Below are 72,089 nucleotides of genomic sequence, written 5' to 3' on the forward strand. Positions count from 1 at the left end.
TTTAAAAAATAATAAGAAAATATGTCACATCATAAAAGGATATTGATAAAATAATTTTTTAACTAATCCAGGGTAAGTACAAGGTAGTTTAAATATAAACTCACAATCATTTGACATTGAACGCTCACACCCCTAACATCATTGACTATAGAAATGGGACTTTAAGAAATAATAATAATTTATTTACCACTTAGGCCGCTTGGTTTGTGATGATAAAATAAGTTAAAGTGATAAAAATGAGAGCAATTTGAAATTTTAATTTAAATTGAAATTTTTTAAACTTGAGTGACCAAAGTAGGAGTTAAAAGATAATTCAGTGATAAATGGTGCAGTTTACCCTTATTTTATATTATTTTATCAAAACAGCACCGTTTCTGCTGTTTCATTATTCAGACCCCTCCCCAGCCTCCATTCTACAAACGTGGATTGAAAATTCGCAATCCCTAGTTTCTCATGGTTGCACGCAGCCACGCACCGGTCGCCTACATCGTCACAAGCGATCACTCACGGCCTTGCCCTCCATCGTCGGTTCATTTTCTGTCTTCCGTAGCGACAAGCAGCCAGAGACCCAGAGCTAGCCAAACCAACGCCATTACATTTACGCCAGGTACTCTCTAAATCTCTTCTTTGCACTGAAATAAAAGTGGGTAGCATTTGAGATGCCGTGTGTCTGTTTGATTTATCATCTTATATTCTCAATTTCTCATGCTTATATGTACTGGAATTTTGAGTTTAAACACGCTATGTTTGGTTCTATGTAACGGACGTATGATCCCCATTTAATGTTTTGGATGTTTGTTTGAGTTAAACATTTTGACTGCTTGGACTGGGTTGGACTACTATCCAAGAAAAATAAAGTTTAACATTTTGTCAGGAACCTCAGTGGTGTAGCAGCTTTGCTTATTAACATTTCGAAGGTTCATAATTTCAACTTCATCGACGACATTTGGATTAATGGCCTGCAAAAATAAAAATGTTAACGATAAAAATACTCAATTTTTCAGTAACTAATTAACCCTATTGTGTTCCAGACCTAAATTAAAATAATTGCTCACTTTTTCATATTGTTCTAATAATAATAAAAAATATTTAGGACCTTTTTTACATATAAATAGCAGTTTTTTATTTTTCTTTAATGCTCGTGTTTCTGCTCTATTGTCATTTGAGGGGTGTAAACATAACAAATATTTTGTTGCTATTGATTTGTATTTGAAGTACTGATGTTAGTTGTTTTGTACTTGAAGTACTCATGTTAGTAAACTTTGTTATGTTTTCCCTAATGCTATTGTTAGTATTTGATGTTACCGATGTTGGTTTGTATTTGAAGTACCAATGTGATGTTATTTTTGTACTGATGTTTGTAAGCTTTATAATGTTTTCATTATTACTAGTTTGTTGTGTTTTAGTAATGTTTCAGTTACCAATGTTAGTATGATTTATATTATATATAGTAGTATTTTTGTAAGATGCTGCTGTATATTTTTAATAGAAGAATGAAAAAGATACAGGGAGGGTTAAAAGTGTGAATGGTTGCTGCAACTTTATTTTCTTGCACTTTCCTCAGCCGTTCATACTAATTTGTGCTAATCTAACAGCAGTTGCATGTTAAAAGAAAACACAATATCAAAATGCGTTTAAAATTGCTGAAATGAACATGTCTCCTTTGTTTTTAGCAGGAAGTCCAGAGCCCAAAAGTATTTAGTACTTTTTGGAGACAGCCATTTGCATAATCATCTTCCAACGACCACGTTATGGATCGTCCACCTCACAACTTTGCAGCTGCATCTGCTAATTCCATGGCCTACACTCAACAGCAGCGACAAGTAGCAAATATTCAACAGCAATTTGGATTTCATCCACAACATCAACAATTCCCCACAACAGTGCCTGCTCCGTTCCTACAACCACATCCTTCTCAATTCCCATACCATCCACACATGCAAGTACAACACCAACCACAACTCCACCCTCAACTTCTTCATCTTCAGCAGCAACAGCAACCACCACCTAATTTCCCTTCACATCTGCCTCCCCACCTTGTTTCTTCACCTTTCCCTGGCGTTTATGATTCTCCTCCACTCCCTACTCCTCCTCCATCTGATCCTGATCTCCAAAAGCGTATTGACAAGCTTGTGGAATATGCAGCTAAGAATGGTCCTGAGTTTGAAGCCATGATCCGCGAAAAGCAGCAAGATAATCCTGATTACAATTTCCTCTTTGGTGGAGAGGGGAATGGTTACTATAGGTACAAGCTTTGGTTATCTACACGTCCCCAAAGTGGACCCTACCCTTCCTTTCCACAATCTTCTGTACCTACCATGCATCCTCCTACTAATCCTGCCATGAATCCTTCGTCTCTGAATGCACCAGCAATCGGCACTGGTCCTCCTCCTCCTCAATTGCACCAACCAGCTTTTCCTCCATTTTATGATCAGCAGCATCACTATCAGCATCCTCAGCCTTTCGTTGCTCTTGGCCGGCCAGATTATGTTCAGTCCTTCAAAGGCCTTTCTGGTCCACTCCCCTCTGATATTGCGATGGAGCTTACTAACATGCTTAGCAATCTAAATGGTACCAAAGAGTCAATCAAAAGTACCAAGATATGGTTCATGCAGAGGTCTCCATTTGCACCGGCTTTGGCTGAGGCACTTAGAGATAGAATATTTACTTTGGATGATTCAGAGAGGCAATTGCATGTGATTTACCTTGTCAATGACATTCTTTTTGACAGGTACTTCACTATGGCATATGGCACTGTTGTTTAGTTTGCAATGGCTTCTTAAACAGATCCTGTAATGTCTCTTTAATAGTTTGCTGAAAATGATTTATGCTTTATGAGACATTACTTCTGTTTTTCTTCCTGATCTCTTGATACCATAGATCTCTTTCTTCTATATTCTTTCCTTTTTGTTTTGGTACCTTTCCGATCTTGACTTGCATTCATGTGATTATTTAATTAAAAAATTATAGTTGAACAGTGGTATTCTAGATTAGAGTTCTCCTCTTAGATTACTTCTCTATATTTTGTCTGAAACTTGATTACTTGACCTTGTGGTTCTTACCTCACACACATGGAGATGTGTCCTCTTATTGTAATATAGCATTTTCTTATGTTTTAGTCATCCAGTTATATTAGATTGATGGAGTCGGAACTCGGAAGGTTAATAATCATACATAACCCTCCTTTTTTTGATAAAAATTGGAGGTCTCATTAAAACCCCCCTTCATATTTAGGCATACCTTTTGAGTATATCAACAAGTAGCTGAAGGAGGAGAAGAGTACCTCATTTATTATTAAATAAATATCTTTGTGATATCTTAGACATGCATCTTTAGAGTATTGGCTATTTTTTCGACTTGCATGATATTCTAGGTGACATTCTATACAACTTTGTAAGAAATCAACTTAAATCAACCTTCCTCATTAGTCTTTAGAGCATAGGCTTACATTCTTCTATAGTATCTGTCAATCACTTCAGCACCCAGATTGTATTCTCTCCAAAATTCATAATTGCTTCCTAGGCCTTTGCATGGTGTATTGGCACGGTTGCTCTTCTTGTTGTTCCCTGGTATTGATGCCATAATGTGACTGCTCCTTTGGAACCTTCTTGACATTTCTTTTCAATATTTGCAGTTTGCAGAGAAGGGCTAACCCTCATGACCTTGATAATGAAGCTCTTGCATTTAAACCTGTTTTAGGTTCAATGCTTGCAAGAATATATCACAATCCTCAAAATGGGGAAAACCGATCTCGTTTACAGAGAATTTTGCAGTTTTGGGCATCCAAGGAAGTTTACAGCCAAGATGACATATATGTCCTTGAGAGTGAGATGATTAGTGGACCACCAGGGCCTCCAAAAGAGTTGTCTCATGATTCAGTGGAGTCCTCAGTACCTGCAGGTTGCCTCTTCTATTCTAATAAAGGACTTCAGCCCTTGTGTGTCATTTCATGAATTTCTAATTTTCCTTTCTTAAAAATTTACTGTGCAGGAATTCTACAGGATACAACACACAATAATGTATCTATGTGGCAGCTTGACAAACAAAGTTCTATTCCAAATGTGCTGGACCAAGCTGATAAACAAGGGGGGCCTGCCTTGCTTCCATCACTAGTAAACCAGCAATTTCTTCCGAATTCAGTCCCTACTGGGGCTTTTCCAGGGTCTGTGCCATTAAATTCTAATCCTCAGTCTTCTAGCCAACAACAATCAGCAAATATTGGTGAAAAGTTGCCCGCTTATCCACTTTTCCCACCTGGTCTTATTCCTGGAATGGTTAGAAAAATGCAAATTGGGAGTGGGGTGCCTTACTGCCCCCTCAGTCCTTTGGATATCCCAACAGTTATACCTCCATCTGATGTATCACCATCAGAAGTTCTCGATAGAGTATCGAAGTTTTTCAAAGAGATTGGAGAGGTTAACCCTTCTGAAGGATCCTTGAAATCTAATTCTAGAGATGAGGATGATGAGGATGAGATGGAACCTCCTGTTCGTAGGGGAGGAGCTTGTATCCCTCCGCCCCCAAATCAGCAGGCAGACCCAGATTCAGGAGCTTATACTGAGCAGAAACCAGGTCCCAGTGGCTCAGGAAGATTAGGACTGGGAGCAACAGCCAATCCCAATGAGGCAAGTCAATATGATGATGTTTATATATCTTATAGAAAACAGAGAAGCACTTCGTACCATTCATCTATGAGTGCACGAGCTGCTACAAGGTAAAGCCTTTCAAATATCATTTGAAGATCCATAGAGAATGGAATCAAATAGTCCTTGTTCATTTATATGTTAGAAATAGTATTAACTTTCTTCGACAACGCTGAGAAGAGGCTTGAAGTTCTGCAATTATGCTTTTGTTGATTATTTTTTTGGGTGAGAATGTAAGTTTTGTCATGCATGGAGTTAATTAATCTCTTATTTCACTAGACTGCCATGTAATTAAAAAGTTTGGGTTTGCTAAGCAGGATCTTCCATCTAGTGCAAATACTAAACATAGGCTGTTACAACTAAAAATGTTGCGCAACCGGTAAGTAAAACGGTTCAAACCTAAAATGTTTTTGAAAAGACGCAATGAGTATCGAACTACATATATATTTAGTACTGGTACTGGATGTAGTATCAGTACCAAAGTCTCGAAAATTTTTGCCCAAATAATAAGTTTTGATACCTTAAGAATGATATTGATATTGTTCGTCGGGTATCAATATAATGGTATTGATGTTTTTCGAGTAGTATCGATACTGTTCGTTTGATACCAATATAGTGGTATTGATGCCATTTGAGGAGTATCGATACTTTTTGGAATATTGATACGAATTGTTGATGTATGGCATTAGTGGTGAAGTTAATTTTCTGAAGCATGCACGTATGTGGTTCTATGTTGATTTTGTGATGGAACTCGATGCTCATTGTAAAAATGAATACCCATCGTTTGTGTTGTAAGCGTATATCGTGAACTCGGAGAATGCAAGAGGGTTAATCACTTTCCTAATTAATTTTTCATCATCATAATTTTGATTTCATCTAACTTTATAATATTTTCGTGACATTATTTCATGATAATATTTTTTGTGTTATTAAACGTGATGTGTCAGTGGCTTGTTTAGTTTATAAAAATGGCACCACTATTGATAAATATAGAAAACAAGAAAGATACATGTAGGAACGAAAAAAATAATTAATTTATTGATTAAATGTATGAAAAAATTAATTGATTAAATTAGTGGTTTCTAAACTATATCGTTCATTAATATGATATAAAAATGAAATGACACCAATATAAAGATATCTTAACACGAATTATTATGTCGACTCCATATAGTAGAAATCATTCCCTATCTAAAAGATTGTTTCCTATAATCATTTTTCAGAGTATCTCTCAAGTAAGAATCATAACCTACTACATATTCGGCTTTTTCTATGGATTTTTTTATTAATAATATATTTTCGTCACTTAAAACTTAATAAATTCATCATTTCTAATATAAAATCTTACGTCGGTTTCGATTGCACGTATTTAGTCCTAGATTTTAATTTAATTCAAAAATTAACCTTCAATTAAGAGGTGCTAAGTGTTATCAAAATATTTTGACACATTTTACTGATACGTGTCCCCACTTGATTGGAGGATTTTTTAAATCCATTTTAATAATTTAATTAAATAAAATCCTCACTAATCAGGTGATCACATGTTTAATCGGAAAACAACCAATTTAAAATTACTAACGAAAATACTCAATTTAAGGCCCTGTGGTGTATAATGGCGAGCCTTAATCACTAGGGTAAACCCCATTTTTTGAATAATATAGAACTAAACAAATACTCACAACCCCTCAGCAGTAGATCAATCACCTCAATCGTAGGCGCGGTATGAATTACCACCCCAATACTTCTTCCTCGCGCCATGGCAGCAAGTTTATCCGCAACCATATGAGTTGTCCAATTAACATGGGCAATCTTCGTTTCCCAAGTGCGACGAAGTAATCCCCTTATCAGTGTAACGATAGCACTATCCTCCCTATCGTTCATTGATGTTGTGATGATTTCTTAGTGCATTTGTGTAGTCGACTATAACAGATGTTTCATAATTCCTTTAGTTCACCTTTCATCAAAACTCAGTCTCCAATCACATTTACCTCATGCCTTACCTCCTTTCTTTAAATTACATTTCATTAACTTTGACTTCTTTACTTTTGATTTTTTATGGGAGATTCATCTCGACACATAGAGATTAGTGTCATAATCTGAATGTAATCATATTCATAAAGTTAGGGCAATTGACATGGCCCATTACTTTAGTGAAATACCATTAATTAAAGGACTCGAGTGTTAGAAAGTCTTCGACTTGACAAAATCGAACGAAACTCACTTCATAAAGCTCGGACATTACCTCCATAGCTGCTTCTGACATTACCTCTGAAGATTAACAACTTACTACTTTCAGCGGAGTGCCTCTAGCGATGTTAAAATAAAATTTCATTAGTACCACATTACCCCCATTTTATCTGCTTTCACACTTACCTGAGTATCTAAGGGTTTTATTGTGTGGGGGAAATGTTTCTTTGGGTAAAATGTATGAGTATGAGGATGAGTCAAGGATAAATGGATTTTTTTGGGAATTTTTATCTTGTCATATGTAAAAAGACTATAACCTCAATTCCCAAATGTGCATTTTGTTATATTTGATATTCACTGAATTTAAAAAAAAATGCTCAATTGTTCATAGTAGGAAAAACAAATGACATTTATTTGATTGAAAAAAGTTCATACATAAAAATAAGTTAAATTCAAGCAAAACATATTATTCTCAAGCAACACAACTTCATGGGTGAGCTACGGACCTATTACCCCTCCATTACAGCATTAACTTCCACTTCTCTGTAATTAGAACTCTGAGTCACATTGGGATCGTCGAAATGAATGTGCTTTTTGTCTCGTAGCCTTTGGACGTCCTCTTAAATGCGGAACAACTTTTTATGGAATGCCCCGAGATGCCACCATGGTATTCGCAATGTATGCTCTCATCGTACCACCTAGGGTATGGTGGTTTTAGAGGATCCACTGGATAGGGTGATACCATATGCTTGTCATAAAGTTGTAGGAATAAATCCTCGTATAACATAGGAATAAGGTCAAATTGCCCTGGATAATTTGATGATGTAATTGTCGTTAACTTTGGTCGAGAGACGGTGACATTGTTGACCTCCCCTTCCTTGTTCTATGAAGATGGTCTCCTATAGGATTTATTCACTTCTATCTTTCCTTGCTTGATAGTCGTCTCTACCATTTCACCGTCCATCACAATGTCAGCAAAGCTCCCAAAAATGATTGCCACTAAGTGTCCGAAGAAAAGTGCCTTGAGAGTGTGTACAAAAAGTTTCCTTGTTTCCCTCTCATCCAAGGACAGATGAACTTGTACGATGATTTCTTTTCACCATTGTGCATACTGCCTAAAGCTCTCATTGGACTTTTTTTTCATTTTTTGAAGCATCACTCGGTCGGGTCTCATGTTGTTTACATGTTTGTATTGTTCTAGAAAAGACCTTGCAAGGTCCTTCCATGACATGATGTGGACTCGGTCCAGTTGATTATACCAATTGATTGTTGAACCCGTCAAACTCTCTTAGAAGCAGTGTATCAGGAGGTGGTTATTTCCAACATGCCCTGTCATCTTCTGACAGAACGTTGTGTTATGAGCAAAGGAACAACTATTCCCATTAAATTTTTCAAAGTTCGGGACTTTGAACTTAAGGAGAGGATTAAGTCTGGGACCAGACTCAACTCCGAAGCATCAATCCCATATAAAATATCTTCTCCTACCCTCATCTGGTCTTCCAATTGCTTTATCTTATCTTTCATCTTCCTAGATTTGTCTTCCTTGTCAAAGTCTTGGACCTGGCAATCTTCATGAATATTGGTAATCGTCGCTTTCCCCTTTATGGAAAAAGAATCTCCTTGGTACCCTTGGAATTTCTCAGGTGTGATCACTAATTTTGGCGGTGGTGGCATCACTATTACTTTTTCAGATCCTCTGCCCCACGAACGCTTGCAAAATTCATTCCTGCTAGGCTGGCCACGATCTGATCGACCAAGCTATTATTATTCTTTGCAATGGTGTCCATGGTGGATTTTTGATTCTCTTCTATCTCTTTCTATAGCTTTACGAAGTTATCTTCAATTTCTTTTAATCTAGCATACATTCTTCTTGCTTGAAATCGAATGATGATGGGTAATGGTACCAGTATCTTTTCTGTTACACAACATTCCCTTTATTATTAATTTATTCTTTTTAATATGCATGCATGCTATGACATTAATGCAATGCTTTATGTAATATACAAATCAAAAAGAGGCACTGATCCATGCCTCATTATAAAATAACTTTCATTGGAAAGAAAAGTCCCAAATATTGCAAATAGTTCGATTACATGTACGACTTAGCCCTTCTTGTTTGTAGGGCCTAGTGATTCATGCTTTATGCGAGGTATCGTAATCTTCTATTTGAGTCTGTCAGCCACTTTTGAGGTTACATTTGTAGGAGAGACTCCTCTAAATCAATCTAAAGTGAAATATAGTGGTGGACTATCTCCATACTCATGTTGTGTTGCTTCTGACCAAACATATACCCTTAATATGAAGCTAAATGCTTTGAGTACCATTAGTTCAAAATTTTTTAATTTGATGGGAAATTCATGGATCATTCATTTTATAGTACGTTAATGTGATGCAATGAACAAAATGAAATCAAAGGAAATAAAAAGGAAATTAGTTAGTAAAATAATAAATAATAAATAAAGGCAGCAAATTCTACCCCCACAAGTTTTCCACCCTCCCTCGTCATGGTAAAGATAAAATCCTACCCAAACATGATTTCTACACACATGTTTTATTCGGAAAGAAAATAAATCTTAACCGCATAATTTCTAGTTCACACGATTTTTACTTGAAAAATAAAGAAAAATGATAGAAGTCGATTTCTCCTTTGTGTACACTTAATTGGGAATTCCTATAGGTTTGACATGATTTCAATCCGGATATATTTCTATGTTTCATTACATGCATGGTTTCGGCTCTATGGTTAAAGGTACTCGAATTATCCTTGTTGGTGACCTTTGGTCTTGCCAAACCCTCAATCTTAAACCCCCATTATAGGCTCGTATGGATAAAGTTAAATTCGAGAGGATACACTTCCCTATGCCTAACACGGAGAAACATATCCCACGAAGGCATAAGGTGTGGACCTCGAAGGTTACTTACTAGGCGTGGCACGAGGAAACATATCCTACGAATGAGCCACTTTCACCCCACTTAAAAGGGATAACCCTGATATAGGGTTTATGTTATGCAAATGCAATGAGTGCGTAAGGAGAAATCTACCTACTTTACCATTTACAAATCATACAATCTTAAAATAACTCTACATAACCTAATAATCTGAAAATTCACGAATACACACATTAGTACGAACAATCACAAATATGCATGTAGCTAGGGTTTTCTAAAGATGAATGCAAACAAACAAATACAACCAAGGGATCAAAAATTAAATTAAGACGAATCCATAATTTCCATTGCAAAGACAATAATTAATTAACTAATGGCCTGACTTTCTAAAGTCCTCAGCGGAGTCGCCATATTGTTGTGATGTCTCGAAAAATCGAGGGATTGATTTTAGGGGTTCATTTCGACTAAAAATCATGATGGTTCAAGGGAGTTTCCACTAATCTTTGTTTAGGGTGTGATTGGATAATCCAAAATGTTTTCATTTTAATAAAATTTAATTTTAAAAAAATATTAAAACAACGTTTTGTTTTGTTTTCCAGAAAAATAGGTTCGGGAGTCGATTACGTGTAGGAAAGGTTAGTACCCCACAATACTTGGAAATCGATACCCAATCGATTAATTATTATATTTGCAATAGAACTTATGGGTTAATATGTAGTTTAATTAATTATCCCCTATTTAGTTAAATAAACACCATGATATTTAAAATCCAAGAGGAAAGATTAACGATTTGATTACTTAACCAGGGAAAGTTACCACCTTATATGAGGAACAATGGTATTTAAATCCCAATTAAACCGTTCAATCATTAATTCTTTTATCGATGATCTTAATTGACATTCCAACGTTTCGAATCGAAAGGGAATCACCACCTATTATAAGGTATATCGACAATTCCCTAGAAGGAGACAAGGAATACCTTATTCATGGTATTTATTTATCTAAAATTGTGCGAAAAACAAAAATTTTATTAATGATATTTACCGGCCTTTAAGATAGATAGAGGATGCTTGAATATTTATAAGTATCAAACCTAAACCTCGGAATATGGTCGAGAGACCCATTTTCAATAAGTCTAAGTATAGGAACATTTCTCTTTCTACCATTTTGGTTAATTTTAAAGGTGTTGTTACTTTTTACTCGTTTCACTGGAGGGGACTCGTAAACTTCAGATTATCGAATTAAACTATCCAAGTTGGTTAGGATAATCCGCTTTAATAATATGAGTTAAACGGGTCTTACCTTTTAATTCATTATGTAGATGGTGGAGTAATGTGGATGAGGCTATCATGCTTTGAAAAATAACTAAAGATGACACGCAATAAAATTCATAAAAATATTCACATGCAAATTAAATTTACCATGTTATAATTAAGGGCCAAATTAATTACAAATGTTTGTTATTAATGTTATTCAAAATAATTAATAAATTAATCGTACTTAATTATATTCATATAAATAAATAAATAAATACATCAAAAATAAATTAATTATTAATGAAAAACATAATACACCACATACTAAATAAGATAAATTAACAAATAATCACAAAATAAGGAGCCAAATTGCATTTAAAACGAAACTTTGAGGGTTAAATTACAAATCTAGCGACTAAAATGAATTATACATAAAAGCTACAGGGACTGAGGAAACAATTTAAAAAACTAGTAATTGCACACAAGTCCATTATATTTAAGTATCTCAAAACACTTTCCTTAACTCATTTTTTCATTTTCTTAAAATCTCTCTCCCCTAAATGCTCTCAACCTTCTCAAAATACTCTCCAATCGAGCCCAGCTCCAACCACTCAAACCTCTCTGACAGATGTCCCCGTCGCTTAGGGCACCGCCCACGGTGGCTGGAAACATAAAAAAACTACTTCACCCAAGAGCTCTCACTACCCTGATTTCGATTATAAGATCCAAACCCACAAACAAAATCTTGATTCGTGTAAATCTACGAATCGAGGTTCAAACTTTATGTTGAACTATGTTTTGATATAACAATTTAAGGTAAAATGGTTTTTGGACTTGAATTGAATTTACAAAATGTTTTTGGACTTAATTGAATTTATTCAAAGTTTTAAAAGGTTTCAAAAATAATTCAAAGTCCATTAAATTCAGATTTGAGCCAAAATGCTAAAGGGTGTCAAAGTGCATCCATGCACCCCTGCAGTGCATCCATGCATCCCTGCAGTGCATCCATGCATCCCTGCAGTGCATCGATGCACCTGCACTAGTGCATCGATGCACTCAAACACCGAATGCAATTAGTGCATCGATGCATCCTTTTGTGCATCGATGAATCAAGGTTGTGCATCGATGCATCCTACTGTGCATCCACGCACGAAGGCTGCAACGGCTAGTAACGACTAGTTTATTTGAATTTAATGAAGGGGTATCGATGCACCATGATAGTGCATCAATGCACCATGTTATGGGCAACCTTTTTGAGTGGAAAAACCATCCCCAAATGACTCCAAAACATCCCCAACGACTATATACAACATCAAACACATTCCAAGCTATAAATACAAGTTAATGACACTTGAAGAAAAAGAGAACAACTATCCAAGCAATCAAACACAAGAGAAGAGTTTTCATTCTTATTTCATCTTTCTCTTGTAAATATTTTGTTCTTGTGAGCTCAATCTTGTAAACACCTACCTTAGAGAGGTTTTCTTGTTTACATCTTTTATTGTAACACCCCAACCCGTACCCGACCCGGATACGAGTCCGACGTGTCACATGCCAACACTTTATACATAACCAAATACATACTTTGTCAAATACTTCTGATCTGATCTTTTAGTAGTGATACTGTCTTTGCCACTTCTATTCTTTCACTTCTCGTTCTTGGTACCTACGTGTAAATCACTTACACGCTAAGTCATAGACTTAGTGAAGCATAAAAAAATATAATATAACCATATATCATTTCATATAATAAAAGACATACATATGCAAACACTATCAATAATCCTTTCCACTTACCATATACTCATCATATAACACATATATCACTATACCCAGAAACATACATAACATCATATAATTCATGTATGTGCATTCATATCATTGAATCACGACATATCAATATGCATGAATCTATTGTATGATAACAATATACAATCAGGTCATGCACACATGCAACTTACCTTCTTGTATCACTTTCACTTTCATTTGTCTTTCAATTTCATTGCCCATGTATATTATTGAGAATAGAGGTATGTGAGTACATTGAGGTTGTGCACTAATGCTGTCACCACAGCTCGTATAAATTCCCTCATGGGGCACCGAACATTCGTTCAGTATTCGTCCCGAAGGACCTGTCCAGAGGTTACAAAGAACCCCGGTAACTATCCAGATGTCATAAAGATCCTCGGCAACTATCCATATGTTCCTTTCAACATAGGTAAACCCTCGACTCTTGGCATGCCAACTATACCTATAGCTCTCGTATCATATACTATGGGCATTTATTTATACATTTCGTATCACTTGTTCTTTCTCTTCTGTCACATACCACATGTATGTGTAACCATATATCTCATATCATATCACATGTATTATATATACATGTATTCACGTAAATCATTTCATATAATTCATATCACATATATCACATGTGCATATAAGCTTATAGCTTCTTTCACATATACATGTAGTCACATAGCTTTATTTCATGTAACCATGCATGTCATGTCAAATAACATATATCATATGTTGCATTTTCACTTAAGCATATAAATCATATAACATAGCATCCATCTATTTCTATGTATTCATGCATACATGGTAATCACATAACAATTTAGAAGTTACTTCTTACCATAGTAACTCCATCACTGGCTCCTCGCAAGCCAATGTTAATTCAATAAAATAAGTACAACATAAATTGCACTCACCTTAGCTTTGCTTTGATTCAATTCTAATTCCTCAATTGTCCCGAAACGGATCACTTTTGAACATCTTTATATTGAATTTACTTTTGAACATCGTTTTAGCTCAATATCATGAACTTACCTTGTTTCCTTGCACATGTAGGTACATTGGAGCATGGCACACGTTGAGGTAGCTTGGTGAATGATTTGGACTTCATACATAGCTCACAAACAGCTCACAAAGTACAAAGCAGCTCATGGAATGCTAAGGGAAGCTCGGTTCAGCTGAAGAAGCTTCATGCTAGCTAAACTTAGCTAGTTGGACTATTTGAAGCTGAGTTGCTAAAAGTGATGACAAAGGTAGCTGAATGTAGCTGAACATGTTGTTATGGAGCTCAAAAGGACTCGGCTAGGGAGATCATTCATAAACAGCCCCATTCTTGCTAGCTAGCTCAACACTCAAGCTAGCTTGGAAGGAGACACATGCACGCCTAAGATAGAACCCATGACCAGCCATCATTCCATGCGCAAGGCTACACCACAAGCATCCTAGAGAGACCATGTGCACGCCTTGTGACCAGACCACCATGTGATTGGCGTGTGACTTCATTTAGGCGCCAAGATGAAGAGTCCTCTTACCATTCGGCCAAGCACTCCTTTCTCTCCAAATTGGCGCCAACTTGAAGGGGTACAAGCACTATTCGGCCAAAGGATATTTTCCTTCAATTAAACCGAACCATCCTCTCTATTTGTAATTAAATTATGACAATTCATAAGAGGCACAAGGGCTGGCCGAAACCTCTTGTAATCATTCGGCCATTTCCTTCCATTTCCTATAAATAGGAAAGCATATTTCATTTGTAAGCAGACCTTTTATTCAATTAAAGTGAGATTATTCTCTTCTTAAGTCCTGGTGACTTTTTATCGACTTATCAAGTATTTTATACTTGTGGCGTCAACCCCTTTTCTTTCATCTTGATACTTCTGGTTCCTAGTTCATATAACTAGTGGGTCAAAGTACTTAATACCACCCCTTGAAGAAGCAATATAAAGATTGGGTCTCTGCTCTCTATAGCATTGGTTCTTCTTTGAGATTTCTTCAAGATACTATCCTCACAACCATCCCTTTATTTCATCTCCATAACCATAGCCTTATCAACTATCTTCCGCTTCCATTACTCATTATTTAAATAGCCTACCATTTCACCCCTACGTCTACCACCCTTAACCATTCTATTTTGAGCCATTCACTTTGCAGGTTGTTTTGCTTCCTTCCTAGATCCACAATCATTTGAAAAGGTACAAGTACCTTACATCAAGCGGTAATCAGAGCTTTGGTGGAAGAAGCAACGTGCAACAACAACAAAGAAGAAAATACAAAAAGAAGTGCAAAAGTGAAGTGCAAAGTCGAAGAAAAAAAAAATCAGCAAAGGAAAAAGAAGCACTCAAAAAGATTGAAAGCACTCAAAAAAGAAGAAAAAGAAAGAAAGAAAAGTTGGAAGCACTCATCAACAATTCTCATCACCAAGCCATTCAAGTAAGCCTTTAAATTTGATTGTGGTGATAGAAGGTTGTAAAGTAACTTGTGTAAGTAACCCTTTCATTCTCTTCTTTCTAATTTCTAAGCCACCTTTTCAATTATATTTGCTTTCCATTCCTACTAACCATTTGCAGCCGACGCCAAACAAGTGAAATTACTTGATATAGTCTTGAGTAAAAGTTCATTAGAACTTGAGACAAGAGAATCGAGTGGAAAAAGGCTGGAGCGTGTGTGAGATCAGAAGAGGACAAGTAAAAGCCATTAAAGTCCTAGAGTGCAAACACGAGCGGATTGAGTGACATCAAGTTTTCTTGGAGTGACTCGTGAGGTCTTGTGAGAGTATATTCTGGTAAGGTCTTTTACACATCTTATTCTTTTCTTATTTATTAACCATGTCTCGGAGTTTAGGACAATCCCCAGAAAGAGATTCCCCTAATTTGCAGACTCAAGCCGTTATGCGTGAAATGACAAGATTGCTGAAATTAGAATTGGAGCCTTTGCAAGATCGTCTGGATCAATTAGAAGTATCTCTAGGAAATCGAAGAGTAAATCGCCCTAGAATGGAAGAAGACTTAGAAGAGGAAGAGGCTGAAGTAACATCAGTAGCAAGGAGAGATGTTCATCGAAATCAAAATGACAACTTCAGCAACATTAAAGTGACTATTCCTCCATTTCAAGGACGAACTGATCCAGAAGCATATCTTGATTGGGTAATCAAAATTGAACACATTTTTGAATGCCAAACTATACTGAGCAAAAGAAGGTTAGACTTGCTGCTATGGAATTCGTTGACTATGCCTTAGTTTGGTGGGATCAGTTGGTGAGTTCAAGAAGACGAAATGGTGAACGCCCCATCACAACTTGGGAAGAAATGAAGGCTATTATGAGGAAAAGGTTTGTTCCTAATCACTATCACCGAGATCTCTATCATAAGTTACAAAATCTGAAACAAGGAAGCAAGAACGTTGAAGATTATTTCAAGGAGATGGAGATTGCCATGATCCGAGCCAATGTGGATGAAGATAGAGAAGCAACAATGGCAAGGTTCTTATCTGGTCTAAATATTGATATTGCTAACCTTGTTGAACTTCAGCATTATGTGGAAATTGAAGAGATGGTGCATGTGGCCATGAAAATTGAAAGACAACTCAAGAGGAAATCCTACACTAGGAGCAGTCCAAATTCGGCCCCCAAATGGAAGCAAGAACCTATTACCTTCCGGAAACAAACTCCAATCCAACCAAAGGATCGCACAGAGATACCCAAATCTGCACAAATGGGCGAATCTAGCAAGGGTAAAGAAAAGCAAACCAGCACTTTTGAGAGATCAAGAGACATCAAATGTTTCAAGTGTTTCGGAAAAGGACATATTGCTAGTCAATGTCCCAACCGAAATGCCATGATGATACTTGACAATGGAGATATTGTATCAGATTCTGATGAACCTATTTTTGACGAGGAACCTGAAATAATACAAGACGAAGAAACAGAAGAAAAAGCAGATCATGGTGAAATGCTTGTTTCAAAGAGGTGCCTACAATCACAAACATCCCAAGAGGATATTCAAAGAAACAATCTTTCATACAAGGTGCCATGTCAAGGATAAGGTTTGCACAATGATCATCGATGGAGGAAGTTGCACAAATGTAGCCAGCACTCTTATGATTGAAAAACTTGGATTGGCAACGTCAAAGCATCCTACTCCGTATAAACTCCAATGGCTTAATGAAGGAGGTGAGTTAAATGTTACCAAACAGGTTCTAATTCCTTTTTCAGTTGGTAGGTACAAGGACGAGGTGCTTTGTGACATTGTCCCTATGCATGCTAGCCACATTTTACTTGGGAGACCTTGGCAGTATGATAAAAGGGCTATTCATGATTGTTTTCATAATCAATATACTTTTAAGCATGATGGACGCAAGGTGACCTTGATGCCTTTAACGCCCAAAGAAGTGCAACAAGATCAGTTGCATATGAGAAAGAGTGTACAAGCATGGCGCAAAGACAAAACCCCGACAAAGAATGAAGAGGAACAAAACAAGAAACCAAACTTCTTCATAGAGAAACATGATGGTTCAATGCTGGAAAATGAAAGGTTTTCTACAAACAATGGTGATATTTGGGACTTAAAGTCGCAACTCTTCACCAATGGTTTTAATCTTCAAAAGGTAAGTAACCTTTCATATGAAACCTTTTCTTTTCTCACTTTTCAGGACCAACCACGTAAAAGGTCACTTCCAAAAGGGATATCCTTAGATAAAGATCATTCCCAAAAGGTATCTGTTGGTAAATCATATTCCAAAGAAAGACCTAAAGGGAAATCTTACAAAAAGGTACCTAATGGAAGAACACAAACGTTCAAAGAATACTTTCTATTAGCAAAGAGGCGTGAGGCTATGCAAGGACAGAATGAACTCGATTTGAGGACAAATCGCCCTAAAGAAGGGGGGGATGATATCATCACGTTTTCATCTACAAAGGGAGTACTTTTGAACATCTTTATATTGAATTTACTTATTATTAGCTTTATAATATATGTTATTATAATAAGAATATTAGTTAAGTAACTTAGTATGAATTCATATTACACATTTTTATCTTAATATGTTAAGCATGTTAGGATAGTTTTATTATCATATTAAGCATGATTGTTATATATACATCAAGGCAGCATACTTATAATGCATTTCATTAGTTTATTGCATTCATATTAACTCTTAAGCTTTATACAATATCTTACACATATTAGGAGATGATGTACTTAGCTCATGACCATCATACTTAGCTCCCATTACCATAAACAAACATGGCAGCAAGGAATTTAGCTCGTTTTAGCTCAATATCATGAACTTACCTTGTTTCCTTGCACATGTAGGTACATTGGAGCATGGCACACGTTGAGGTAGCTTGGTGAATGATTTGGACTTCATACATAGCTCACAAACAGCTCACAAAGTACAAAGCAGCTCATGGAATGCTAAGGGAAGCTCGGTTCAGCTGAAGAAGCTTCATGCTAGCTAAACTTAGCTAGTTGGACTATTTGAAGCTGAGTTGCTAAAAGTGATGACAAAGGTAGCTGAATGTAGCTGAACATGTTGTTATGGAGCTCAAAAGGACTCGGCTAGGGAGATCATTCATAAACAGCCCCATTCTTGCTAGCTAGCTCAACACTCAAGCTAGCTTGGAAGGAGACACATGCACGCCTAAGATAGAACCCATGACCAGCCATCATTCCATGCGCAAGGCTACACCACAAGCATCCTAGAGAGACCATGTGCACGCCTTGTGACCAGACCACCATGTGATTGGCGTGTGACTTCATTTAGGCGCCAAGATGAAGAGTCCTCTTACCATTCGGCCAAGCACTCCTTTCTCTCCAAATTGGCGCCAACTTGAAGGGGTACAAGCACTATTCGGCCAAAGGATATTTTCCTTCAATTAAACCGAACCATCCTCTCTATTTGTAATTAAATTATGACAATTCATAAGAGGCACAAGGGCTGGCCGAAACCTCTTGTAATCATTCGGCCATTTCCTTCCATTTCCTATAAATAGGAAAGCATATTTCATTTGTAAGCAGACCTTTTATTCAATTAAAGTGAGATTATTCTCTTCTTAAGTCCTGGTGACTTTTATCGACTTATCAAGTATTTTATACTTGTGGCGTCAACCCCTTTTCTTTCATCTTGATACTTCTGGTTCCTAGTTCATATAACTAGTGGGTCAAAGTACTTAATACCACCCCTTGAAGAAGCAATATAAAGATTGGGTCTCTGCTCTCTATAGCATTGGTTCTTCTTTGAGATTTCTTCAAGATACTATCCTCACAACCATCCCTTTATTTCATCTCCATAACCATAGCCTTATCAACTATCTTCCGCTTCCATTACTCATTATTTAAATAGCCTACCATTTCACCCCTACGTCTACCACCCTTAACCATTCTATTTTGAGCCATTCACTTTGCAGGTTGTTTTGCTTCCTTCCTAGATCCACAATCATTTGAAAAGGTACAAGTACCTTACATCAAGATGATATCATCACGTTTTCATCTACAAAGGGAGTACTTTTGAACATCTTTATATTGAATTTACTTATTATTAGCTTTATAATATATGTTATTATAATAAGAATATTAGTTAAGTAACTTAGTATGAATTCATATTACACATTTTTATCTTAATATGTTAAGCATGTTAGGATAGTTTTATTATCATATTAAGCATGATTGTTATATATATACATCAAGGCAGCATACTTATAATGCATTTCATTAGTTTATTTGCATTCATATTAACTCTTAAGCTTTATACAATATCTTACACATATTAGGAGATGATGTACTTAGCTCATGACCATCATACTTAGCTCCCATTACCATAAACAAACATGGCAGCAAGGAATTTAGCTCGTTTTAGCTCAATATCATGAACTTACCTTGTTTCCTTGCACATGTAGGTACATTGGAGCATGGCACACGTTGAGGTAGCTTGGTGAATGATTTGGACTTCATACATAGCTCACAAACAGCTCACAAAGTACAAAGCAGCTCATGGAATGCTAAGGGAAGCTCGGTTCAGCTGAAGAAGCTTCATGCTAGCTAAACTTAGCTAGTTGGACTATTTGAAGCTGAGTTGCTAAAAGTGATGACAAGCTAAACATGATGTACCAAGCTAATAATAAGTAAATTCAATATAAAGATGTTCAAAAGTACTCCCTTTGTAGATGAAAACGTGATGATATCATCTTTATAATATATGTTATTATAATAAGAATATTAGTTAAGTAACTTAGTATGAATTCATATTACACATTTTTATCTTAATATGTTAAGCATGTTAGGATAGTTTTATTATCATATTAAGCATGATTGTTATATATATACATCAAGGCAGCATACTTATAATGCATTTCATTAGTTTATTTGCATTCATATTAACTCTTAAGCTTTATACAATATCTTACACATATTAGGAGATGATGTACTTAGCTCATGACCATCATACTTAGCTCCCATTACCATAAACAAACATGGCAGCAAGGAATTTAGCTCGTTTTAGCTCAATATCATGAACTTACCTTGTTTCCTTGCACATGTAGGTACATTGGAGCATGGCACACGTTGAGGTAGCTTGGTGAATGATTTGGACTTCATACATAGCTCACAAACAGCTCACAAAGTACAAAGCAGCTCATGGAATGCTAAGGGAAGCTCGGTTCAGCTGAAGAAGCTTCATGCTAGCTAAACTTAGCTAGTTGGACTATTTGAAGCTGAGTTGCTAAAAGTGATGACAAAGGTAGCTGAATGTAGCTGAACATGTTGTTATGGAGCTCAAAGGACTCGGCTAGGGAGATCATTCATAAACAGCCCCATTCTTGCTAGCTAGCTCAACACTCAAGCTAGCTTGGAAGGAGACACATGCACGCCTAAGATAGAACCCATGACCAGCCATCATTCCATGCGCAAGGCTACACCACAAGCATCCTAGAGAGACCATGTGCACGCCTTGTGACCAGACCACCATGTGATTGGCGTGTGACTTCATTTAGGCGCCAAGATGAAGAGTCCTCTTACCATTCGGCCAAGCACTCCTTTCTCTCCAAATTGGCGCCAACTTGAAGGGGTACAAGCACTATTCGGCCAAAGGATATTTTCCTTCAATTAAACTGAACCATCCTCTCTATTTGTAATTAAATTATGACAATTCATAAGAGGCACAAGGGCTGGCCGAAACCTCTTGTAATCATTCGGCCATTTCCTTCCATTTCCTATAAATAGGAAAGCATATTTCATTTGTAAGCAGACCTTTTATTCAATTAAAGTGAGATTATTCTCTTCTTAAGTCCTGGTGACTTTTTATCGACTTATCAAGTATTTTATACTTGTGGCGTCAACCCCTTTTCTTTCATCTTGATACTTCTGGTTCCTAGTTCATATAACTAGTGGGTCAAAGTACTTAATACCACCCCTTGAAGAAGCAATATAAAGATTGGGTCTCTGCTCTCTATAGCATTGGTTCTTCTTGAGATTTCTTCAAGATACTATCCTCACAACCATCCCTTTATTTCATCTCCATAACCATAGCCTTATCAACTATCTTCCGCTTCCATTACTCATTATTTAAATAGCCTACCATTTCACCCCTACGTCTACCACCCTTAACCATTCTATTTTGAGCCATTCACTTTGCAGGTTGTTTTGCTTCCTTCCTAGATCCACAATCATTTGAAAAGGTACAAGTACCTTACATCAAGATGATATCATCACGTTTTCATCTACAAAGGGAGTACTTTTGAACATCTTTATATTGAATTTACTTATTATTAGCTTTATAATATATGTTATTATAATAAGAATATTAGTTAAGTAACTTAGTATGAATTCATATTACACATTTTTATCTTAATATGTTAAGCATGTTAGGATAGTTTTATTATCATATTAAGCATGATTGTTATATATATACATCAAGGCAGCATACTTATAATGCATTTCATTAGTTTATTTGCATTCATATTAACTCTTAAGCTTTATACAATATCTTACACATATTAGGAGATGATGTACTTAGCTCATGACCATCATACTTAGCTCCCATTACCATAAACAAACATGGCAGCAAGGAATTTAGCTCGTTTTAGCTCAATATCATGAACTTACCTTGTTTCCTTGCACATGTAGGTACATTGGAGCATGGCACACGTTGAGGTAGCTTGGTGAATGATTTGGACTTCATACATAGCTCACAAACAGCTCACAAAGTACAAAGCAGCTCATGGAATGCTAAGGGAAGCTCGGTTCAGCTGAAGAAGCTTCATGCTAGCTAAACTTAGCTAGTTGGACTATTTGAAGCTGAGTTGCTAAAAGTGATGACAAGCTAAACATGATGTACCAAGCTAATAATAAGTAAATTCAATATAAAGATGTTCAAAAGTACTCCCTTTGTAGATGAAAACGTGATGATATCATCTTTATAATATATGTTATTATAATAAGAATATTAGTTAAGTAACTTAGTATGAATTCATATTACACATTTTTATCTTAATATGTTAAGCATGTTAGGATAGTTTTATTATCATATTAAGCATGATTGTTATATATACATCAAGGCAGCATACTTATAATGCATTTCATTAGTTTATTTGCATTCATATTAACTCTTAAGCTTTATACAATATCTTACACATATTAGGAGATGATGTACTTAGCTCATGACCATCATACTTAGCTCCCATTACCATAAACAAACATGGCAGCAAGGAATTTAGCTCGTTTTAGCTCAATATCATGAACTTACCTTGTTTCCTTGCACATGTAGGTACATTGGAGCATGGCACACGTTGAGGTAGCTTGGTGAATGATTTGGACTTCATACATAGCTCACAAACAGCTCACAAAGTACAAAGCAGCTCATGGAATGCTAAGGGAAGCTCGGTTCAGCTGAAGAAGCTTCATGCTAGCTAAACTTAGCTAGTTGGACTATTTGAAGCTGAGTTGCTAAAAGTGATGACAAAGGTAGCTGAATGTAGCTGAACATGTTGTTATGGAGCTCAAAAGGACTCGGCTAGGGAGATCATTCATAAACAGCCCCATTCTTGCTAGCTAGCTCAACACTCAAGCTAGCTTGGAAGGAGACACATGCACGCCTAAGATAGAACCCATGACCAGCCATCATTCCATGCGCAAGGCTACACCACAAGCATCCTAGAGAGACCATGTGCACGCCTTGTGACCAGACCACCATGTGATTGGCGTGTGACTTCATTTAGGCGCCAAGATGAAGAGTCCTCTTACCATTCGGCCAAGCACTCCTTTCTCTCCAAATTGGCGCCAACTTGAAGGGGTACAAGCACTATTCGGCCAAAGGATATTTTCCTTCAATTAAACTGAACCATCCTCTCTATTTGTAATTAAATTATGACAATTCATAAGAGGCACAAGGGCTGGCCGAAACCTCTTGTAATCATTCGGCCATTTCCTTCCATTTCCTATAAAGGAAAGCATATTTCATTTGTAAGCAGACCTTTTATTCAATTAAAGTGAGATTATTCTCTTCTTAAGTCCTGGTGACTTTTTATCGACTTATCAAGTATTTTATACTTGTGGCGTCAACCCCTTTTCTTTCATCTTGATACTTCTGGTTCCTAGTTCATATAACTAGTGGGTCAAAGTACTTAATACCACCCCTTGAAGAAGCAATATAAAGATTGGGTCTCTGCTCTCTATAGCATTGGTTCTTCTTTGAGATTTCTTCAAGATACTATCCTCACAACCATCCCTTTATTTCATCTCCATAACCATAGCCTTATCAACTATCTTCCGCTTCCATTACTCATTATTTAAATAGCCTACCATTTCACCCCTACGTCTACCACCCTTAACCATTCTATTTTGAGCCATTCACTTTGCAGGTTGTTTTGCTTCCTTCCTAGATCCACAATCATTTGAAAAGGTACAAGTACCTTACATCAAGATGATATCATCACGTTTTCATCTACAAAGGGAGTACTTTTGAACATCTTTATATTGAATTTACTTATTATTAGCTTTATAATATATGTTATTATAATAAGAATATTAGTTAAGTAACTTAGTATGAATTCATATTACACATTTTTATCTTAATATGTTAAGCATGTTAGGATAGTTTTATTATCATATTAAGCATGATTGTTATATATATACATCAAGGCAGCATACTTATAATGCATTTCATTAGTTTATTTGCATTCATATTAACTCTTAAGCTTTATACAATATCTTACACATATTAGGAGATGATGTACTTAGCTCATGACCATCATACTTAGCTCCCATTACCATAAACAAACATGGCAGCAAGGAATTTAGCTCGTTTTAGCTCAATATCATGAACTTACCTTGTTTCCTTGCACATGTAGGTACATTGGAGCATGGCACACGTTGAGGTAGCTTGGTGAATGATTTGGACTTCATACATAGCTCACAAACAGCTCACAAAGTACAAAGCAGCTCATGGAATGCTAAGGGAAGCTCGGTTCAGCTGAAGAAGCTTCATGCTAGCTAAACTTAGCTAGTTGGACTATTTGAAGCTGAGTTGCTAAAAGTGATGACAAAGGTAGCTGAATGTAGCTGAACATGTTGTTATGGAGCTCAAAAGGACTCGGCTAGGGAGATCATTCATAAACAGCCCCATTCTTGCTAGCTAGCTCAACACTCAAGCTAGCTTGGAAGGAGACACATGCACGCCTAAGATAGAACCCATGACCAGCCATCATTCCATGCGCAAGGCTACACCACAAGCATCCTAGAGAGACCATGTGCACGCCTTGTGACCAGACCACCATGTGATTGGCGTGTGACTTCATTTAGGCGCCAAGATGAAGAGTCCTCTTACCATTCGGCCAAGCACTCCTTTCTCTCCAAATTGGCGCCAACTTGAAGGGGTACAAGCACTATTCGGCCAAAGGATATTTTCCTTCAATTAAACCGAACCATCCTCTCTATTTGTAATTAAATTATGACAATTCATAAGAGGCACAAGGGCTGGCCGAAACCTCTTGTAATCATTCGGCCATTTCCTTCCATTTCCTATAAATAGGAAAGCATATTTCATTTGTAAGCAGACCTTTTATTCAATTAAAGTGAGATTATTCTCTTCTTAAGTCCTGGTGACTTTTTATCGACTTATCAAGTATTTTATACTTGTGGCGTCAACCCCTTTTCTTTCATCTTGATACTTCTGGTTCCTAGTTCATATAACTAGTGGGTCAAAGTACTTAATACCACCCCTTGAAGAAGCAATATAAAGATTGGGTCTCTGCTCTCTATAGCATTGGTTCTTCTTTGAGATTTCTTCAAGATACTATCCTCACAACCATCCCTTTATTTCATCTCCATAACCATAGCCTTATCAACTATCTTCCGCTTCCATTACTCATTATTTAAATAGCCTACCATTTCACCCCTACGTCTACCACCCTTAACCATTCTATTTTGAGCCATTCACTTTGCAGGTTGTTTTGCTTCCTTCCTAGATCCACAATCATTTGAAAAGGTACAAGTACCTTACATCAAGCGGTAATCAGAGCTTTGGTGGAAGAAGCAACGTGCAACAACAACAAAGAAGAAAATACAAAAAGAAGTGCAAAAGTGAAGTGCAAAGTCGAAGAAAAAAAAAATCAGCAAAGGAAAAAGAAGCACTCAAAAAGATTGAAAGCACTCAAAAAAGAAGAAAAAGAAAGAAAGAAAAGTTGGAAGCACTCATCAACAATTCTCATCACCAAGCCATTCAAGTAAGCCTTTAAATTTGATTGTGGTGATAGAAGGTTGTAAAGTAACTTGTGTAAGTAACCCTTTCATTCTCTTCTTTCTAATTTCTAAGCCACCTTTTCAATTATATTTGCTTTCCATTCCTACTAACCATTTGCAGCCGACGCCAAACAAGTGAAATTACTTGATATAGTCTTGAGTAAAAGTTCATTAGAACTTGAGACAAGAGAATCGAGTGGAAAAAGGCTGGAGCGTGTGTGAGATCAGAAGAGGACAAGTAAAAGCCATTAAAGTCCTAGAGTGCAAACACGAGCGGATTGAGTGACATCAAGTTTTCTTGGAGTGACTCGTGAGGTCTTGTGAGAGTATATTCTGGTAAGGTCTTTTACACATCTTATTCTTTTTATTTATTAACCATGTCTCGGAGTTTAGGACAATCCCCAGAAAGAGATTCCCCTAATTTGCAGACTCAAGCCGTTATGCGTGAAATGACAAGATTGCTGAAATTAGAATTGGAGCCTTTGCAAGATCGTCTGGATCAATTAGAAGTATCTCTAGGAAATCGAAGAGTAAATCGCCCTAGAATGGAAGAAGACTTAGAAGAGGAAGAGGCTGAAGTAACATCAGTAGCAAGGAGAGATGTTCATCGAAATCAAAATGACAACTTCAGCAACATTAAAGTGACTATTCCTCCATTTCAAGGACGAACTGATCCAGAAGCATATCTTGATTGGGTAATCAAAATTGAACACATTTTTGAATGCCAAAACTATACTGAGCAAAAGAAGGTTAGACTTGCTGCTATGGAATTCGTTGACTATGCCTTAGTTTGGTGGGATCAGTTGGTGAGTTCAAGAAGACGAAATGGTGAACGCCCCATCACAACTTGGGAAGAAATGAAGGCTATTATGAGGAAAAGGTTTGTTCCTAATCACTATCACCGAGATCTCTATCATAAGTTACAAAATCTGAAACAAGGAAGCAAGAACGTTGAAGATTATTTCAAGGAGATGGAGATTGCCATGATCCGAGCCAATGTGGATGAAGATAGAGAAGCAACAATAAGTACAACATAAATTGCACTCACCTTAGCTTTGCTTTGATTCAATTCTAATTCCTCAATTGTCCCGAAACGGATCACTTTCTATCTCTACATAATCATACATAGATCTATATTAGTATTATAACTAATATACTCTAACGGTTCACTCTTTAGATTAAGATAAATGTCAATTTCTTCTTTCAATAAGGGTATGCATCGATGCACTACTGATGCATCGGTGCATAAAATACATTCGATGTTGTATTATTATTGGGATGCATCGATGCATGCCTTATACATCGATGCACTAATTGCATTCGATGTTATTATTTTAAAAGAGTGCATCGATGCACTACCTGTGCATCGATACACCTTCAAACAAATTTATGGGTTTTAACCTTGATGCATCGATGCACAATGAATATGCATCGATGTACTCTGCCCAGAATCCTCTTTTTGAACCCGAAAATCATTCATTTTGGATTAAATCCTTCATGTTTCATCCCCTTTTTCATTCTTAACTCTAGTACACATACTTAAAACAATCTATACTCATTTATTTCATCTTAAACCTCAAAATCCTATCTTCCATATGTAATTCAATAATTACATCAATTTTGCAACATGTTTCAAATCCAACTATATTACTTCATATCTCTTACTTAGATTGATGACAAGTCAAATCCAACTTTCAATTCTTATTATAAACTCTATTTCAAGATTTCATTCAAGAACCACTAATCTTTAATCTTCTCTATCTCCTTTATCTTTTGATTTTAGGACAACCTAAGCTTTCCATAATCTTAAGTATTACCTAAGGATCAAAACCCACTCTTAAAATCAACAAATCATCAGCTAACAAGGAATCTTACCTTTGCCTTGGAGCTTTCACGGGAGGAAAAAGAAAATGAAGAAGAAAAGAGAGAAGAGATTTTTGGAAAATCTCTCATCCTTATCCATATATATATATATCATTATTTAATTCAACTCTTGGTCAAATGACCCTTTTGCCCTTTATTTCCTTTAATAATTACTAAATAACCTTCATCATATATATCCAATAATCATTGAACTATTTCATTCTTATACTTTAGTTACCAAATTCTGAAACTTTATAATTTGGTCACTAACCCGATATTGCGGATGTTACATTTATCCTTTTGTAAATGGGAAATATTCTAGCTTATCCCGTGTAAAAGCTAGGGAAAGGTTCTAGTTTAGCCCGGAAAAACTAGAGAGTTTTAAGGTTATCTCTTTGTCCTCAAAAGAAAGAACAAATTAGTGAATTTTTTGGAAAATCCTTAGTGAGGAGCTAAGGTAGTGGATGTAGACTTTGGTTGAGAAAGTCGAACCACTCTAAATCGCTGTGTAATTTTCTATCTTTCAATCTTCTTACTCCCTAAACACAAAATCGTTCCGACCCCTCTTTGCAAACCGTTCCGGTTGTCGATTCGAGATTCTGAAAATCCCAACAATTGGCATCAGAGTCTAACTCGTTAAGAAGGTTTAACCACCTTGAGACGATCCTCGAAGAAGCTCTACCAATTTCTGACGCAACTGACAAAGAAATGACTTTTTCCTCCGGTGCTTATTATCTTGAAGAATATCCCATTATGGATTCACAACCGGTCAACAAGCCACCCTTCTTCAATGGAGTAAATTATGCACATTGGAAGAATAAGATAATGTAATTTATTCAATCCTACAATCTAGGATCTTGGAACTCAATCATGGACGGTTACTCTTCTCCACCCGGCAAGTACAACGATTGGAGTAGAGAAAAGCAGAAAAATTTCCAGCTTAACTCTAAGGCTATACATATTTTATTATGTGCTTTAGGCCCAAATGAATATGGAAGAATCTCATCTTGTTCCAGTGCCAAAGTGATTTGGGATAAGCTCCAAGTCACTCATTAAGGAACCGACGAAGTGAGGGAATCAAAGAAAAGTCTTCTCAACCATAGCTACGAGAACTTCAAGATGAAACCCGATGAAGACATCAAAGCTATGACGGATAGATTTTCTGTGATTGTCAACGGTCTCAAGGGATATGGAGAAGTAATCCCTAATGAGAAGCTTGTGAGAAAGATGATCTACTCTCTTCCAAAGGAGTGGCAATCGAAGAAGACGACCATTGTCGAAGCAAGAAGCTTAAAGTCTCTCACTCTTGATGAGCTAATTGGTTCCCTTCTCACTCATGAGATGATGGTGAAGGAAGATGAAGAAAGGGAAGAGAAGAAAAACAAGAAGAAGAAGGAGGTAGACATTGCCTTCAAATCCACCAATGAAAGCTATCAAGATTCAAGTGATGAGGTGGATGAAGACGATGATGAACAAAAAGAAGAGATGGTCAAGCTCTTGAAGGAACTCAAGAGATTCATGATTTCCAAGGAAGTGAAACATGAATCAACCAATAAGAAGAGTCCTCCGATATGTTTCAATTGTCAAAGAAAGGGGCATGTCAAGTATGAATGTCCTCTTCTAAAGAAAAAGGGGAAGAAGGCATTTGTTGCATCTTGGAGTGATGAAGATGAAGTAGTTAACATATGCCTCATGACCACTCAAGAAGAATTCGATGTATCTTCTAACTCAAATGAATTTAATTCATTTACTTTTGATGAATTACAAGATGCTTATAATAGGTTGTATTTGGGATTTGAGACCATGAATTCCAAATATACGAAATTAATTTCAAAACTCAAAATTAAAGATAATTTGATTTTGAAAGAAAAAGTTGATTTTGAAAGTCAAAATGAAAATTTGAAAAGTAATTTAGAGCTTTCAAAAATCAAAATAAATGATTTAGAAAAAGAAAATTTAGAGTTAGGAGTTAAGCTTGAAGGCTTAACAAAAGAAAAAGAATTAATTTCTAAAAATAATATATTATGTTTAAAAATGGCAAAAATGCTCTCATTGTCGTTTTTATGGTCATTTGGAACATACTTGTCCTTTAAAGAAAGGAAAACATTTTAAAATTAGACAAGTATGGGTTCCTAAAGGAATAAGGGGCATTGAACCTAACGTCCAAGGATCCAAAGCAATTTGGATACCAAAATCAAAATAAATGTCTCTTGTAGGTGTGTGGGAGCAATGGTGATGAAAGTGATGATATTCAAGATGCTCTAGCCACACATGAAAAAGGAATGGATAACCTCTAAGCTTAATGTTTTTAATTTGGTTATTTGGTTGCTCATTTGATTTTAAGCATGCATGAGTTTTGGTTTTAAATGATTATGCATTATTGTTTTAATCTCATGTATGTTGAAAAGGTGTTTATGATGAATAATTTTAAAGTTTTAATGATTTCACATAATTCTTAGTTCATCATAATGAAATTTTGGTCAAAATGGGTTTTAATGCAAATGATATCTCTCTAATAATTGATATCAATTTTTTTAAAAAAAAATTTGATTTTACAAATTTTAAATTTTTGACCTAAATTTGAATGTTTATGCATGTGGTTTAAATGAAAATGATATCTCTCTAACAATTGATATCAAAATTTTCAAAATGCATAACATTTTTGGAAAACTTTATGCTTATGCACTTAATTTTAACAAATGGTATTGATATCAAATTTCAACAATTGGTATTGCATAAAGTATTTTAGTATTGGATATATTGAATTTCATGTGCTACTAACATATTTGTTATTCTTTGTAGAATTTCAATTTCTTTTTAAGTGTCAAGTTCTTAAAGCTAAATTTTGATTGGAATGCATTTATTGAGGGGGAGCTTTGATTTTTCAAATGATTTTTAAATGTCAAATTTACCACTTACTCTCCAAAGTTATTTTGAACTTCAAAGATCGAATTATTTTTTATATAACAAAAAGGGGGAGAAGTTTGGTTTGAAAAATTCAATTTCTAAATGAAAAAGGGGAGCTTAACATTTTCATATATTTTCCAACAATTGTTAACAATTGATATCTTTTTCATTAAACAATTTATTAAGGGGGAGTTTTGCCAAAAACAATTTTTCAAATGTTTTGTTATATCAAAAAGGGGGAGATTGTTGAACTATGTTTTGATATAACAATTTAAGGCAAAATGGTTTTTTGACTTGAATTGAATTTACAAAATGTTTTTGGACTTAATTGAATTTATTTAAAGTTTTAAAAGGTTTCAAAAATAATTCAAAGTCCATTAAATTCGGATTTGAGCCAAAATGCTAAAGGGTGTCAAAGTGCATCCATGCACCCCTGCAGTGCATCCATGCATCCCTGCAGTGCATCCATGCACCTGCACTAGTGCATTGATGCACCATGCAGTGCATCCATGCACTCAAACACCGAATGCAATTAGTGCATCGATGCTTCCTTTTGTGCATCGATGCAATCTTTTGTGCATCGATGCATCAAGGTTGTGCATCGATGCATCCTGCTGTGCATCCATGCACGAAGGCTGCAACGGCTAGTTTATTTGAATTTAATGAAGGGATATCGATGCACCATGATAGTGCATCGATGCACCATGTTATAGGCAGCCTTTTTAGTAGAAATATCATCCCCAAACAACTCCAAAACATCCCCAACGACTATATACAACATCAAACACATTTTAAGCTATAAATACAAGCTAACGACGCTTGAAGAAAAAAGAGAACAACTATTCAAGCAATTAAACACAAGAGAAGAGTTTTTCATTCTTATTTCATCTTTCTCTTGTAAATATTTTGTTCTTGTGAGCTCAATCTTGTAAACACCTACCTTAGAGAGGTTTTCTTGTTTACATCTTTTATCCTTTTGTAAAGGGGAAAGGTTCTAGCTTATCCCGTGTAAAAGCTAGGGAAAGGTTATAGTTTAGCCTGGAAAAACTAGGGAGTTGTAAGGTTATCTCTTTGTCCTCAGAAGAAAGAACAAATTAGTGAATTTGTTGGAAAATCCTTGGTGAGGAGCTAAGGTAGTGGATGTAGACTTTTGGTTTAGAAAGTCAAACCACTCTAAATCGCTGTGCAATTTTCTATCTTTCAATCTCCTTACTCCCTAAACACAAAAATGTTTCAACCCCTCTTTACAAACCGTTCCAGTTGTCGATTCGAGCTTCCGAAAATCCCAACACTTCATCATTTTTGACGAAGTCTTTTCGACTTCCATGTGATGATTAGCTCCCACGAACAAGGCTCCTGACTTCCTGATGCAAAAAATAAGTTATTCTTCCTCTCCATTTTCTTTTCCCTATTTTTGAGTTTTTTATGGTTGTTTCTCTCGAATTTCCCACTCACTTCCATTTTTCGTTTCTCTTATATATATTTATAGGTTCGAAATGGAGTTTTGCTCCCATTTTTTATGGGGTTAATCCCACAATTGGTGGGATTTGTCCTTGGTTTTTTCCTTAAACCCAAGATTTGATTCCTTATGATTAATTTGCTTGGATTTCCCTTTATGTTGATTTTGTGTTGGCTGCCATATTTGCGTTCGAATGAAATCTGGAAAGCTTTCATTGTTTGTTTGGTACGTGGCCCTCACGCGCCATTAATCGACCATCCAATGTCCTTCTGTGTTCTGGAACGTTCTGGGGCTTTCCTATCTGTTGGATTGGTTGCCAGTGACTGGCGATACCAAATTTATTTATGGCCCTTGATCCGATTTTATCAATCGTTAAATTTAATTTTATTTATTTCCTTTAAATAGGTGGTGATACATGTCACCACATGATTGGTAAAAATTCTTTAATTAAAATGTTAGGATTAATTTAAAAACTCCCTTCAATGAGATGATTACACGTGACACAATAATCTATTACACGTGACACCTTTTGATTGGAGTGTTAATTTTTCAAATTAAATTAAAATTAGAACTAAATCGATAGACATATAAATAATACATACTAAATGTATAATGATATTAAAATTTTTAATTGTCACATCATCATCTCTATTAAAGTTAACGGTAAGTGGCTTGATCGAATGCATTTAAATAATTAGGTGACTTGATTGACAAAATTTTAAAAAAGGTTGTTAAAATGTAAAGAAACAATAGTTAGGTGGTCAATGGTATAGTTTACGCTTTGTTTTCTTTCTTCTTTCATCCAACGGTCGCTATTAATTATTTCATATAGAACTCGTCCAACGGTTCATAAATAACTCCCTCTTTCATTCGTTCATCCAGCCCTCACCGTTTCGTTTTTGGGATATTAAAAACCCTATCTTTAAACCCTTTTGAGCCTTCACGTTGTTTCTCCTCCTATCTGGAACCCAATATTTTGAAGGATTAAGAGGGAAATGCAGAGGTGCTTGTTGTCTTCTCCTTCAACTACTAACTGCGCAGGACTGCGCCTTCACCCGTCTTTGATGCCCAAGGTTCATTTTCACCTTCTTTTTCTCACGAATATATCACTCTACTTTTATTTGACGAAAATAGATTACTTATAATTGTGTCTTTCCTTTTCGTTACATATATCTTGTGTGTGCCTTAGTTTTTACTATATTACGCAATTTATCAACAATAGCAGTAATGTATTCATAGCTGTTTGATTGAATAAGGCGGCGACATGTTAGTAAGTAGTTAAAATGATGCATCCAAAATTTCATTTTGCTGAACTATTAACTGATTGTGTATTGTTGTTTCAATTTCAGCTCAAGGTCGTTAAACTTGTGTCTTCGGTACCATATCACACTAGATTTAGAAAACTCAGACCCCCTCCCGGCCTCATGCTGAGTCAACCGAAATGTGGTCAAGCTTTGAATTTTTTCTCAACCCTTCACAATTCCTTTATGTTTGCTTTGCCACCCAACCACTTAAATTATACACTACCTTGGAATAGAAATGTAATCTCTACTTGTATGACTTCCAGTGTTATCAGATCAACCTCAGCCTTTGTGCCTCTTTCCAAAATGTTTTTTTCTCAATCCCCTTCAGTGGCAGCTAAGAATGATGTTATGGGTGTCAGAGATGGAAAGAGTAGTGGCTTCAGCTTCAGACGGTTTAATAGGCATTCAAAGAAGCTAAAGGGAGTAGTTGCTCTCAATGGGAACAAGGGTGCGCCTTCTGGATCACCTGCTTCAATTTCACTTCTTGACAATGCTAAGCCAGACTCTACTTCCAATTCACTTGTTAACACTGCTAGGCCAGACTCTACTTCTACTTTGGTTACCAATTCTAAGCCAGAATCTAAAGTTAGTCCGAAGAAGAAAAAACAGTCAAGAAGCAAGAACAAAAAGGAACAAATTTCTAGCACTGTTGTTTCAGAGGAAGCACATGTGGCGAAAAGCTCAAAAAATTCTTCTCTGGTAGGAACCTCAATATTAGCGAAAAAGCTCAAAGAATTTGGATTTCTGGGTCTTTTAATATGCATGCATATTTGTATCTTTGTTGTGTATATAGCATTCAGAATAACAGACATGCATTTGCACTATCTAAATATGTGTTTCTATGCATGGTTTCAAATCTTGCAAAAGTTTAGCTAACAATGCAGTTTTCCAGAGAAATTCAACTGGCAACTTACTGACTGAAACTCACGATGGTTCTGCTTTAACCAAAAAGCGGTCCAAAAAGAAAAGTACAAGCCCAAACAGAAGGCAGCCAATGGGAGAAGATAATGATCCAATTCAGAAACAGGTGCAGAAAAAGTCATCCCAACGAGAAAAGCCGCTGAAGCAACTATATCCTCCCACTGGGAAGTCTGTTATGGTGGTTGAATCTGTTACAAAGGCGAAGGTTATTCAGGGCTACCTTGGTGATATGTTTGAAGTCTTGCCTAGCTATGGTCATGTTAGGGACCTAGCTGCTCGTTCAGGATCTGTGCGACCTGATGATGATTTTAGCATGGTATGGGAGGTCCCTAGTGCTGCGTGGACGCATCTTAAGAGCATTAAGGTTGCACTGTGTGGGTATGTAACATTTTTAGTGAAAATCTTATCATGTGTTTTTGTCAGAGAGTCTTATGGTCTAATTTACAGATGTTGCACATGCACTAAACAAAAATACTTTCATGTTCCTCTATATCACTTGCAATAAATTCTTGAGATCATATGTTAAGTTTCACAATATAGTTAACCTATCTAATTGTTTGATGTTGTTGAAAGAGGGTATTTGTTGTATTTCTGTCTATCCCTTTGAATGAATTCTTCAAATCAATGTTGTAAAGAGAAATCTTATGATATTATTTCAGTGATACAGACATGTTGTAATGTTATCATTGATGATTGTTATTGATTCTTTCAGTTGTTTCTGTTAATATATTTTTCAGTTTCTCATTTTCTTTCTTCACTCAGAGCAGAAAATCTTGTTCTTGCATCTGACCCAGACCGTGAAGGGGAGGCTATTGCTTGGCACATCTTAGAGATGTTGCAGCAGCAGGATGCTTTAGGTGAAAATGTCACTGTAGCAAGAGTTGTTTTTCATGAAATAACTGAGGCATCCATCAAAAGTGCTCTGCAAATGCCACGAGAGATTGATGTTAACTTGGTACATGCTTATCTTGCCAGACGCGCTCTTGATTATCTGATTGGGTTTAACATTTCACCACTATTATGGAGAAAACTACCAGGCTGCCAGTCTGCTGGACGAGTGCAATCAGCTGCTTTGTCTCTTATTTGTGATAGAGAAACAGAGATTGACGAGTTTAAGCCACTCGAGTATTGGACTATTGAGGTTCAGTTGAAATTTGAAGAATCAAGTACTGTAGTAAAAGATGCTTCTTTCCCTGCACGCTTGACTCGTTTTAATTCGAAGAAGTTAGGTCAATTCTCAATCACTTCAGAGACAGAGGCAAAAGATGTACAGCAGAAGGTTAATTTAGAAAATTTTAAAGTGATCAACTCTAAAAGAAACTCCACTCGAAGAAACCCTCCAGCCCCATATATAACATCGACACTTCAGCAGGATGCTGCAAACAGATTAAATTTTCCTGCAACGTATACAATGAAGGTTTGCAAGTTGCTTTGTTTTTAATTTTATAAAACTATGGAATTTTAGTAGTTTAACTTTATTATCTGCTCTGTGCGATTTAAACTTAGTTTCATAGTCTCAACCATTTGAAAGTCTCAAATTTTATACTTCAGAATCTTTTTGCAGTTATTCCTCCTTTTATTGAAAATCTGTCTGCGTAGCCATGATATGTTCATTAAATGTTGATTTTCTGTTTTGACTGCAGTTTGGTTTTACTTTTTACATTGTTGCTTTGGACTTTGTGGTAAGCTCTATGGTTGATTGATGAAATCTTATAAGTTGTCGTGCTTTATTTCCTTTTTATATGCTAAACTCTATGGCTGATTGATGAACTCCAAGAAGTTGGCTTACTTTATTTGCTTTCCCTTTTACATGCTAAATATTATTTATGTTTTTTGTATCCTTTTCACTCTTTGCTGATATCTTTGACATCAAGCACCTCAATATACGATCAATTGGTTGACTTTTCAACATTTTATTTTCATACTTAATTAATGCAGCTAGCACAGAAGCTTTATGAAGGGATTCAGTTGTCAGATGGTGAGGCAACTGGGTTGATAACATACAGCAGAACAGATGGGCTACATGTGGGTACATCTTTCGTCTCTCTATTTCTTGCTTAGTTATGTGTTTTCTTTCATCCCCCCCCAACCCCAAGTGAAAGGTCTTGTAGTGTGCATATGCCCTGCACGAGAAGTTTTCATGTGTCTTCCTATGTAATGTTTTCGAGGTGTCTTTTATTCTAATAAATAATAATTAAAATAATAGAAAATTAGAGATTGGTTGAGCTAGGCTGAGGAAGAGGAGTTACAATCATAAGTAATACCTGTTGGCAATAATTGGCAGTAATGGTGTAAATTTACTTTGGATTCTTGGGAAGACTATAGTTACAGATTTCTTGCCCTAAAAGGTCAGAAAAGATGGAAAATGTTTTAGGTTACTTCAAGTGCTATTGTTGCATTTAATTGGTTGTTTGGGGCATACACTTTTGCTCTTGGTAAGGATGATTCCTTATCTTTAGTTCATATATCTTTCAAGCTCTTGGTAATGATGATACCTTATCTTCATTTCATATCTCTTTCAATAGAGTACCCCACTCTCGCTGTTAATTAGTTAATATGCTTCTTGTCATGTAAATTATAATTCTGGTACTTAATCTGTGCAACCATGGTAGAACACGAATTGATAGTAATAACCGGAGTTTCAGTTGTATGGATATTTTGTGTATAATGTTCTCTTTACTCATGCATCTTTCCTAGCTCTCTATGTTTATTTTCTGCCCTAGTTCTGATATACTGGGTGACCTTTTGGGATTTATAATACTCTTTCTCTCCCTTTCTCATTCTTGTGTTAGATTTCTGATGAAGCTGTTAAGGACATTCGCTCCTTGGTTACAGAAAGGTGACTTTTTTGTATATGAATTGTTAAGCTAAAAAAATTATCTTCTTTTACCTGGGTGTTGATATCTTGTCAATGTGCCTGTTCTAACAGTTTTTTCCATGCCAGTTATTGTTGCATATCTATAATGTTACTTGAAGTGAACAATAGATATATTATCATATGTAACTTTAATCTTATACATTTGTGTATCCTACATTCTTACCTCTGTTTTCTTGTTGATTGTTATGATCAAAGTCTACTATCCTTTTTGTCCTTTGAAATTTTTAGTGCAGTAAAATAAGGTATTACATTTTTCTTTGATAGACACCAATTTACTATAGGCTGCGTTGCAGTTAAAGTGAGTGTTCAATTATTTGGCAAGTTTTTCATCTTCTAACTTGCTGGCTATAAATAAAAACATAAATTTATGCAGATATGGGCCACGTTTCACCCCAGAAAATGCATGTAAGTATTATAAGAAGGTCAAGAATGCTCAAGAGGCTCATGAAGCAATTAGACCCACCAATATTCGGAGGTTACCATGTAAGTGAGCAGACTTGTTTGTTCTTTTATATGTTATGTTTTTACTTTGAATTGTTCTGCAGATTTTTTTTTTTTTGGTGTGAAATCTCGGTGCCAGTTGAAAAACTGAATTGTCCTTAATGCCAGCGATGCTTGCAGGAGCACTTGATGAAGATTCATTGAAGTTATACACTCTTATTTGGTCAAGAACTATGGCATGTCAAATGGAACCTGCAATCATAGAGCAGGTTGAAACCTAAATTCTCATCAAATGTTTGTTTTTATGCGATGGTTCTTTGATTCATTAGCTTCAATCAGAATAAGCTGGCTTGATTACTCACTATTTATTTTTGTAGCCATTGTGATTCAGAACAAGCTGCACTGATTTCTTGCGCTGGAAAAAATCTTCTTTCTTTTTGTAGTAATTGCATTTATTTGCGTGTGGTTTTTCTGTTTCTTCTATATAAATGCCAAAATGGATAGTTTGTCTTGTTATTATCTGCATAGTTGTGAACCATTATACCATCATCTATGTAACACCTAGCATTCATTGTTCAAAGCAGATACAACTTGAAGTCGGGAATTGTGATGAGTCCACCATTTTCCGATCTTCATGCTCAAAAGTGGAGTTCCTTGGCTATCAGTCTGCTTATCAGGTATAATATACTGTGTTTCCTGTATATCTGTATGTTCTGCATACAATTTCTGCTGCTTATATCAGTGTTTAATGCGGATGAATGTGGTAGATCTCCTTGTTCAACATGGAAAATCTGAATGCATTGTGGTCTACTAATGGTTATTTATGCTTGTTTCTTCTTTATTTTGCAATGCTGTCTACTACATGTGCATTTATATTGTTGAAGTGTGGATGGTGCTAATTTTTTCTTTGGACATAAAATGTCATCACATGGTGTTTTATTTCTGAATTATCTACTTTTTTATTAGTGTTTTCTACATTTTTGTTGCTTATACATTTTATGTATTATCTATTGGCGTTTCTTAATTTTAATGATAAAATCAGTTATGATTGAATTAATGGTTTTAATTGGTTACTGAAGTAGTTGTGATTCAAATCAAAATGCTATATCATTATGGTATTTCTTAATTTTCTTCATTATATTGTCACTAAATATTTTTAAATTTAAATGGAACATTTTCATTATTTTGAGTGAAGTTTCAATTTATATGAATTTAAGTTTATAATAAAAGGTAATTAATGGGGATAGGAACATGAAATTATCTTGGACTGTACTGGTTTTACAGGTTTGATTGCGTTTTGTACATAAATTTTGGTTATTTTGCAGTAATTAGTGTGCTATTTCATTTTCAAGAATAAGTAATTTAGTGTTATATTTGGTGTTTTGTGTTTTAGGGCTTAGGGGTTGTTTAGTTATAAGTACCCATGTTAGTTTAGTTTCTTGAGGTGCTGGGTTTACATTGATTTTTAAACATTTGAGTATTAATTATTGAAGTTTCACAATTTTGATCAAGATTTTGGGTTCATTCTTTGGTGATTTGATTTGAAAATACTTGTTCTACATTGGAAGCAACACGAAGGTTTACTTATAACACATGTAACATGATTGCAAGTATGTCTAAAAAATACAGACCCCCTTTTTTGTTTTCTACTTTTCATGGTCTTTTAAATTTATAGGATGAAGAATCTGAAACACTCGGATTTAAGGATAACGAAGTAAACCGCTATTCCGAGACTTTTGGCATTCTTAGTTCATTGAAGGTACTCGTTTTTCATTTGATTTATCATTTATTTTTGAATATTTAATATTTTGATCACCATGATGCTTCATAGGCTTTCTATCATATAAATTTTTCGCAGTTGGACTTTCTAGCATATAAAAGATTAGCTGTTGAAGTTAATGATTTGGAAAGTGTGTGTAGTTTTTATGTCCCCCTTTTTTAGTTTGCATCATTACTGGCTAATTTGTTTTGCAGAAGGGAGATCGGCTGTATATTGGTGAAGTAGAAACCAAGCAGCATCATACTCAGCCACCAGCACGCTATTCTGAAGGATCGTTGGTACATCTTCTCAACTTCATGACTGGAGTGCTTGCTGGCACTTCTCTTACTCGGTGAATTACAATGTCATCATGATTAAGCAACTGCACAGAAATATGAAGTGTAAATGCTATCATATAATATATTCTAATATGCTTTCAGCTTTTGGATGAAGCATTCAAATTGCTTTGCAAAATCTGTTCTTTCTTTCGTTCATATATGATTTTTTGGTTTTGATAGTGCAAAATATCCAAATATCATCCTATTCACTTCTTGCTGAGTGCATGCCACATGGCTTTAGGGAGGGAGACAGTTATTTGATTATTCTGGCTTTCTTCTGATCCAATGGTCCTTTCTTACTTCCATAACGCTGCATTTTGAAGGTCAAGAAATTGGAGGAGCTTGGAATCGGTAGACCTTCGACATATGCCTCAACATTGAAAGTTTTACGGGTTAGTAATAATGTTGAAATGATCAATTTTTAAGTTCACCTTACTTTTGATGAAAATTGAATGAAGCTTGTTTCAAGTGCCAGATACATTCTTGTTATCTAAATGAAATAAGTTTCTCAATAATGCTCATTTTAGCTCTGGATTAATAATATGCATTCATGTGAATGCTTGGTAAGTTTTTTTTTCAGGGCATTTGCTCGGTTTCACAAGTACTATGACACAAAAGTGCTCATTTAAACTTCCTGGAATGTGAACTATTTTGAATTGCTTAGACTGTCTTGAGCTTATTGGATTTTGTTTGGAAGACATCATTGATTTTATTAGAATATGACATCAGGGATTTTTTTTTGAAAAAAATATCCATAGTAAGAGATTAATGCACCAAGAACACTCCACCCTTTAACTATTTCAGTATTACCACCTCAAAGAACACATCCAAAATATTCGACATTCACACCAGACGTAAAGCTGTATCCCCTGAGAACAACATAACTAAGTGCTAAACTTCCCAAACAAACTCAACCTGGCAAGTGTTTAAAGAAAGCCTCCAAAGATAAAATATTATACCATTTTAATCTGTCTTGTCACTATGGCCTAATTCAGTAGAAAATGCATGTCTTTGAAAACCTGCTTTAAGTTATCACCTTTTATTGTAGTCCACCGTGACGCTTTCTTACTGCTGACAAGCTTGTCGCTAATATTTCAAGACCAAAAGAAATAATTACTATGTAGTTTTATTGTTCTTTCAAATTTTGATGCCATTGATTTTATTATATGTCTTATCAAAAAAAAATTATTATAAGTTGCTACTGTTGCATTTTATTGATCTTATTTACCATCAACTTTTATATTGACAAGATATATTCTAATATCACCTTTCTCGTTTTATTACATCAGGATAGAAATTACGTGACAGTAAAAAATCGTGTATTATACCCAGAATTTCGCGGTCGCATGGTATGTTATCTCATTTTGTTCTATTTGATTTATTGTACTTGATGCTTTAGAATAACTTAAAAAGTTCAAGATTTTCTTTAGTGTTGCTAACCTTAATCCTTTAGTATTGGGTTTCTTGTGGTTTTGTATTAAAGTTGGGCATTCTACCTATTTCTAATTGAATTTAAGTTGGGTGCTTAACCTGGTATCAGACCTAGTGAGGACGTCTATGTGTCAATATCTATTTAAGTATTGGATTTATTGTGGCCTTACATTAGGTTGAGCCATTCATCATTTAGCAATTGATATTAGGTTTGATGCATTAGTAATGTAGATAGCATTAGGGGATTAATGTTTCAAGTAACAAACTTTTTGCTGCAATTACTAATTAACTATTATTAGTGATTTTAAGCACGCTTCCAAATCTACTATTCTCTAATAGTTTGGGTATGATGTCTAGGTCTCAGCATTTCTCGCTCACCATTTTTCTGAGGTCAATGATTACAGTTTTACAGCTGATATGGAGACAGAAGTAAGTTGCAGGACTCTCGATTGTTGTACTTGTAGCTTAAAGTCTTTTCAGTTTGTCGGGTTTGAAGTAGTCGGAATGTGGTTTCTTTTACATTAAAGTGGTGTTATTAACATGTTTCGCTTGTCACTTGTATTTATAGCTTGACAATGTTTCTGCTGGATTAACTGAATGGAAAGGGCTCCTTAGGGATTACTGGGCACGTTTCAGCTCATATTGCAGTCGTGCTGCCAGTGTTCACATTCATCAGGTATCCCAACTCAGTCTCATCCCTGACCCAAGTGTCACAATTTTCTCTCTCTTTTTTATTTTTTTTATCTTACTATATTTTCATTCCAAATTTTGATTCAGGTGGAGAAGATGTTGGAAAAGACATTTGGAGATTTCTTGTTTGCTTCTCTCCCTAATGAAAGTAGGACGTGTCCAAGGTATGCCATGCTGTTATGTCTTTTGCGCTTCCATTGATATTTCTCTATCCGCAACTCCCATAAACCCAAACATGTCTTTAGTAATAAAAATGCACGTTTGTAACAATAAAAGAACTACAATCGAGTCTCTATCAGCTCCAATATCCATTTCACTGGGTAATCCATCACATTTAGATCCACTGAACTTTTTAGATATAAAGTTGAATGTTTTTTGGAATGGGTTTAAAGAAAGGGAGCATTGCTGTTTAGAAAGGGTTAATGAATAAAGGAAAACAGGGAAGTTGGATGTGATGGTCATGAATTTTGTCGAGCTCGTTTGCATTCTGTTTGTTTTATTTTTTGCATGCATTTGTTACAGTATTACTTGCAATTACTTAACTTGCATATATATGTTACTTTAATTCGTTCCCTCTTCAAATACAGCTTATGGTATCCTTTTCCTACCTTTTTTCAGTTGCATGGAGGGCACCTTAATATTCAAAGTAAGCAGATTTGGTGCAGGCTATTTTATAGGATGTGACCAACACCCAAAGTGCAAGTAAGTATGGAGCAGTACAATAATTTCTGGATTTTGATACATACACACATTACATATAGCAGTGCATGATCACGAGCCTTTTGGTAATATTTCTGTTTATGATTAGGATCTTCTACAATCTATTCACAAACTTCTTTTGGTTTTTGAGTTTTTTTTAATCATTGATTTTTTTTATGCAGGTATATTGCTAAGACGTTATATGGTGACGAGGAGGACGAAGAGAGCCCTCAAAAGAACAACAATGTCGAGGAGCCAAAACTATTAGGTCTTCATCCGGGGACCAATGAGAAGGTTAGTGTCTAATATTGTTCTTTTAGTATAAATGAACAAGATTTTGAATCTTTATTTCATTGGAATTTTATGTATCCATTTGTTATAACTAGACACTTATTGTTTCCTCTTCCATCCCTCCCAGATTTTCTTAAAGAGTGGCCCTTATGGACACTATGTGCAGCTTGGTGAAAACAGGACCGGTTATCAACCCAAGCGAGCCTCCGTTTCTCATGTATGTTTACATCTATTTTATCATTTGCACTGTTTTGTAATTCTGATTGTGTTTGTTTCCTGAAAGGAATCATCTCTTGTTGGTTGTTGCTATGAACCACTCGGTTAATGAAACACCAGTGAAGTAGAATTTTAACCGCCTTTTTGCTGATAAGATAAAGATAATCTTGTTTAGCCTAAGAGTGGCCAATTTTTTTTTTTTTTGATAGCACCTGTAGAACTCTTCGATATGTTTCAACCTGGTTATGAACAGATCGCCGTCTTTTTTATTTTCATTCAGATAAAGAAGGTGGATTCTATCACCCTCGAAGATGCCCTCGATCTGCTACGTTACCCGTTGACATTGGTACTTAAGACACCTTTAATGGGAGTTATGTTTTCTTTATCCGGTTGACTGTCCAATTTAAATCTTTTATGCATCTTGGCAGGGAGAACACCCTAAGGATGGACACCCTGTGATATTGAAGCTTGCAAAGATTGGATTCGCTGTTCGCCATCGACGCACAACTGCTCCTGTTCCCAAGGTAAGTTTGTATTCTCGAGTGATATTCGATGGAAGAAAATTGTTCTTCAGTTTCATGATTCGCTTGCTATCAATATTCGGGAACGGATCTCCAAAAGTAACGGTCTTGGATATGATTGTAGGCTATGAAGCCGAAAGACGTGACCATGGAGAAAGCATTGAAACTTTTGTCAAGTAAAGATGTGAGAAGATCTGGACGACCCAAGAACAAACCAAAAGTTGAAGAAGAAGACATTTGACATCAATGGTGTTTTAAGCAAGTGGAGCAGAAACATGATTTTGGGATGAGAACTAAGGGTAAGAACAAGTAATTAGGCATAGATAGCAATGATAAGTTCCATTGTTTTTCTTCAAATATAATCATTGATATGCATGATGAGGTTGGATAAATTATAAATTATTTATTTATTGCATTATTATATTCTTTTGCTGTACTATTGGCATCCGACTATTAATCCGAATCAGATATTACATAAATTTATCATGAGATTTTATTATATTATTATTTTAGTAAGGCGAAAAAATAAACTGTTTAAGATAATATTTTAGTTTTCTTTTCATGCATCAACTTTAGAAATATAAATATTAATTTTTTTATTAATCTGAGATAAGTACAAGGCAACATCTGTTCAAGGATAATTGAATGCTCATATTTCTGGTATGTATGGTATTCGAACTCGGGTCCCAAGGAATAAAAATAATTCCTTTATAATGAATGTCACTTGGTTCGTACTAAAAAGAATTAAGAAGAAAAGGGTCTAATATCTATTTTATCTATAATATTTTAATAAGATTCTCACTAATCGTTTTATTATTTCTTGGGTTAATTTAATGTATCCATTTTTATTATTATTTGTCATTTTAACGCTTCATATTTTTTCTAATAATCTAAAAGATGATTATAAAATAATATTTATTCATAATTTTTTTAATTATTGACAATATCCATACCTTGCTCGAACATAAGACTTTAAAGGATAACAACATAATGAATTCTTAACGTATCATATTTTGATAACAGAATGAACAAAAAAAAGTCAAATTGATTAAAAAAATAAATATTCATGAGTTATCAGTGTTTTTATCTTGATTATTTCTTAAATTTATAAAATAATATATTTAATATTTAGATTTTATATATAGTATTAGTTTGATTCTATTTTTAACTTTTTTTTAACCTTCAACGATACGCATTAGTGATAATCTCTTGGTAATTAAAAAAATTTAAAAAATGTGTATAAAAATGGTTTTAAATCTCATAAATCCGAAAACTCAAATTCTTAACACATTAGTATATGTTCTTTAATCAATCAATTTCAATAAGTGAAAAGACCAACAAGACCATCCCTGATCCCTCGTTTCTTTGTTTCTGTATCATAGCTGTGCATGTACCAATGTTACATATAATGTTTTCTAAACAACATTATCCCTTACTATAATAACCAAAATCACGGCATATTTTCATATAATTTAAATGTTATTTTTACTAAAAATATGTTTTCGTCTTATGAAATTTTATCAATTCATCCTATTAACATAAAATCACGTGTTTGTTCTTGTCAAAATCTCAAAATTCCGGGAAGAGAAAAAACTACACATCAATTCTACAAGATGAGTGATGATAGAAATAACAAAATACATAGAAGAATGTGATAACTGCAATCAGTCCGTAGCTGTTTTATATTGCAGAGCTGACTTTGTTGAAGACGAAACAGATATATCAACATCCATTGCCACTACTGCAGCGAGCAACAAGTGTGTTCCTTCTTTGTCATAATTTAAGCTTTACATATATGTAGTATTAGTTGTGGAAGTTCGTCCATTGTTACAACCACAAGAGTGAAGATACAATAATAGCTCTATAAACAAATCAAAATTGCGAAGAAGAAGAAGAAGAAGAAGAAGGGAATCCCAGATGAGAAACAGCAAGTTTTCAATGAACAGACTCAGAAATACAAGAGTCTAAGAGATGAATATCACTACGGGAAACTAATTAATTCAATATTTCCTAAGCAAATTACTGAATAGATTTGCTTCACGTTCCCAAAAGAAAGTATCACAGCAATGGCCGACGTTGTTGCTCGCTTCCCATGCTTCATCTTCCAAAGAACTCGAATCGCGATCGCGATCACAATCACAATCTATTCCTTCGGGTGCCGCCAATGTTTCGTACACCCACATGCATCTCAAAATCTTCTTCGTTTTCGACCGACAGTTCACGATCATCTTCGAAACTCCTTTGTTCGACTTCTCGAGATCGAGAGAGGATAAAACCCGAAGCCCTTGTTCCCTCAGCTCACCTCCTAAACAAATCAGGATAATTCCGTACGCATACATGGCTTCAACATGACCTTTCTCGGTTGCCTTCTTCAAACAATGGAGACCTGAGTCCGGTTTCTTGCGACTGAAGAAATCCACCATCCCTTTCCTGTATAACGCTTCGGCGTTCTTGGCAGCTCTGCATCGTTTTTCGAAAACCCTCTCGCTCCTTCGCCACGGAACGAAACCAACTTTCTCCATCGAAACGTTCTCGAAGACCTGATCGTAGTTCGACGCAGCGAGAAAAGCTTTACAGCTTAACCGGACGTTAATGAAGTCGTCGACGGAACTCGACGCCGCGTGCATGACGATTTCTGTCAGCATCTCTTCCGGAAGAGAGGTCATAATATCGCATGTGGATTTCTTGGACATGATTTCGAGATTACTAAGAAACTGTTCTCAAATTAAACCTCAACAATGCTATGATATAAGGTAAAACAAGAGCTATATATATATATATAAGGAAATAAAGACGGTGTAGGGTTAGGAATTAGGATAACAAAATACTATAATAAGTGGGGTTAAATATTTGATGTACAAACTTTAACTTTCTTCATTATTACTGGCGGTGTAGAATTCGGAAAACAAATTCCTATAATTGGTAGGAGTAATAAATATTCTAAAATCTAAAAAGTAGATATTGGTAGGAAAAAAATAATGTGTTTCAAGTCTTGGTTCCGACGGGTTTCGATCGAATATAATCTTATAAAGTTATTTTTTTTATATAAAAAAAATTGAATTTAGGTTGAGTTGGATTTTTTAGAGAATGAGCTTGGAATAAATTCGGATTAAGGGTGAAAAATCTTCATCATAACTCGAAATAATAGTGTAACTATCCCTTGTATATTCAAGATAACATGCTTGCAAAAGAAATTAATTTTTTTTAATTTTGACTTCTTCTTTTTTTTGGTGAAACGGACATTGGATTCAAGTTCGAGAGGTCAAAAGAGAAAAAATTAAAAATTTTGAGGTTCAAGATCAACTATGAGATGGGTTGGCAGTAACTAGTAACGATAATAGACGACGACAACAACATGGATTGACAGTGACTGGCGACGAAAATTGATTGCGACAGAGATAAGTGACAACCAACGACGTGAACTTTAACTAGATTCAAGGAAAAAATTGATATTTTATATAAATTCTAAGATTAATTAGTATTTTCTATAAAATTTAAAGTTAAATTATTATTTTTAAATTAAAATTTAAAAATAAGTTAAAATTTAATTAATTTTACTAATATATACGTCAATAAGATAATGGAAGTTCCCAATTCAATGATAAAAATAACACAAACTAAAAAAAAAAGTGACTAAATTTTTTGAAAATTGATTATCAAAATCAAACGGAGCGAAAAAATATAAAGAATCATCATTATCGTTTATTTTTTAAAAAAATAACTGAAATTATATATATATATATATATATATATATATATATATATATATATAATATCGGTCCACCCAATTCAACGGTTTTTTTCTTGACCCAAAAAATAACTACACCACTATTCTTAATTAACCACCCACTTATTTTTTGTTTTTGCTAAAAAAAAACTTTTTATCATGAGTAAAAAAACAATCTACTCTTTTGTTTTTTTCTAAAAATATATATTATATTTTCTCAAAAATAAAAATATATTTTATTTAATAAAAAATATATTTAATATTATATTTTACAATATATAATATATATTTTTAATATATTTATTTCTTAATATTATAATTGTAAAAATTCTAATTATTTTTAGGATTATTTAAAATAATTTTTAATTTCAAAATAAATACATCATTATTTTAAAATTTTATTTTTCAAATATAATATTTTTATCCAAAAAAATTCTTTTATATAAACCGGAGTTTTGAACTCCTCTCGAGCCGGTCTTTTAAGAGTGGAAATCTTGTTCGAACAGAACTGAGAAGTAAACGAAACCCTCGAGCCGGAAGTACGAAAGCACTTAAAGAAGCTTCAATGGATGCCGAAAACAAAACAAAAGGCTACACTGTGGCAGCCAAAGGCAAGAAGAGGAAGCAGTATCTTCCCCACAATGTTAGCCCAAACTCTTTCTTTTAATCTTCACCACAATGTTTTCATTTTTTTTTTTGTATTTCTTCAACTTTATTTTTTATGGAAAACAGAAAACAGTTAAAAAGAAAGGAGCATACCCATTAAGGCCTGGAGTCCAAGGTTTCTTGATCACTTGTGATGGTGGTAGAGAACGCCAAGCTGCTCATGAAGCTATCAATGTTATTGATTCTGTATGTTTTTCTTTTCATATTTCTTATTTTGTAGTTCATTGTTGAACCCTTCTTTGTTTTTTTTCATTAAAATTAATTTCGGATCATTAGTTGATGATTTTCCATCTGGGTATTCGTTTGTAATTCAACTTCCGTGGTTAAATTTTGCTCTGTTTTTATACGCAAAATGGTTGCTGAGTTTATTTTCTGGGTTTTGATTAATGCCCAAAGTTGTTTCTGCTTTCTTCTGCCCGTATTTGTTTTTATTTACTTTTAAAGTGTATATTGTTTAATGTTTTGATTGCTCCGTTGGAGGCATGGTTTTTAGCTGGGGGATTTTATGCCATATTAAAATCAGTTAAAGCTTTGATTTTGAACTAACAATGTGAAGTTGAATCTTAGAATCTCACCAGCTTCTATTAATTTATAAATTATAGGGTTGAAATGTGATGACGGTTGTCACATTGCTCTTTAAGCCTTCATCTTTTCCGTACCTTAACTGTGTTCATGGTTCATTTTCTTTTCAAGTGTATGGTTTTTTTGTTCACGAATTATTATTTAAGACTATGAATCAAATATTTTCTCGACTGTATGTTAAAAAGAATATCATTTTTATATTATAGATGTTAGGTGTATCCTCTTTTCTCACACTGTCTTGCTGCTTTATCCTATGCTCGTCCAATTCTTACTCTTGCCTTCTCTTTTTTCTTTATATTGACTGTAAGTTTACGTTTAATTCATTGATAGGATTGTTTGCATCCAAAGATTCTTGGTTTTATAATATTCTCCCTTTGACCAGCAATTCCCTGGCACCATCACTGATCTTTGATTTCTTCTCTTTTTATTAAAAAAAAGAATTATCTTTGAATTGGCTCATGTGTGAAGTAGCTGAGTTCTTATTTTAAATACCAAATCGGCTCATATTTTAGCCCAGTATCTCTGCAACGCCATGTCAACATGAGTACGGTGCCTTGAAATTCTCTGTCCATGCATATTGTTTATTCCTATGTTTGAGTTAAAGCAGTTGCTAATGCTCCTCTCTATTCTTTTGTGCATTTACATTAAACTTCTGGTTATTTTTCTTCAATGCAGTTTTTTGAAGAGTTAGTCAATGGAAAGGATTTTGGAGAGGAACCTGCAGTGTTACCAAATAAACCTCTAAATAAAAAGATTACTTTCTCGTATAGTGATGATGAAGGCGATGGTGAAGAGGAGGGTGATGATGAACGAGAGGAAGTTGTTAAATCAGATGCTAGTCAAGAAAGTTTAACAAATAAAGATTTGGATCATCCAAATTCAGATGATGTGTGCCATGGAAAGATAGCAGAAGAGACCAATGATACTCAGAAGGATGGAGCAAATATTGAAAATCAAGTTGATAGGTCGGAGGAGCCATCAGCAAAGAAACAATGCCTTGAAACAGATACATCAAATCAAGTAGATAAGTTGGAGGAGCCATCAGCAAAGAAACAATGCCTTGAGACAAATACATCAAAGAGTGCAACCAGTGAAAAAGAAAAATCTATTGATAAGCTTATTGAAGCTGAACTCAACGAGCTTGGAGATAAGAGTAAGGTTAGTAACCTACGACTGCTAAAGTTGGTAATTGATTTTGTAGATTAATGGATGCCAGCAAGAGGAAAGATACGTTTGGGTAAAAATGAATAAAGAATTTTATCTGGATGGCGACATACCTTTTTGACTGCAAGTTATGTTTTTGGCATCTTGCATGAAACGGAGAGAACTAAGGCAATTATATGCTTATTAAAAATAGAAAGAAATAAATTAAAAAAATACTTATACAATATTTTTCTTGTAAGTTTTATGTGAATTTAACATACTATCATTAACTCTAAAGCTAAATTCTTAATTGAAAATTTCACATATTTTCTTTATGCAAGATGGAAGTTGCCCAATTGAGGTTGTTCCGTGTTACATTGAACCTTGCCTATTGAAACTAAAACCTACTAGCTTATTGTATTTAATCTATCAGCCTTGTATATGGTTCATCTGATTCTTTTATTTGTTTAGAAATGAAATATTCGTAATTTTTTTGTCTATTACTTTTTCCTTCCATATTCCCTCTCTTTTTAGTGTTGAATTTGTCAAGCTTTTCTAATGCAATCACTTGTCATTCTTTTGTAAACAAATATATGATGCTGGCCATTATTGCATCTTTTCTCTTTCAATATTTTGTACTTGAACCTATTTTCGCCTTTGCATCCTGGTCGAACAGAGGCTGTTCTTCAACCTTGATTCAGGCTGTAATGGTGTTGTCTTTGTTCAAATGCGGAAGAGAGATGGTGTTCCTGGTCCCAAAGACATTGCGCAGTATATGATGACGTCTGCTGCATCAACAAGGAAGCACATGTCGAGGTTCATTCTTCACTTGCGTGTTATGCTCCATATACAAAGCACATGCACGTAGGAAATGGTGTCTTGGTAGTAGCAAGCTAAAATCTTCTTGTTTTTGTGGATTAGGTTCATTTTAAGAGTCTTGCCTATTGAAGTAGCATGCTATTTTTCCGAAGAGGAAATTACTAGAGCAATGAAGCCTCTCATTGAACAGTATTTTCCATTGGAGACACAGAATCCTAGGAAGGTACGAAATAGATGAATTCCCATTCTTTTTTATTTGGTTTTCAAGTGATGAAAAGTTTTATAGTGCTTCTAAAAGCTAATTTTCTATAAAATACAAGAACGTATATTCTAATTAAGTTGATTGAATCCATAAGATGGACAAGGCACATTGATTTTAACTTGATTTCTATAAATTGTTGTATTTGTACACAAAAGTTTAAATGTTCTTTAAGCATCTCTGTTTTTTTGTCTTTGGTTGATCCCATTCAGACATATGAATCAAACTTGTTGGATTTGACACAATCCAAATGCATGACTTATACGAAAGCTACGTGATTTAAAGCCACTACTTCTAGTTCTAGCTCAAGGTGGTTGTTTACCTAAATGAGAGATGGGGCTTCCTTTTTTCTTTAGGGAAGTAACAATTTGGACTGATCAAACCTCTTAAATACGTGTAGTAGCTGCCAAGTGAGTTTTCACTTAGTGTGGACTTGCCAGGAAATTAAAATGTTCTAAGAAATTGTAAGATTGACTACCATGGCTTTAAGTCAGTGTTTGATCCATTACAGCGTTCTTGCACTTAATGTCTTGTACCATTTGCGTGTTGAGAAATCCATATAAGATAGCCCCCAATTTATCCATAAACAAAGCAGTTAATGTATTCATGACGAGCCATTCAACTCATGATCCGCTTTGATATATAAAAGAATAAACTTTCTACATATTTGAATGCCTTCATTTAGTTTGCAAGATAGCTAACTCGAACCCATAGTTCGATGATTTATTCACTGTGGATGTGTTAATCTCATTTTGGGTGGTCAAATAATGTTTATATCAAATTTGTTCCTGTCCCCAGGTTTGTTTTGTCAAGGACCCTACATGAATAAATGACAGCATGGTTTTGGTTTTTATCAAATTAAAAATGTATTATATGTGCTAGGATTGTAACTTTTATGCACTGCAGTTTGCTGTACTATACGAGGCGCGAGCGAATTCTGGTATTGACAGGATGAAAATCATAAATACGGTTGCGAAGGCTGTACCTGCACCACACAAAGTTGATCTTAGCAATCCTGGCACAACTATTGTAGTTGAAATTGTGAAGGTGAGTACATTATAGAATTTGAACTCTTGTTTTGGCACATTTGCCCTTTGAAAGATCACTTAATACGGCCTTCCACTTCATTTTTTGGGGTTTCAGACAATCTGCTTGATTGGGGTTGTCGAGAAATACAAGGAGTTGGCAAAGTATAACCTGAGGCAACTTACATCACCAAAGCAATAAAGAATACAGATGCTGCTGCTTCCATTACTGGAGCTTCAAGCTGCACTTTGGAAAAACCTGTTAGCTGGCTGGCTTTCTTGCCTTCTATCAAATTCAGATAGGTTAAATAGTTTCAGAGTTAGAAAAAGAAACATTTTTTTATTGCCAATTAAGTGGTTTTAAATAATCCTTTATTTCAATTCCCTGTTGTTAGAGAGTATTTCCATTTAACAAGTCGATTAGATATGGTTGCAATTGAAAGAACATGCCTCTGTTTGAATGTGGTCGGTTAAAATTATGTTTTTGTTCATTTATGCGTGTATTTGTTTATTTAAAATTATGTAGTCGCGTTTGTTTAATGTTTGTGAATATGTTAAACATATTTATGAATCTGTCAAATTCAGATAAGATGGGTTTAATGTTTGTGAATATGTTAGAGAGCATTTCCATTTAACATATTCACAAACATGTTAAACAAGCATATTGATGAACAAACTAAATATGTTCGTGAATATGTTCGTAAGCACATAATTGAATATGTCCGTGAACAATTGAAAAAAATATATTGCTTAGTAATAAATAAATAAAATTGAAACAAATATTATATTTTAAATTTAATAATCCAACCTGAATAATAATAATAATTATATAAGAAATAAATGAATAAAAATGAAAGTACATTTTATAAAAGATATCAATTTTTAAAAAAAATAATGTTAATGAACATAAATGAATCGGATATATTTTCATTCATTTAACTAAACAAACATAGTTATTTTCTTTCATATATATTTAGTTTAACAAACAAATAATAAGTGAATAATTTATAAGTCATACCTTAAAATTATTAAAAATATTTAAGCGGAAAATGTAAGCATGGTATTTATCCATGACAATGATCATCTTTTTATTTCAGTGGTGCTTAATAACCAGAGATTGTACACGAAAGAAAGTAAATTACAGTTTCTACAATCATCTCCATGTAGTACATAAACAGTTACAGTGGGATCAAAGGTGGGAAGCTATGGTTTATAACCAAGTTTAAAGGTACAACTAAACAACAACAATGAGATCAAACAAGAAAAATCAGTGTGATTGGTTGCATTATTCATCTTTACTTGAGTTCTTTTTGTGCCTCCCTTTTATGTCCTTCACTTTCTCAATCTGTCCGCTTCCATTCTTCTGATTGCTTATCGAATCCTCTTGTGCACTGCACATTTGAGACTTCAACTTGAATCCGAATTTTTTCGATACATTTCCCCAAGTGCTACATGAACCCTTCACCCTCCCTAGCTTCTCGATTTCTTGCCTCATGTTCGAGCATTCTTTCTCGAGCTCGGAAACACGCATTCTCGTATTATCCATGCCTACCTTCAAAACCTGATTTTCTCTCACAGCTGAGGCCCACCCTCCTCCATCAGTTGACCCTGCGAACCCGCTTCTTAACTGTCGCGATCCATCAAGATTATCCGAGACCAAAAAGCAACCGGCGATTGAAGTCCTAAGCTGAAGCTGTTGAAAGAACAGGACTTGGACAACTATTCTCAGTGGCAGTCTCTCGTTTTGTGCAGCATAGGTACAGGCTTCCAAGGAGAGCTTCTGGCAGTCCATCAGCCGGCATAGTTGTTCTCTGTCAGATTCCGACAACCATGGGTGTGACTGCAAGTTTGATAAGCATAGGAGGAGAAAACGTTTTAAAACAATTGTAGCAATGAAAGAAAGAGAGCGCAACTAACACATCCAGAGCAGTGTTTTTGAAAATCGGACCGGACAAGTCGGTTTAACCGGTTTAATTAGGAATCGTTGCCTGGTTCTATTCATTCTACACCGGTTAAACCACTACTAATGAATCGGAAGGAACCGTTGAACCGGCTGTGAACTGTTGAACCGAACCGGACCGGACCGTGAACCGATTGAAAACCGGTTCCGTTTTTTTTTCTAAAAAAAATTAAATCAAACAACGTCGTTTGTTAAATGAGCCGAGTCGAACTCGAAAACTTTAAAAGTAAGCTCAACTCGACTCAAAAACTCACGAGCTAAAAATTATCAAGTTCAACTCGAACTTGAAATATAATATTGAAACTTGAACTCAAAAAGGCTCGAACTCAAAAAAAAATTAGAAAGCTCGATTGAAGCCTGAAATTCGAGCTCGATTGAAGTGAAAGAATAGTTCGCTCTGTGCTCACCAAAAGGCTCCATGATTTTGAATATCAAATTACATCTATTATTTATAGAAGTCAGTTGTGATGCTCTTTTATGTTTCTTAGTCATGTGGGATTGTTTTGTTTTTATATTTTTACTCTTTAGACTTTTGTGATGCTCTTCTACGTTTCTTAGCCATGTGAAATTTAAAAAAAAATTAAACCAAACGACATCATTTGTTATGATTTTTTTAGCCCCAAAATTATTTTTTAACTATAGCTATATAATTATATTTATTAGAGAAAATAACCTCAGTGACCGAAAATGCCTTATAATATACGATTTTGACAAACTTTTTTTCGATTTGCTAAAATGACCAACAAAATCGCAATACGATCTCTAAATAGCAACGCGATCTCCAGTATCGCAAATCAGTTTCCAGATTCGCAACGCGATTTTGACTATCACATTGCGATTTTCCAAATTCACGTTGCGATTTTAGAAAATCGCAATGTATGTAAATCGCAATGCGATAATACAAAATCGCAACGCAATTCTGACTATCGCAACGCGATTCTGACTATCGCAACACTGAATTTCAAATTCGCAACAGGTTTTAGTTTCGCAACACAAATATTTTGGGTATATAACTACGCAGTAGCAGTAACTCATAACCTAAATCCCTAAATCGCAACTCATTCCATCTCCATCTATCACTCTCTCCGGCGATATCCGTTCTTATATCCAACGACATCCTATATCCAACGACATCCTTCCCCATCCGACAACAGGTTTTAGTTTCGCAACTCGTTTGTTTAGTAAATTAATTTACAATAATAAAATCATCTAATGTTGATCATGTTTGGATATATTTGTATTTTGGAGGGTCATAGGAGAATGTTCATGGTGTTTTACAATATATGTCTTTACCCATGAATCTTCAACTAAAACTGTCATTAAAAAAGTTAACTTATGAAACTCTAATGTTACGTGTTGCAAATAAATTGAATTTAGAGCCCCTAAGTGGATTTAGGCTATCTTATCAGAGAAAAGGTAAAGTTTATTTGTTAACCGACAATGAAGATGTTGAACGATTAATTGCTTACATTAGTGTTTCGCAAGATGATGTTACATTGTATGTTGTTGAACCTAGAAGTAGTGAAGTTTGGTTAGTAACGGGTAGTAATCAACTAAGTTTTTCAACCCCAGTTTATGGTGCTCAAAATTTAATGGTTCCACCACAATTTCATCACCAAGCAAATTTTGTTTCACCACATTTCCAATACCAAACACAATATCAAAACCCACAACCTTTCCCTAATCCAAATCCCACAAACCCTGCGTGTAATGATTTTGATATTGGTCAATACCCGAATTTTGATGATGAAGCAGCCGCTGTCGAGGAAGATGTTGTTGATGATAATGAGGAGGAAGTTACGACTGTGAATGAACATGCTGAACATTCATTCTGTAATTCATATAACCCTGAAGAAAAAGAAGAAGAAGAAGAAATCCCCGAAGAAAATACCATGGGAGTATAACTGGAATATGCCAGAATTACTTCAGATACCGGAAGAAGAGTTGGTAAAGATAGCAATTGATTGTTACATAAAAATTATTTGTATCAAGAAAGATGATTGTTTTGATACAAATGAAGACTTGAAGATAGCTTTGTATACGAAATGTGTGGAAGATGGCTATCAACTAAAAGTTAACAAATCAAGCAAAGATCGTTTCGAAACAAGGTGTATGATTGACAAAAACTGTATGTGGCGTATGATTGCAAAGAGGATAAAAGATTGCGAAATGTTTCAAGTTAGGACTTTTATTGATAAACATACATGTTCAAGAACCCAAGTTTTTCCTCACCATAGACAGGCAAACAAAAAGGTGTTGGGTGGTTTTCTGGCTGAGTTAATGTTTTTGAATGGCAGGGCATATCGGGGACATGAAATTATGACTGACATGAATGCTCGGTTCAAGATTAGTATCTCATATTCTCAAGCTTGGAGAGCCAAATGTTATGCCTTGGAATTGTTGAGGGGGTCGCCAGAAGCCTCGTTTGCCCAACTGCCGGCTTATTGTTACAATTTAAAGCTGAAAAATCCTGGGTCGGTAACTCATATCAAAACAGATAGAGATGGACGCTTTGAGTTGTTGTTTATCGCCATTGGTGCTGCGGTTAGTAAATCAATATAATTTTGTTGACTCATTTTTGTTAGTTGCATGCATTTCACATTTAAATGATTATATTTCTTGTGTATATTATTTTGTAGATTCGTTCGTTTATTACTTGGATGCACCCAGTTATTATAGTTTACGGAGCACATTTGAAAGGTTGATACCTTGGAGTAAACTTATTAGCAGTAGTCATGGATGCTAACAATGGGATATTGCCAATAGCTTACAGTTGGCAAATCTAAAACCTCTGATTCATGGACATGGTTTATGGGACATCTTAGGGATTGCATAGATCCTATTAGCAATCTGACAATCATATTTGATAGGGAAAACTCAATTGACAACGCTGTTAGAAGGTGTTTGCCAGATGCTTTTCATGGACTTTGTGGTGTTCATGTGTATAGAAATCTAAAATCAAGGTCTGCTGGTATAAAAAATCACAAATGGACATACTGGGAGGCTGTAAAAGCTTATTGGGAAGTGGATTTTAATAAGCATATAAATTGTTTAAGACGTTTTTTACCTCAGTGTGCTCAAACACTAAAAGATGTCAGGTTTGAAAGATGGTCAAGAGTACATCAACCTGGAGCAAGATATGGTTTCATGACATCTAATAGTGCAAAATCAATCAACGCTCTAAGTCGTCATTCCCGGAAATTACCCATTACTATGTTAATGGAGTTTTTTTCGAGCCTCTATTCAACAGTGGTACTACAAGAAAAGAAACCATGCAGGTATTATTTCTTTAAATTCGTAACTTATCATATATTTTACTAAGTATTATTTATTTAAATTTACAGGAACATTGGAACATCGTGTTACACCATGGACTGAAAAAAAGATAATGAAACGTGTTGTGAAGTCAACGTCATAGAGAGTTGAACCATGTTCAAACACTTTGTTTGAAGTACTGGATAATAACTTAAATGGGCTTGTCGATCTAAATGCAAAGACGTGTAGTTGTATGAAATGGCAAACATCTGGTTATCCGTGTGGCCATGTTATAAAAGTTGCTCTTCATCTAAACCAAGATGATTCAAGCGCATACGCTATGGATTGCTACACTACAGAAGTATATCGACAGACTTATGCCGAGATTATCTACCCTATTCCACATCCTTTTGAGTGAGACATACCAGATGACTTACAAACAGTTTTTCCACCAGCCATGGACAGAAAGCTACCTGGCCGACCAAAAAGTCACGATCGTATACCATCTAAGGGTGAAGAGAATAAGAGATCGACATGTAATCGGTGCAAGGAAAGTGGTCATACAAGGTTGACATGTGGATCACCAGTGCCATCACAAGCATCTTTTCCTCTACCAAAATATGGATCCTCATCAAAATCCAAAGCTCATATGGTGTCAAGCAAAAGGCAATCAAAATAGCAATCAAAATCAAAATCCCAATCACAACCAGCTTCACTTTTTTGGACTATTAACTTAGGTGATTTTTAAATGCAAACGTTGTATTACGTGTATTTTATGTGTAAACTTTTAACATTTTCAGTTAGGCATGTATTAATAACTTGAGTTTGAACATTGCTATGATCTGTTCAATTGTTATCACTTATTAGACATTCATTTGAATATCTCAATGCGAATTTGACTATCGCAACGCGAATTTGACTATCGCAACGCGAATTTGATTATCACAACGGGAATTTGACTATCGCAACGAGAAAATCGCAAAGCGTATTAGACTATCGCAACGCGAATTGACTTTTGTAACACGATTTGACTTTTGCGTTGCGATTTTGGCTTTCGCATTGCGATTTTGAGTTTAGCGTTGTGAAAGTGTACCTTCAACAGGTCTTTTGCCTTCAATATGATGCAGATTAAAATCAGCAAATCAACTTTTACATTTCAATCAATTAAACAAGCACAAATAAGAATTATTTACACATCAATTAAACAAATCAACTTTTACAAATCAATTAAACAAGCAAAAAATAATAATAATTCTTATTTTCCTCATCAATTAAACAAATCAACTTTTAAGAATCAATTAAACAATAAAAAAAAGTGTACCCCAGACAGTTGTTTATGCACCCATACATCAATTTGACGCAGCTCACTTCAGGATTAACCTGCAGAAACCAAACATTTGCTCAAACAACACTTTTTACACATCTAAAACCAACAAGCAACAAATTATTGAATTCTAGGTACTTAACAACACTTGCATTTGACTTACCAATTGTTTATGGACACTTTCATAATGCGGATGCAGGTAGGCAGCGTCTCGTATATATCGCTCTAGCCATAAAATACCGAAACCACAAGCCTACTGCACCTCTATCTGTATCAGTGGGAGGTAGAAACTGTATACTTCCTGTCGTCAAACGCTCCAAGCACATGCATACAAGAGGACCACAATCCCCTTTGGCTCCATGGTTTGTTGTGGCGCGGTCTCGTCTCTGATAACTGTAATATTGAACTTCTTTGGCTTCTTGTTTCCATAATAAGTCCAATAATTAATTGCATCCAAGAATTTACCCAAATGAGAGCTCCATCCCTTAATAATATCTCTCAAATCAGATAATGATATGTAATTTATCATGCTATCATATACTATTATCTTCAGGGATGGGAGCTGAAGCTCGACGAGAAACCAATGATTATGTTCTAAAACAGGGATAAACACCTGCAATCATAAGTAATAATTCATTTGCGCACTTATTTATGAACACCTTTAAAATATTTAAAAAATAAATACTAACCTTATCGACCTCCCACCATGCAGGATAAAGTTTAGCTTGTCCATTACCCAACACATATGATTCATCTCGTTGATTCTTCAAGTGAACTACGTGAAAAGACGTCGACATAATTGTATATCGCGTATTTTTTTTATTTTTCCTCAGTTTCCTTATTATTAGAAGATGTGACAACCATGCATCAATATGTTGTTTTACAAAAAAAGACATATATTAGTGAATTACATAAATTTTAAAAAAAATTAATCAAAATAAAATATAAGAAAAATATAAGACTTACCCCCATCGAAATAGCCATTGTCTTCAACCCCTAATAACACACCCCACCAAGACCGATCAAGTAACAAATGCATATCATCGTTGAGTTTGTATATGTCAGCGTAACACCCCTGGCTCCACTCATGTAGATAAAAAAACTGCGGTCTTAGCCCAAAGGGTATTATCCAGAATTGTTTCCAGTAGTTTTCTTCTATCCACTTCATCTGCCGGAATGGTATTGGCCGGTAACTCATACGAAAGGTAACACTCATCCATCATGTCTGACACGTGAGAGGGTTTCTCAATAATTCGATATATTACGCCGTGTGAATCGGGCTCTTGAATGGTAGGAGGGACCTCTTCAACGATGACAGGGGCCTCTTGAACGGTGGGAGGGGACTCTTGAGGGATGATAGGGGCCTCTTGAACGATAGGAGAGGCCTCTTGAACGATGACAGGTGAGTCGGGCTTCTTCTTACGGAGTCTTCGCACTATTGGGGTGAACGAAGACGTAATGGAACGTGCACGCCGTCTGATGCGTGAACCCCGTCGTGCAAGAAAAACCCGACGTAAAGCATCCTCCTTATCGGGCCGTTAAAAATAAATTAATACATAAATCAGTAAATAAACATACATGATATTAAACAGTGAAAACAAAGACAAATATGTTTCAAACTTGCACGATATTCACCCAAGTCATTATTCTATCATAGTTCACAAAATGCATCAGATAACATTCCAGAAGTAATCACTTATATAAACATTTAAAAGGACAACATATAGGTTTATTGCATGTTCAAGGACAACATAAAGAGTAGTAGTTTATTCTTGAAACTTAAATTTGCAACACTGTGAAGTTAGTATTTGTCTTTGTCTTTTGGTTGAAGTAATGCAATCCATTCAAGTTTCAATTTGCAGAAGAAGAATAGTTTCTGAAACTTAAAATCGCAACACAAAACTTAAAATCGCAACGCAAAAATGACTATCGTTCGCGTTGCGATTTTGGTTTCGCGTTGCGATTTTCTCGTTGTGATTTTTATTTCGCATTGCGATTATCCCGTTGCGATAGTCATTTCCGCGTTGCGATAATCATTTTCGCGTTGCGATTTTAAGTTTCATGTTGCGACTATTCTTCTTCTGCAAATTGAAACTTGAATGGATTGCATTACTTCAACCAAAAGACAAAACAAAGACAAATACTAACTTCACAGGGTTATTTTAGAACTGTTTAGCAGTATTGGCAGCAACCGAATGAATTTACTAAGCAATCTAAGTTAAATGGTTAATCTAAGTGAAATTACGAGTAAATCAACTTAAATATAAAAAATCTTAAACTTACCTCGTTGCGTAGAGTATGAACCTCGTTGCGATTTTGTCGTTGCGATTTTCATTTCGCGTTGTGATTCTCGGTTTCAAATAGTCATTGTCTAAAATTGAAACCTGAATGAATTGCATTACTTCAACCAAAGACAAAACAAAAACAAATACTAAGTTCACAGGGTTAAAGACTAAACAGTTTAGCAGTATTGACAGCAATCGAATGAATTTAATAAGCAATCTAAGTGAAATGGTTAATCTATTATTGAAATTACCAGTAAACTTATCATCAATTTCAATATGAAAAACCTAATAATAATGCAAAAATTTCAAAATAAAAATAATTAAAAAAACTAACCCTCGGTGGTTAATTTGGTTGATTTTCCATTTCAGATCGTGAATGATTGTGAGGGTGGTATGAGAGATGGAGATAGACGGATTTCGCCGGAGATGGGGACGAATGTCGGCGGAGAGTGAGAGATGGAGATGAGATTGAGTTGTGATTTAGGGTTTTAGGTTATGAGTTGCGATTACAGGATATATTAATATTCGTGTTTGGAATTTGAAAATAAAATACGCGTTGCGATACTAATGGAGCTTTGAAAATCGCATTGCGATTTTGTATTATCGCGTTGCGATAGTCAGAATCGTGCTGCGATAGTCATAATGGCGTTGCGATAGTCAAAATCGCGTTGCGAATCTGGAAACTGATTTGCGATACTGGAGATCGCGTTGCGATTTAGAGATCGCATTTCGATTTTGCTGGTCATTTTGACAAATCGAAAAAAAGTTGGTCAAAATCGTATATTATAAGGTATTTTCGGTCACTGAGGTTATTTTCTCTATTTATTATTTAATATGTTTTACCTTAAATATTATGTTGTAGTTGATTTAAATCATTTTGTTTCACTTGATTTTATGGTTTTTAACTTATATATATGTTATAATTTGCTTTGAGTATGACTTGCGATATAAAAATTATTTTTTATTAAATGTTTTTTTTATATATTTTTTTAATTTTTTAAATAATTAATTAATTATGACGTCGTCCGATTTTTTCGATCGATTAAACTAATATTCGATTCACTGACCGGTCAGATTCTGAAAACGATGATCCAGAAAATTAAAACAAGTAAAAAACATCTCAGAATAGTCAATGACAAAACATTGGAAACGATAATAATTCATTACCTTTGAAGCTTTTCAAAGCCATAATGATGATTTTGTTTCATAATAAAGGCTTAAATGGGAAAAAAACTCCTGAATATGTTTTTTAATTATATTTTAATTAAATTAAATTTAAAAAATAATAAAATATATTTTTTGGTTCTCAAATGTAAACAAGAGAAAAGCCAAGGAGCATAGCGACATATCCTTCATGTTCGCATACTTCCACGTGGGTCCATTCTCCTTCCGATTTACTCTTTGTTTTTCTTATGCTTGGTCGTTTTTACCAAAAATCACTCTAATATTATAATATTAACTATCAACATCATTTTCTCAATTTTTATTAATCTATCACTCTGTATAATAAGGTGTGTTATGTGAAATACATCTTTATTTAGATAGAATAAAAATACGTCTTTTAAAAAAAATGGTGACATGACATCACGTAAAAATATACGTTTCAAAAAATACGTATTTCAGAATTTTCTTGCCACATCATATTCTCTAAAAGTATATTAAAAAATGCTATAAAAATAAAAAATAAAATTATAGAGGCTAACATCATAATTTAATACATATTAATTTTATGAGTTGAAGAGCATAACGAGACTAGTTTATATAGGCATATTAGAGTGTTTAAGTTATGTTTTTTTTACAATGTGAGATAAAAGCTAAAAGTATATTTATTAATTTTTTTATCTTCATATCTAATGAATCTACTTATACACTATTATTAAATTACATTAGGTTAATATTTATTATTAAGATTTACTAATTAAGATTAAATTTTTTTATATGTTAATATATTTAAATACTTGTTTTTTAATTACTTGTTCAAAAAATTTATGTAACACAAATTAAAAATATTTCTTTCACATGTAAATGTATTATTTATTGAATATGATTAATTAGATCTATAATTTAAGTTTAATCTAATATAAAAACATGAATAAAAAAATATTGTTTGGTGCCATGAACATGTAAGATGTGAGGTTTATATAATTTAAGATGTGAGAAAAATGAAAATTCATCTATGGTTTGATCCTACACAAGACTATCATAACTATGCAATTCTGTAGATTCTTACTGAGATTATGTAATTGTGATCTAATTTGTTTGTAATTTTAAAGCAAATTTGATATTTATAAATTAGATGATTGACAATAGTATTTAATACATATAAAAAATATCTAATCTTATTTAATTATCTAATCTTATTATAAAACCTTAATAATAAATATTAACCTAATGTAATTTAACAATAGTGTATAAGTAGATTCATTAGATATAGAGATAAAACAGTTATGGAACATAACCTAAACACTACAATATGATTACATAAACTAACATCATTAAGCTCTTCAGCTCATAGAACTAATAGGTATTAAATTCCGATATTAGTTCCTATAGTTTTATTTTTTTTATTTTTAAAGCATTTTTTTTAAAATACGTTTAAGGAATCTGATGTGGTAAGAAAACCCTAGAAGGTGTGCCCTTGAAGGGTGTATTTCCGCGTGGTGCCATGTCAACATTTTCCCTGGAAGGCGCGCTTCAGGGAACACACCTTTGGTTCACCTAAGCAAAGGCGTGTTTCACGTAAAGCACCTCATTATAAAGGGTGATATATCAGTAAAATTATAGCTTTAATATTAAGCGATTCATTATACTATTTTTATTTTAAATATTTATTTTGTCATTGAAGTAAATATTTGATATTTTGGTATTTGAACGTTTATTATCAAATGATTGAGAGTCTCTAAAACAAATATTATCACTTGTTGTCACCCTATATTAAATAAAAAAAATTGTAACTTTAATATTAAGTGATTTATTATACTATTTTTATTTTAAATAATTATTTTTTATTTGTTAAAAATATAATGAATATTTTAGATTCTATTTTTTTACTCAGTTTTCATTACAAGTAAAATTAAAAGTGTTTTAAAATCAATTTTGGATAGTTGAGATTTTGATTTTACATTCGTATAGATAGATTTTCACAATCAAAGTGTTTTGTGATAAATTTTGAGACTTTGAATTTTTTATTTTATTTTATGAAAATGAAAATTCATAGATGAAAATTGGTGCACAATCAGATACTTTTTTACATACAACATAAAAGATGTACAAATATATTTAATCGGATGGTTAAGTTGTTCATCTTTTTTTGTTATATTCTCTTAGGTCATGAATTTTGGGTTTACAAGGATCACTCTCATTCCTTCCTCTAGAGTCTCTGACTCCCGTCCCCTTTATATAAGATTAAGATGAGATTTAGAATTTGTAAAAAGAAAATGATTACGAGTGAAACGTTAGACAACTACTTTAAAAAAATTAAACACTCAAATAAAAAACGGGTCAACAATCTCTAAAAAATGTGATTAAAACTCTTCTCTATGTAGAAACTGTTAAGAAAAACGATATTGTCACACTTATTAGACAATGAGCAACTATTGTGCTCTAATTTGTGACATTTAAAACAACAACAATTCCTCTATGCTGATGTACTCTTAAGAATCCACATTTCAACACAAAAAGTCAAATTAGAAAATAAGTAATTTTAATGGGATAAAATCCACGCTGTATAATTAATGAATTTTTTTATTAAGTCATTTGAAAATAAACGCTCAATCACTCTTCTGCAATTGTTGGTGCTCAAACCACGACCTCTAAGAACAATAACGATTCATTTAACCATTGAAGTAAATTGGTTCATACATATTAATTAGAAAGTTAATAGTATTAATTAGTTAGACTAACTAATGGTATCGTAAAGATAATAGGATCAAATGACGTCAAAATAAAAATGTAAAAATTAAATTTTTAATCGGGATATAACATAATGACCAAAATTATATCAGAATGAATGTAATTTAACAATAATTTAATAAACCAATTATATATTAACATATTTTTCCCATAGTATAAAGATTAAAATATTTCTATGAATTTTTATTTAAATATTCACAATTTAATATTAAAATTTAACTTTTTTTAAAATTATATATCACAAGAATAATTTAATAAAATATATAATTAAATAATCTTATATTTTTCTAATCAAACATTGTCATTTTACATTCATTTTAAACAAACCAAATAAAATAATATAACATTTATATGATAATGTTACATTCCAGTAATATTATTTTAAAAAATAATTTTAAATTTCATTAACCAAATACATATTTAGGAATATTCATGGGCTGCTGATAAATTTGAAAAATCTCCAATCAATTTTACTTTTCTGCTCCCGCTTCGTTCTTCAGCAAGTGGAGTGCAGTAGCCAACCAAGAGAGAGTTTAGTTTCCTGGATTTTTCAAATTCCACTTTCCCGCGTTCCTAGGTTACCAAACAGGGGTAAAAAGTAAACTATTCTCTCTCATCTTCTAAATCTCACTGAAACTTGTTCATACCTTCTTCATCGCCATTGTTTCCACTCACTCCATTCTCGTTAGTTTCTGTTTGTTTGCTTAGAAAACGACAGGAAAGCGGAACGAAAAGGAAAGGAAGAGGTACATATATGGCCCTCTTTACAACGCTTGAATTTCCCTTTTTTTACCGTTTGTAGTTATCGATTATGAGGTACATAAATGGCTTTTTTTCATTTGTTTTGCAGATGGAGTCTTTATATGCAAAGCTTTACGATAAGTATGACAAACTCAAGGTATTACAACTCCTCTCTCCCCTAGCATTTTATTTTTAATAATGATGATTTTATATTTTCACCTTTCCTCCCCTAGTGAGATTCAGCTGCTAGGTGTATACGATTTCTTGTGGTTTGATTAGAATGGGATTTTCGGGTTTCTCTTTCTCTCGTTTTTCGTCCGACGAGAAGCAAATCTAGCTTTATATCTACTCTCTTAATACGATTTTGGTTTTCATTTCTTTTTCAGAAGAGAAAACTGTCTGAAATGGATGACATGCATAGAGAGCAAGAAGAAAAATTCTTAAATTATGTGCGTGGTCAGTATATTTACATGTTATAGTTACTGTTTTTTTTTATTCTCTGTCTTCATATTTATATGAATCACAAAGCCTTCTCTTTGTCTTTTTTTTTTCTGGTGTTTATTGTGCCTATATCATTGGAATATAACTATCATTTTATTTCTCTCATTACAGTTGCAGAGGAGTTGATACAGCACTTGAGGAGTGAAAATGACAAATTAAATGCTGAAGTTACTGAATTGAGAAGTGAAGTGGCCTCTATAATGTAAGTAAATTTAATTCACTGGTGGCCTTTACATGCTAGTTGCCAGTGCCTACTTTCTTGACCTTTCGCATGAATGTAATATTGCAGGTCCAGCGACAAGCAATGTGTAGACTATCAAAGCTTTTGATTGAAGAGAGCCAGAAGTGTAAGTAGCGATCAGTTATTGATTGTTGTTTGCATCTCTTTCTTTAATGTAGAATATACATGTACTAACATCAGCATTCTTCTTGCTTGGTCTTTGTTGAATATGCTATTGCATGGAAACTGGCATAAATTGATGCTGAGAGTGTTAGGTATGCTGAGTAAGAACAAGAAAATAACTTGTTAGTTTAAAGGACCAAAGCACTCGGTATTATGCTTTTGGTTAAAGAATTGGATTTCTATGCTCAAGTTCTTGACTGAATAGAACATGGATTTAGGGTTTTAGGTCTATCATTGACTTTGAAGTTGGTAATTAGGTCTTGTATTGTTCCAGACTCAGCTGAGGTTTTTCCCTTCCCCTCTCAATATAACTTTGGAAGGTTAAATCATAGTTTGATGGTTATCATGCTTATGATCAAATTGCATATTCAAAATTGTCTACATCTTTTTTATCTTCAATTTGTATGTGGTTTCTTTGAAATTGTAATAAGTTAATTTTGCAGGCACCAATAATTATTGGCTATATATATATATATATATATATATATATATATATAATTTGAGACAATTTGTAACTTTCTAGTGGCATGTCTATAGCTCTTTTTTTTCTACCGAATGCTAAAAATTTGTGGCAGGTAAAGTGCTTTCTGAAGAAGTTACGAGGCTGCAAAACCTGCATCAAAAGGGGCATGCTAAGGGTGGCAATAGAGATAATGTACCAACGGTGTCTCCAGGAAGTGTACAAGTTGTGGCAGAAAGGGTTTCTGGTAACTCCAACAGAATGATGACAAAAAGCGTAGCAGGAAATCAGCTGCTGAGACAGAAGACAGCATTGTTACTCCTAATTCGGCTAATGGTAGAGTTACCGCATCGAGTGCAATGACTAAATACATTCCTGAGAAAGCTTTGTCATGTGAGGTTCTTCCACATGTTCAGCTGGTATATATCCCCAATTAAGCATCTCTTTACTCAAAAGACGATAGTTTCCACATCTTTATTGACCATTTGAATTATTATGCAGCCAGATGCTGTAAAGGCGTTAGTGCAAATGCCACTGATCATGGAAATTGTCTGTTTCAAGTTCTTATTGAGTGCTTAGTGGGCATGAAGATGTCCGCCATTAATCAAACTGATGGACCATGCATTTCATCTCTGCATCAATCAAGTGGTAATTCTTTACTTGAGAATCATAGACAGTTCATTCAATTTGAGTATTCCATCTTTCTTTCGGTTCTAGTTCCCAGTATTTCCCCTTAGAGTCGGTATGTTATTGATTTGTTGTATCTCATTGTTTGAAGCATGTTTATGCATCTTGGTTTTCTTTATCCATGTTTGACATTTGCGTTCGGCATCCATTTGGACATGGTTAGGGACTATAATAATTAAAAAAAGCAATAAAGAAGTTAAACATACAGATGTAACATGAACGACGTAGAGTTTTAATGAGTACATCCATAAGTACTTTATGTTTCCAACTATTAGCTGCAGCATACAAGAAACAGACTTTCATTATTTGGTACTGGATGAATGGAACAGGTTACTATTCAGCCTAACGTGGATAACAAAACGGAGGTAGAGGAAGCAGAGCTGGTGTACCGGGTATTGTCGTTAGGGACGTTTGAGAGAGTGGCGCCGGAGTGGATGAGGGATGCCATTATGTTCAGCACAAATATGTGCCCCGTTTTCTCGAGAGATTAGCTCGTGTAATCAAGTTGCACTGTTAACCGGTAAACTTTCTCCCCCCTCAGCTATTTGGTCTTTGAATGAGGTGTGAAGTAAATGAATGACATTGGATAACAAATAGAATTGTGTTTGTGTTTCTAATTTTTGTTTTGTTGCGTTGACCCTAGGTTTATTTGTTTAAGATATTAAAATATCAGGAATCTATATTTAAATTTTATTTTATTTTAATTAGTATATTTAAAATTAGTACCTATATTACTTGCAGATTATTACAATATCTATATTGAACCAACAAAGAAACGAAGTTTAAAAATATTTATATATCATAAATAGTGTATTTTTTAAAATGTTGTGTTGCATGTAGGGGTAAATGAGCAGAGCGTTTCGAGAATATTCGTGAACCATTCGAATAATATTTGTTATTAAGCTATATAAACGAATATGAACAAATTTTTTATGTTCATTTAATAAACGAACGAACTTGAAGAAAGGTGTTCGGTTCATTTATTTTATGAACAAGCTCATTGGAAATGTTGTTTATAATCTTATTTATTTGGTTCTTTTTCTTTTTTACATTTTAAATATCATTGAAGATGGAGACTAAGTTGAATGCAATACGAAACTTTGAAGTTCAAACTATAAACCTTATAAGCTTAGACCAATAGATAATTTCACAAATTTTCTTTGACCTGCAAATAAAAGGACGAAAAGAGAGCATAAGTTGTTGAATATTAACGAATATGTTTATAAATGCAAAAAATATGTTGTACACTTTAGAAAATAAACAAATAAACATGAATACGATATTAAAAATTTAAACAAATACCGAATTGATTATGAATTCCCTAAAAAATAAATAAACATGAATACAATTTTATTTATTCAAACTTGATTGATTTACACCTTAAGTTGCTTGTCCAAACCCATGTATCTGGCAAAGAATGCTTGAAATCGGAAGCCAAATAGAAGAGTTTGCAGCACCTAAGAAGAGTAAAAATTATTAGATAAATTTGACACAATATTATTTGTAGTCTTAATTAATAAGATTCATCCATTTTATTTTTTTATTAAGTTAAAATGATTATAAAGTTGTATCTATTCTAGATATTTTTAATTATTTAACAATTAACGTTTAATTATCCTGTTACAATCATTGGTGTTCGAATCTGTAATTTCTAAGAACAAAAACGATTATTCGTGCACAGTATAATAATATGTTTGTTCGAATTGGAATGATCTGATCTCTCATTACTCTTTTCATTTAAGCATGTAGAGTTTGCTAAATAAACAACTGTACATTGCATTCCAAGTTCAAGAAGCTTTAACACATAACACCCCAAATTATCAGTAATTGGGTTCCTTTAGATGACAAATCCTTTCATTTCATTTGATAAAAAAAGGTAAAAAGAAAATATCATGCCATCGTTTACTTCCTACACCTCCAAGCCGATACGAGAACAGCGGTCGGTCTTGCCAGCAAATTACGACGCAACCGTTGTCATCCTTCATTCTATACCCGTCGCAGTTATACCCCTGCAACAGTCTCCTGGCGTGCAACATGCCGTAGTAACTCAAAGGGATGTTCCCGAAACCGGCCAAGTCGAGCCTCTGTATCCACTTTTCGAGCTTTTCGTGTCTCTCCTTCCGCTCGGAACCCTCGCAAGCTATTATGTTCTTTATTTCCTCTCCGAAAAGCATCTTTTCCACCTTAATCTCTCCAGAGATGTTCTCGAGGCCGTGGACTCCGAACAATCGAACAATGCTGCATAAGAGTAAAGGGATTCTAGTAGTCTCTCCATTAGAGTAGATCCATTATGGTTAGAATCTTGTTCTGTTACCACCATCAGTTTCGGTGACAAACCCCACAATGCATTAAGGAAGCTATCTACCTTCGCCGAACCGGATGAAGATAATGGTGACGATGAGGCCGAATCAGGACTGGGGCTATATCCATTAACCGTGTCTTTTCAAGCAACTCTCCTAGAGTTTCTGGTTCATCTGGAGTGCTCTTTGCAAGTGAACTCCATTCGAATTCTTCAATCCTAGAGGCGAATCTTTTGATGGTGTTCATCATCAGAGGCCAAGAACGAATGCAGCTGGAGAACAGAGCTGATTGCAAGAGCCTCCCCAGTTTTAACCCGCAATTCTCGACGTCGAGGTTTTCTAATTTGCTAACAACCGGATTGAACTGGAAGGGGAGTCCAGTTTTTCGGCTTCTTCAGTCAATCTATGAGCCATTTGATCAACACTTCTTTCCGCTGATGAATGCCGGTAATCCTCAAATGAGGCGGCCCTTCAGGCCTTGCACTCAAAGCTTGAATGCAACCCACTGTGCAGGCTCAGCTGCATAAAGATCGATTATATGAACCATTTTTTCGCCTTCCATCGCTTCGATCACGGCCTGGTTCGTAAGCACGAAGGCCACCTTCAAGAAGGGGAACAACTCGAAAAACAGTTTACGAACAAGGATTTCTTCGGAAACCAAAGTTATCCTCGTCGAATTGAGGGCCTTATGAAGACCAGGCCAGGCTTTGAGGATCCTATCAGCGAGTGCCTCGTTAAAATATGCAGCCATTCGCTGCATCGTGTCGCCGTCCGGCGTCGCGAGCTGCGATATCTGCTCGAGAGCAATGTTGGCATTTTCAAGGCTTCCATTCGCTACATGATTAGCACAAGTGAGCAACAAATGGATCAAATATAAACCCCTTTCTTCTGATTTCAACTCTCTAAGCCATGGATATGGTGATCCCAAGTTCGGTGAGAGTGACATCATGGAGAAAACTTGGAGAGGCGACGATGATGATGATGTTAGAGGCGATGATTCGTCTTCGAACATTGCACAAAAAGTTCTGGTCTCTTAATCTAAAGAGTATACAAAGTCAAACTTTCATCCAAAGAATAAGATTGCATGTAGATGGAATTCACCCGAAGAAAGGTTAGAAGTTCACAAATTTAACCAAAAACAAAACCAGATTCAGAGTAATCTTTAGGCCACCTGAAAATTCAGAAACAAAGATAACGCCAATTTTTTTTAGACAAGATCATGGAAGTATCACCAATTCAAACATAAAAACTCAGTAACAACAGAAGAAAGAAGAAATCCTTACTGGATTTGCAATTCATCAAAAACCCAAACCAAAGCACATAAAAGTTCCCAAGATTGGACTCTGTGATTCAAGCAAAGCTTGAACAAAAAGGGTTTTTTCCCCAATAGAGAGAGTTAAAAAAGGGGTTTCAAAAAGAAGAGAAAATGGGGGCAATAGTATTAGGTAATGCGTGAAGGAAAGCTTTGTCCTTCAGTGGAATATGGAATTTTTTGAGTAAAGCTCTTGTCTTTTGCTTTCCGTCAAGTTTCAAATTAACTCGAAACACCCCCACCCCCAAAAGCTTCAATCTTAATGGGATTTCTTTGTCTTTGCATTAGGTGGATAGGGAATCAGTGAAGCGTTTGGTTTGGCATCTTCTCTCCAAGACCCTGCCTTTTTAACAGATTCCCGAAGGGAAGAAACAGCCAAACATGCCCTAACAAAGACAAACCAAAGAATGTGCTCTTCCCCTCTTCAGTTTGTTTCGTAGTGGGGTTTTTTCCAAAGTGTGAAAGGTCAGCTGTCCTTAAATGGTTTTGGCTTTGTTTGCAAGCTCAATGACCATACAATTGGTATTATCTAAATCCTTCTTGGTACATATGTTAAGACAAAGACAAGTGAGCTAAGCTTCCTCCAACACTATAATATAATACATTTATCTCTACTTCTTGGGATTTGTTCTTAGCTCACTCCCCATTATATTTTCACTTTCCTTTTAATATAAGAATTAGTATATTTATGGATAGATATAAGATTTAAGTCATGGATATAAATTTTTAGAAAATTATATTATACATTTAAATGATATAAAATTATAAAATTTTAAGAAATATACAATTAGATTATCAATAAAAATATAAAATACTTTTTTAATAATATAAAATAATACTTAAATTATATATGTGAATATTTATGTTCTTTAATATAAATATAATAGAGTTGGCACACTCATATTTTGTTAATTTCATGATATTAGATGTTTGATGTCATGTTTATATTAAATTAAATTGCTTTAATATAATATTTAATTCCATAAATAATATGTATATAGCATTGAAAATTAAGAATAATAATGAGTCAGGGCAGACTAGATTTTTTTTATTGATGTATTATATATCTTTCATCTTAAATCTAATCTTACCCGAGTTTTCATCTGAGTCAAAACTCGATCTTAATTTTATGATAAAGCTTGTACTCGATTCAAATATAGAATGAGAATTTTTATCTGATAAATAAGCATCTGATTGAAAAAAATAGAGAAATATTCTTTATGAGGCCTACAGTATCCCATGTGAAGAGCACTTATGAGCAAATAAAAAGCATCATAATTTATTTATGTATTTGTGACTTTGAAACTGACTTTGGAACTTACATTAATGTTTGCCTTAAATGGCCCACACAACAGATTCACCCTTTCTCACAAATTAATCCTTTAATTTCTTTTCTTGCAATAAAAAAAATAAATGGAAATATGTTCTCTTTTATTTTTTAAAAAATATCTATATTTGGTTTATTAAATTAATATTAAATTTATTTTTAATATTTTATCTAATATTTTATCATG

The 72,089-nt window shown here is 34.5% G+C and overlaps 3 protein-coding genes and 2 pseudogenes across 4 annotated transcripts; 4 read left to right on the forward strand and 1 right to left on the reverse strand.

Annotated features, from left to right (window-relative positions):
- Positions 1-403: 403 nt before the first annotated feature.
- Positions 404-4,817, forward strand: LOC120124510. The gene is made up of 4 exons (XM_039143174.1): positions 404-607; positions 1,677-2,731; positions 3,635-3,900; positions 3,991-4,817. Exons 2-4 carry the CDS (start codon positions 1,752-1,754, stop codon positions 4,716-4,718), a joined length of 1,974 nt encoding a protein of 657 aa, XP_038999105.1. The 5' UTR covers positions 404-607; positions 1,677-1,751; the 3' UTR covers positions 4,719-4,817.
- A 27,855-nt stretch (positions 4,818-32,672) lies between these two features.
- LOC120124483 (DNA topoisomerase 1-like) lies at positions 32,673-43,552 on the forward strand. Of its 2 annotated transcripts, XM_039143145.1 has the most exons (22): positions 32,673-32,798; positions 33,075-33,728; positions 33,922-34,328; positions 34,713-35,367; positions 35,889-35,975; positions 36,743-36,789; positions 37,202-37,311; positions 37,438-37,538; positions 37,854-37,946; positions 38,945-39,028; positions 39,244-39,327; positions 39,690-39,758; positions 40,656-40,715; positions 41,155-41,226; positions 41,366-41,473; positions 41,575-41,651; positions 42,106-42,189; positions 42,369-42,480; positions 42,605-42,694; positions 42,974-43,039; positions 43,122-43,217; positions 43,339-43,552. In XM_039143145.1, the coding sequence occupies exons 1-22, from the start codon at positions 32,721-32,723 to the stop codon at positions 43,453-43,455; spliced, it is 3,351 nt and encodes a 1,116-aa protein (XP_038999076.1). In that variant the 5' UTR covers positions 32,673-32,720; the 3' UTR covers positions 43,456-43,552. The 2 variants fall into 2 exon arrangements, with proteins under 2 accessions (XP_038999076.1, XP_038999077.1); XM_039143146.1 differs by lacking the exons at positions 32,673-32,798; positions 33,075-33,728 and having other exon boundaries at positions 34,099-34,328; positions 34,718-35,367.
- Positions 43,553-47,475: 3,923 nt separating this feature from the next.
- Positions 47,476-51,686, forward strand: LOC120124339 (THUMP domain-containing protein 1-like). The gene is made up of 7 exons (XM_039143044.1): positions 47,476-47,584; positions 47,674-47,793; positions 48,865-49,347; positions 50,009-50,148; positions 50,254-50,374; positions 51,317-51,457; positions 51,554-51,686. The coding sequence occupies exons 1-7, from the start codon at positions 47,507-47,509 to the stop codon at positions 51,635-51,637; spliced, it is 1,167 nt and encodes a 388-aa protein (XP_038998975.1). The 5' UTR covers positions 47,476-47,506; the 3' UTR covers positions 51,638-51,686.
- Positions 51,687-65,021: 13,335 nt separating this feature from the next.
- On the forward strand, positions 65,022-67,531 carry LOC120124419 (annotated as a pseudogene).
- Positions 67,532-68,865: 1,334 nt separating this feature from the next.
- On the reverse strand, positions 68,866-70,729 carry LOC120124384 (annotated as a pseudogene).
- Positions 70,730-72,089: the final 1,360 nt, after the last annotated feature.

Source organism: Hibiscus syriacus, unplaced genomic scaffold, assembly GCF_006381635.1.
Source record: "Hibiscus syriacus cultivar Baekdansim isolate YM2019G1 unplaced genomic scaffold, ASM638163v2 tig00110418_pilon, whole genome shotgun sequence".
NCBI lineage: Eukaryota > Viridiplantae > Streptophyta > Magnoliopsida > Malvales > Malvaceae > Hibiscus > Hibiscus syriacus.

Coding starts and splice junctions, on each gene's coding strand:
- LOC120124510 (XM_039143174.1), top strand. CDS start 1,752: ATGGATCGTCCACCTCACAACTTTGCAGCTGCATCTGCTAATTCCATG. Junction 2,732..3,634: donor AATGACATTCTTTTTGACAG/GTACTTCACTAT, acceptor CAATATTTGCAG/TTTGCAGAGAAGGGCTAACC. Junction 3,901..3,990: donor GGAGTCCTCAGTACCTGCAG/GTTGCCTCTTCT, acceptor TTTACTGTGCAG/GAATTCTACAGGATACAACA.
- LOC120124483 (XM_039143145.1), top strand. CDS start 32,721: ATGCAGAGGTGCTTGTTGTCTTCTCCTTCAACTACTAACTGCGCAGGA. Junction 35,976..36,742: donor GCAGAACAGATGGGCTACAT/GTGGGTACATCT, acceptor TTCTTGTGTTAG/ATTTCTGATGAAGCTGTTAA. Junction 41,227..41,365: donor CAGCTGATATGGAGACAGAA/GTAAGTTGCAGG, acceptor TTGTATTTATAG/CTTGACAATGTTTCTGCTGG.
- LOC120124339 (XM_039143044.1), top strand. CDS start 47,507: ATGGATGCCGAAAACAAAACAAAAGGCTACACTGTGGCAGCCAAAGGC. Junction 49,348..50,008: donor AGCTTGGAGATAAGAGTAAG/GTTAGTAACCTA, acceptor CTGGTCGAACAG/AGGCTGTTCTTCAACCTTGA. Junction 50,149..50,253: donor ACAAGGAAGCACATGTCGAG/GTTCATTCTTCA, acceptor TTTGTGGATTAG/GTTCATTTTAAGAGTCTTGC.